General features: G+C 42.8%; 1 pseudogene; it reads left to right on the plus strand.

Moving 5' to 3' along the window:
* The first annotated feature begins 24473 nt into the window (after window positions 1-24473).
* Window positions 24474-24591, plus strand: LOC126204681 (5S ribosomal RNA; annotated as a pseudogene).
* The last annotated feature ends 47498 nt before the right edge of the window (window positions 24592-72089 follow it).

The raw sequence follows: 72089 nt of genomic DNA on the forward strand, positions 1-72089 counted from the left end.
TGGTTGGAAGGCAAAAAGCTTACTGACAAATTTCACTGAAGGAAAACAGGGACGAAATGTCTCCCACTGGAAGGTCATGTTGTTTTATTTAAATGATTACAAAATCAGGTAAAGCGAACAGTCAGGTTGTCAGTATAAGAACATCACTGTTGTCAGTATGATGTTGCACTGCCCAGCGCCTCTAATGATAAAGGGCCCGTTTAGGTCAGGCATATTGTATACAGAGCTGGAAGAGAGAGCACACTTAATTCTAATCCGTATGCGCTGCATACACACAGAAATTACTGTTACAGTGCACTTCTGGAGCCAAATGAGTGAATTGCGTATTTTCCGGAGAGAAAGAGCACTGGCAAACAGTCTTCCGTACATTAGGTTACTTAATCTGGTGTCACTCGGAGCTAGAATTTATGGTCAACGACTAAGTGTAAGGTCAATGAGTCAGATGTGAGTTTTGCAACTGTGAAATACTTTCCTACATTATAGAAGCGAATATTAAATTTGAACTAATATTGCGAAAATTTTGTACTTGGATAGCTTAGAATGAAAATCTTTCTGTTTATTGCAAAGGAAAACAAATGATTTCCTGAAACATTGTCTGTCATACACAACTTGGTTGGTTGGTTGGTTGCTTGGGGAAGGAGACCAGACAGCGTGGTCATCGGTCTCATCGGATTAGGGAAGGAAGTCGGCCGTGCCCTTTCAGAGGAACCATCCCGGCATTTGCCTGGAGTGATTTAGGGAAATCACGGAAAACCTAAATCAGGATGGCCAGGCGCGGGATTGAACCGTCGTCCTCCCGAATGCGAGTCCAGTGTCTAACCACTGCGCCACATCGCTCGGTATACACAACTTGAAACAGGTCATGTCGACCAAATCATATGAAAGAACTGACAGCGACGTATATCGGAAGGCATTAAGATCTCTTGCTTTTTGGTTTGGCAGTACTCGATAACCATTTCTAGGCCCAAGTAAATGAAGAAAGGCAGCGCGTTTTTGTTATCAAGTAACGTCTTCATCAATTACTTTAACGTAATCTACGAGTTATTACTAATGTTTGATATTAACATGAAAAGGATTCCGTAGACAGGAAAAGAACTTGTTTCTTGGGAAACTACTTCTATAGTGACCAAAAGGCATCAAATGATGTTCAAGTACAGTGTTCCAGCAGCGGTATGAAGAAAATGACAGTAATAATGACGGTAATAATCGAATTATCCGGTAACTTCACACTTCCCAGAGGATTTTCTCGAACTAAGAAATTTGCTAAATTTGTGACAATTTCAAAATGTCTTCACATCGAGCCTATGATGCCTAAAAGACTCTTTACAAAAACCTAAGGACATCACACACATCCACGCCCGAGGCAGGATCCGATCCTGCGATCGTAGCAGTCGTGCGGTTCCGGACTGCGCGCCTAGAACCGCTAGACCACCGCGGCCGGCAGAGTCTTTACATCCTGCTGACATGAGAATAGCATAATCTCCGCTTCAGAAGCTTACTTCTACTTAATCATTTAATAGTCTCGCGTTTTTTCCACGGTGACTAATTTTGTAAGCTAAGCTCATCACCTGTTACAGCACACTCCTGGGGCTGGGACAGGTTGCTACAGTGGTCTGGCGGAACGAACTATCACAAGTGCAATGCGTGGGTTCAGGCATCTACTTTTTAGAGGCACAAACATATTTACTTTAACAGACGTTATAATCCAGAATTAGCATTAAACATCACGTTCCTTCATTACCAACTGGGCAGAGCCGGTTTATGTTGGGAAATGACATAGCGGAAGTCATGGTAAACAGAAATACAGTCGCCAGTAAACTTACTTACATTATAAAATTTTATTTTATTTGATGAACCGATAGTCATTTAAAGGAACAGGGCTCTTACTTTACTTCTACTTGATTGAACTAGAGACGTTGAAAAATTTGGTGCTGGACTGTGATTCGAATTCGTATTTCCTCTTTCGAGGATCTGAATCTCTCGGAACAGTATAGTTCAATCATTTCGCTCCTTTTCTCAAGACTGCAATCTTCTCTAGGTGGGACCGCTGACCACAGCAGTCTGGTCCCTTTAATCCCACAAACCAACCAACCAATCTTCTCTAGGTTTCCCCCAAAGGTAAGTATATGGGTCCGAATCCTGATCCAGTATAAAAATGTTCATAATTTCATTTCAATCACGTGCACACCGGCCTGTTAGTGAAAACGTGCATTTTTAATGTTTGTTCATGTGTTGCCAACAATCGCAATAGGTGTCGTTATTTATGGTCAAACACGCACATATCTTACTGTTGGTGAGTAAGCAACTGATACTTAATCTATATTCGTGTACGCACGGTAGGTGTGCAGTTCGATTGTCGCTTAGGCACAAAAGTTTGTATCCTTATTTTAGAGTCAAACACCTAGCATATGGTAAGAAAAACCGATACGAAACATTTAATTTTACTTAGTTAACAATCCGATTACGTGTTGGGTTCGTATCTCCGTCACAGAACTTCACGTCATGCACTTCATCTTTAAATGCATGCACACATTATTAGTTCAGATTAGAGGTATATCAGACATCTTTCGTTGGTAGTTAACACGGACGAAATGGTCTTGATTGAAGTCTGGGTTTATTACAAAAACAGTCGTCTTTTGTTTTCGAGTTTAGATTTGGTTAATAGTATTGGCAAAAACTTCGGTAATTCATGACTCTTCATGGCTAGTCGTCAATATGATATGATTAGATTATATTACAGTAGCTTAGTTCTTGTTTCACAGATCATGAATACGATATTTCGTAATGATGTGGAACGTGTCATTTTAATGAAGGATTTCTTTACATACCATGATTAAATTTCTTTACAATTATTTACTCTCTCTCTCTCTCTCTCTCTCTCATTCTTTATGATTTCTCTCTCTCTCTCTCTCTCTCTCTCTCTGTCACACATACACACACACACACACACACACATTCATTTTTAATTTTTGTTTGTTGTGCTCGACTATCGGCGAGGCACGAAAACTACTGTGAATGAGTTTCTTAGTTTTCAGTACACTTACGAAAGAAATATAAAAACAACTATGAGAGTTACTGATTTGTGATGCTTAGTTTGCAGTCAGTTCTGAGAATTATTAGTAACTACGCTCGAGTCCCTAAACCTAGTTACAGAAATGCGAATCAGACGCATTACGTATTCTAGGCCGTAGCAGCCGCGAATTGGAGACACCAGCTATGGTCACTTCCCGGCCTGCTGTAAGATCACATCGGTTCGTCTTCTTCCTGCTGGTATTGTAACTGAGTTATGGCAACAAGGCAATGTATGTTTGGCAACTCTGTAATCGACGAGTTACTTCCTGGTGTGCACGGAATTAAGCCTCAAAGTTCACTTGATTTTACCTGTCATTTCCATTGAATAATCTGAGTTATTATCGCTTGAGGTGTAACAAAAGATTGCAAATTTACAGTTTCCAGCCCAGGAAAGTCGTTGCACGTGGAAATCGCAACTAATCTCGTCCTTCAAATAGCGGTTTACGAGTTCTGGCCACTATTGATCTCGTAAGAGGAATTTAAGGCACATACTTCTTCGCCAGCTCTGTGGTAACGTGCTAACCTGTGAGAAAGCGTCTGATATGGTTGGCAGTTCCAGTCTCACTAAATGTAGCGTTTTTATCCCTTCTGTGAAAGAGCTACAAGTAGTCAAATCAGACATCGATAAGGAAATCGTAAGAAAATACTTTCGGCTCATAGTGCAATGGTGAAAAACTTACAATGCTGCACAACAGGTAACGCCCCTTTCCGCTGCTGACAAGCAAATTTTGGGTTTCTAGGAATACATAACTTTATTTATGAAATTCCACATTTGCATACCTCTTGAGTATGATACAGCATACCAATTAAACACAGACCCAATCAAATTCTAAGTGAGTAGTATTTTACCATTTCGTGAGGATAGAGGCAGGCTTGTGTACAGATACTCAGTTTTATTAAAACAGACTTTCGTCGTAAGGTTATCGTGGGTAATTTTATTTCATTTTTTGTAATACAGTTCACAATTTTCGTAAGGTTTCCTTTAATGTTGTTAAAACAATAGTAAACATGAGAGAAAAATTAATCATCAACGAATATGTGAATTCTCTGATGTTATCTATAACAATCTGAAAATACACATGCAGTTTATTGATTACTTGTAGAAAACTTGTTCTGAGTTAAAGCTGTCAAACAGGGTTTGAAGAAGAATAAAATCCCACTACCAGACGACAGCTGATGTAGAAAATACTTTTCCGACGTATTTTGGCACGGTGCGCTCTACCCATACATAATACAAAAGTTACGAGATGCATCTACTGTCTGGCTGTCTATTAAACCTGAAATGAACAAAATGTCGCAGAAGTTAGCCCTTTTTGTACATACGGCTGTTTTGGGTTGAGAAGTGAAGGAAATTATGTTACAAGTTCCAGTAGATTGATAATTTTAGCAGACAGCAGGATTGCGTTTTAAAAAATATACCAGTGAATGTACTCGAACTCGCGACATCTTATCTACCGTGAGCGATACTTACCATTACACTAATAGCTGACACGTAGCTGTAACAGCTCCAGAAGTCGCAATAATTCCTCCAGAAATTCTGCATTCCACATCGCTGTGGGATAATGCATATCGCCAGGACAATACTCATTAGAGACAAACAGTTATACCTTTTCTTTTGCACTGCACTACGTTTTCAACAAACAGATAGCGCAACTAACTCAAGTGGAAAGGAACACTTCTTCCTATTTAAATTTCTGCATCCTACACTGTTGGCAGTTTTGGTGATTACAAAATAAAGTTTAATGCATGCACTGGGTAGCTGAAGCAGCTAGTTCATGGTGACTCGGTCAACCAAATAAACGAATTTACTGAACATCCTGCAGATTGATACTGGGAGCCTGTGTGTCAGAATTCTCAGCCAGTGTGGTACAACGGCGTTATGATAGAAAAATGAGCCACTGAAAAGAGGATTTGGTGGTCAGTCTGCTTTCCGCTGGTGAGCGGCGAGGACGTCTTGTTTACGTCCCGTCGTCAGAGTCGCAGAGTCGCGGGCGCGCGTAGCTTTTTTACTTCCTCGCCGCAGCTAATACTCGCGTCCGTTAACACTGAGTCGCCATGGCTCATTCTTACAGAAAAGCTACCATCAAGATCAGCTTCGAGCCCGACTACGCACGACCACGAGCCTTTGAAGTCGAACGATTCATCCGTGACGAAGTTCAAATACCAACACAGCACATCATCGGTGTCCACCTAGCCATCACAAGTAGCGTCGTTTACGTCAAGATGGTCGGTGACGAGTTATGTCACGCAGTTGTGAACAGATGCGCGAACACTCTCAAGTTCAAACACTCCGATGGTCACATCGGAGAGGTTACTGTTGACCATGCTGGACTAGGATTACGCACACTAAGAGTCTTCGAACTCCCTTTCGAAGTACCACCGGGCGTCGTTACCTCAGCTTTCCGCCCTTATGGGACGGTAATTAGCCACGTGGCCGAAAAATGGAACACCTTCGAGACTTACCAGGTCCTCAACGGCGTCCGACAAGTGAAAATTGAATTAAAGAAACATGTGTCCTACTTGGTCATAGGTGGCTGTCGAGCAATAGTAATGTACGACGGGCAACCTCGCACTTGTTCTGGGTGTGGCCAGGAGGGTCATGTGCGCTCTGCGTGTATTCAACGTCGGGTTACACAACTTCCATTGCATGACACGACACCACCTCCTACGCTCACGGCCCTCCCCCTCAATTACGCAGAGGTGACACGATCGACCGTCATGACAGACGAAAACCCCCCCGGAAGACAGGAAGCGTTAGAATGCGCACCTGTCGCCGGTCCTGGATTGACCAACACCATTACGGTGTCTGCAGAGGTTGAAGAACGCCGCCCATCGACTTCACACGAAGATTCGGACGAGAGAATGGAACTCGACGCTAGGGTTGTACCGACCTCTGCCTTTCTACCTGAGGGGGATGCTATACGGGAACCACGAACTCTTTCGGACACAGAAACCCACGTCCGCAAACAAAGATCACCGAGAAAACATAAAAAGCGACGTCGCACACCCTCACACGATTGCCTCCAGCGGACGTCTTCTCCAGTTGACGACCGGACGGCCGACGAAACGTCGAGGAAAATGGATGACACGAGATCGCCCTCACCTGTCACTTTGTCTGATTTTGACAAACCCGATTCCGCTCTCTCGGACAAACGGATGGCCAGCACAGCGCCCGCCGTTGGTACACAACCGGAAAAAACTGCGGATTCACCCTTAGTCACTCAGCCCACAAGTGTTCTGCCGCAGCTACCGTTAACTTACGGACCTTGGGCGGATGACATTGAAGACGATTCTACGGCCGCTGTGGTGGATGAGGAGAGGGGTCTCTCCTCCCACACCTCGGCCCCTCCCGAGAAGCAACAGATGACGGCGCGGACGCGGCCAGCAGATCACAGGCCCCACCTTTTACGGCGACACTGACGGCGGCCCCCACCACAGGAGACGATCTACAGACCTATCGCTTAACGACCATCAACATTAACACCACTCGGACACGTACGAAGTTGTCGCTGCTCCAAGACATGCTCAATGCAGCAGACGTTGACATTGTCTTTCACCAAGAAGTCTTCGTCGCCGAATTCCCGGGTATGTATGGTTATACGGCTCATGTGTCCCACGCCTCGCCAACTAACAGTGGAGTCGCAATTCTCCGCAGAGAGGGCCTCGAGGCGGACGAGGTCCAATATCTCCCCGGCACTAGAGGAATGGCCGCAACGGTGCAAGGCGTCCGGTTTATCAATGTGTACGCCCCATCCGGAACGAATCGCCGTCGTGACCGATCGCCCTTCATCGCAGAAGGAATAGCACCGCTTTTTCAGGGCAGGCACGATGACTTGATATTAGGGGGCGATTTCAATTTTACCCAAGCACCTAAAGATCAGCTGCCACGCCATTCACCGTGCCCCGAACTTGGGACACTCATCGGCGATCTCCAACTGGTAGATACATGGGAACATGTCCGAGGAAATAGACCGGGATACACCCATTTCACGAGTCACTCGTCTAGTCGCATCGATTGGATTTACGTCTCCCGTTCTCTCGCGGCAACGGTGAGTGACGCGGAGGTGTGGCCAGTAGCCTTTTACGATCACGAGGCCTATATATGTGCCGTCATCCTTCGTCGCCAACGGGTGTGGCGCAGCCGACATCCCTGGAAATTAAACCTTGCTCATCTTGCTTCTCCGGATTGTCGACGCGCCATCGAAGACACGTGGAGTTTGTGCGTCCGCCGCCTCCCAACGTATCCTACGTCGATTAGTTGGTGGTTAACCTGCGCCAAGCCGGCGCTACGGCGAACCTTTATTACGTATGGTCGTGAGACTGCTGCTTGGAGGCGGCAGACCCTTGATTTTTATTTCACCGTCCTTCGCGAATGCGCCTCCTTACCACCCACACCGGAACGACTGTTGACAGTTCAGCGTGCGAAAGCACAGATCGTAGCCCATATGCGCCCACACCTCGAAGGGACGATCGTCCGAGCGCGAACACAAGACAGACTAGCAACGGAACGACCCACCATGTACCACGTCATCCGAGAGCGTACACTGCGAAGACGGGCGCTGATACATGCCATCACCACTGAGGACGGCCGTCATCACACCACATAACGCGATATTGCTGCAGCCTTCTTCGACCATTACGCACGACTTTATTCTGCTCAATGTTCCGACCCGACGACGGTGATAGCAGTCTCACAACTGGTTTACGGCATTGTCCCACAGGATTTACAAACTGAATTATTGAACGACATTACGGAACACGAAGTTATCGACGCCATCGGTAAAGGAGCGGTGAATAAGTCTCCTGGCCCCGACGGGCTCCCTGTGGAGTTTTATAGAAGTTTCCAGTATTTACTGGCTCCCAAGTTAACAGACATCTGTCGGGAGCGTATGTCCTCCGCGGTGCCGCTCCCTGCGACCTTCGTAGAAGGAATAATTATACCGGTTCACAAACCTAAAGTTGGGGCTCGAATACAAGATTACCGCCCGCTAACACTCGTCAACTGCGACATGAAGATATTCACCAGACTATTAGCAAACCGTCTACGACCGACCCTACCTTACGTCATCTCACCAGATCAGACTTCCCTAGGGGGTATCAACAACATCCACACAGCACTGTGTGGATACCGTGACTTAATAGCCCTAGCTAGGGCACGCCGCATCCCGGGAGCGCTGGCATCACTAGATTTTAGCCAAGCTTTTGATCGAGTGGATCACGCGTACCTAACGTCCGTTCTCCAGCACATGCAGTACCCACAGCAATTCACAGACGTCGTGATGCGCCTCCTCCGAGGGGCGACTTTCAAAGTGCTCGTTAACGGGCGTCTCTCGCAGTCCCTCCCGATTTTCCGCTCCGTGCGTCAAGGCTGCCCCTTGTCGACGTTAGTATATGCTCTGGCACTGGAACCGCTCCTCTGTGGCCTCCGTCAACGCCTCACCGGTCTTACCCTACGTGACGTCACATTTCGCTGTACAGCATATGCAGACGACCTGGTTCTCGTGTTCCGCAATCGCGACGATGTCAACAGAGCACTAGAATGGATTACCACGTACGGTGTGGCTTCCGGCAGCTGTCTCAACGTCGCCAAATCGGTCGCCATGGCCATAGGAGACGGGTTGACCCCAGCGAGTGTCGAAACCCTACAGCTTCGTGGCACTATCAAATGTCTCGGAATAGAGTTTCACGACGACGTACGGCGCACTGCGGCTCTTAACTACCGCCGCTTATTACAACAAATTCGGGTCCAGATCTTCAACCTTCGGCTGCGGATCATCGACATTATCCAAAGGACACACTTCGTCAATGTTTACCTCGCATCGCGCCTTCCACACATAGCGCGTGTTCTTCCAATACCGTTACTGATGGCTCGACGTCTATTAGCGGCATTCGGAGCCTACGTCAGTACAGGCATGCTCCTCAAAGTCAGTTATGAGTCACTGACGCTTCCCCCAGAAAGGGGAGGTCTTGGTCTAGTCCATGTCCACGACAGAGCTGTGGCCCTGTATGTCAGCTCACACATCAAGCAGTGGCGCCACCAGGTTTGACAGGTTTGCTGTTGGAGTCCTTAGCTCAGCCCTCCCTTATGCCCCCACTGACGACGCAAGACATACCCCCACCCTTCTACTACTTCGGGAACTTTTACATTGAACACAGCTATGTCCGTATCGCAGTACCACCGACGAAACAGGCGTCGGCGCGGGATATATATCATGTCCTACAGCAGAGGCGCCCACCTAACATCGTGGAGACCAAAAGCCCTCAGGTTAATTGGAAGGTGGTGTGGAAGACGATTCACGCGGTTCCACTGGACACAGCCGTCCGATCCACATGGTACATCACAGTCAATGGTAAACAGATCACCCGATCACGCCTCCACAAGATAAACATGGCGGAATCGCCTCTTTGTGTAGACTGCGGGATACCAGACACGGACGAGCACCGTCTCACATGTGGCGCGGCAGAAGACGTATGGCGCTTGGTGCGACAAATTTTGTCGTATTTTCTACGAGTGACTCCGAAACACATAACACCTCGGTTTTTACTATTTCCGAATCAACAGTATTTCCCGCGCGCCGAGACGAACGCTGTCACGTGGATCCGTGCGCATGCGGTACACTACTTATTTCACGATGGACCTAAAGATGTATTCTACTTTTGGAACTACCTACAAGAACGTCATTGCAAGATCGTATGGAACCCAGAATACAGACAGCATTTTTATAATTACTTAGGGAGTGCCCTACGCGACCCTCCACGCAGCTGGATCATCAACAGGTAGGAGAAGACACCCATTGAGTGAGCTGACAAGACTAAGTTCGATTCTCGGTGGAATAACATGATATACGTGAAGACGTACCTGGATGATGAAGCGTAAGGAGAGTAGCGACACACCCTTCTGCATCCTGTATGAAGCACACTTTTTTTCGTTTTCCCCATATACATTACCTCGGTGTAGGAACGTGCCGAGATATTGTTTTCTTTTTCTCAGAGCACGATGCGGTGCTAGATACATTTATTTTTGTTGTGGTAAAAAGTAAAACCACATTAAGAATGTATTAAAAACAGTAAATAAAAAAGAGGTGGTCTGTTGGACTGACAATAGGTTCATAAATCTATGGTCTGGGTTCGATCCCAACTTCGGTCAATAATTTTAGATAGGGAGAGACAGATTTCATTCTATTCTGGCTACTCCAAGTGAAGAAGCTATAATGGCATTGTGGTCTGAAATTCACATTAAAATCCTTCTCTACCAAGTAGACGTTAGGTTGAGCCACAATGTCTAGACTGGCGACATGTAGAAACTCTATTACCAATAACCTTCCTTATACTAGTTATTTATTTCTACTGACGAAACAAACGCTATGTAGGCTCACAGGACACTTATTCCATCTTTTATCTGAGTTTCTGTATGTCGATAAAATTGGTTCTGAACTGGGAATGCACCACAGACCGCCCTTAACGCGGAATTTGATCCCTCCGTGATAATACAGCTCGGCTACAATTTGTTGTTTGTTAAAAACTGCAGGATCCTCAACATCTCCACATATTGCGCGTGAATGTGTTCGAATCCTGGCCCCGCACTAATGATTTCATCATGTATTATCAAGCTCTAGCATGAGAACACCTATCTGCTGGTGGATAATAACTTCGATTTTTAATGTATTTTCATTCGTTGTCAACACTGACGATATTTGACGTTTTTGACTCCCAGTGAGACACAAAACTACACTCCTGGAAATTGAAATAAGAACACCGTGAATTCATTGTCCCAGGAAGGGGAAACTTTATTGACACATTCCTGGGGTCAGATACGTCACATGATCACACTGACAGAACCACAGGCACATAGACACAGGCAACAGAGCATGCACAATGTCGGCACTAGTACAGTGTATATCCACCTTTCGCAGCAATGCAGGCTGCTATTCTCCCATGGAGACGATCGTAGAGATGCTGGATGTAGTCCTGTGGAACGGCTTGCCATGCCATTTCCACCTGGCGCCTCAGCTGGACCAGCGTTCGTGCTGGACGTGCAGACCGCGTGAGACGACGCTTCATCCAGTCCCAAACATGCTCAATGGGGGACAGATCCGGAGATCTTGCTGGCCAGGGTAGTTGACTTACACCTTCTAGAGCACGTTGCGTGGCACGGGATACATGCGGACGTGCACTGTCCTGTTGGAACAGCAAGTTCCCTTGCCGGCCTAGGAATGGTAGAACGATGGGTTCGATGACGGTTTGGATGTACCGTGCACTATTCAGTGTCCCCTCGACGATCACCAGTGGTGTACGGCCAGTGTAGGAGATCGCTCCCCACACCATGATGCCGGGTGTTGGCCCTGTGTGCCTCGGTCGTATGCAGTCCTGATTGTGGCGCTCACCTGCACGGCGCCAAACACGCATACGACCATCATTGGCACCAAGGCAGAAGCGACTCTCATCGCTGAAGACGACACGTCTCCATTCGTCCCTCCATTCACGCCTGTCGCGACACCACTGGAGGCGGGCTGCACGATGTTGGGGCGTGAGCGGAAGACGGCCTAACGGTGTGCGGGACCGTAGCCCAGCTTCATGGAGACGGTTGCGAATGGTCCTCGCCGATACCCCAGGAGCAACAGTGTCCCTAATTTGCTGGGAAGTGGCGGTGCGGTCCCCTACGGCACTGCGTAGGATCCTACGGTCTTGGCGTGCATCCGTGTGTCGCTGCGGTCCGGTCCCAGGTCGACGGGCACGTGCACCTTCCGCCGACCACTGGCGACAACATCGATGTACTGTGGAGACCTCACGCCCCACGTGTTGAGCAATTCGGCGGTACGTCCACCCGGCCTCCCGCATGCCCACTATACGCCCTCGCTCAAAGTCCGCCAACTGCACATACGGTTCACGTCCACGCTGTCGCGGCATGCTACCAGTGTTAAAGACTGCGATGGAGCTCCGTATGCGACGGCAAACTGGCTGACACTGACGGCGGCGGTGCACAAATGCTGCGCAGCTAGCGCCATTCGACGGCCAACACCGCGGTTCCTGGTGTGTCCGCTGTGCCGTGCGTGTGATCATTGCTTGTACAGCCCTCTCGCAGTGTCCGGAGCAAGTATGGTGGGTCTGACACACCGGTGTCAATGTGTTCTTTTTTCCATTTCCAGGAGTGTATTTGCGAGATCACTGTAAGTTCAAGGATGTTATTCCGAGCTACTGGTGGAGAAAAATTCGGTAGCTGACGTCTCTTTGTGTGTAGTCAACAACGATATGTGTGGGGCTCTAGAATATAACAGCGATAGGGGTCGGGTTGGAGTCCTGGGAAGGAAAAAATTAATGTTTCGTCTCGTCATTTCAGTCAAAACATGTAGCTACTGCCGAGAAAATCCCATATGTCACTGTTGATTGTGCTTCGTTATCTATCTTATTAGGTTCTGGGTTCGAATCTCGGTCCAACACAAAGCTTTACCTCACGGCATTTCAAATAAGTTACTTGTTAAGAAGCAATATTTAAAATCTCACGTAGTTCGTTAACAGGGACAACAGGTGCTAGGTAGGAATTCGCGTCCGTTAAAAATGTTTGTTTTATCTAATTTAAAGTTGGTATTTGCTAATTGATACTGTCTAAAATAGAGGTATATCCCTCTCTGTATGCCTAATAAGGAATGACAGTTTCCGTCAGTCACGAAATCTTTGCTCAGTCTGCATGACCTGGGATTGAATCAATATGCAGAACGAGACGGTTCGTCGTGTCATTTGAAGCTCATACATATTCTCAACTAGATGCTTGTGAATAACTTAAATTTTTAATGTCATTTTGTGTTAAATAATAAGTTCGGTATGTTACTTTGAAGAGGAAATCATGAATACGAAGAACTTACCACGTGCATTTCCTATGTGACGTAATAATGAGAGTGTTAACATTTCAGGTATGTCATTTATTGTAATAAATGTGAGCTTACAAGCCTTAAGGACAATCTTACCCGTGGTAAGGTGTTCCCTGATATTTGTAGTATCATAGTATTACTTTAAATATTGAGTTATTGCGATACAGAGCAGTGTTTTCTAGTGGTGACTTGTTGGAATCATTTTCAATAGTCAAACGACTGTACCAAGGAGCGATTAGAGGACCTGCTAGACAGCTGCATTATGTGGGTTGCATGCGAATCAGGCTAAATGCAATTGAGGTCGTTCGGATACTTTTGAGCACGACTGTACATTGGTCCTCACAAACCAGTTGAATTCCTTAGACACCCTTTCTATGGGGAAGCTTCGGGATGAAATCTGGATACTAAAATGTGTTTGATTCGGTTGGAATCTAAAAATTATTTCCATTTCGGTCCCACAAAATATGAGACAAATGGTTCAAATGGCTCTGAGCACTATGGGACTTAACATCTGAGGTCATCAGTCCCCTAGAACTCAGAACTAGTTAAACCTAACTAACCTAAGGACATCACACATATCCATGCCCGAGGCATGATTCGAACCTGCAACCGTAGTGGTCGCGCGGTTCCAGACTGTAGCGCCTAGAAACGCTCGGCCACCTCGGCCGGCCAAATATGAGACATTATCTATTAACATGACTTCTGGTTTTCCTACTCTTGCAAAATAATCCTCTTTAATTCGTCTTATAATCGAACTAGCTGTATCTTTGTGTACAGAATACAGTTTATGTATTTAGTGAAAATATAACACAGGCCCACTATATATTATACTCCCCCTTTACCTCTGGGATAGGGTCCTGCCACATCTAACGATACCTTTTCTGTAGGTTTATTAGCCACAATGGGATATAGTTCTATGTGTTTGGAGATGTAAGAATGTTTTGCTTTCTGGCAAACAATACACTTTCTTGTCACCTGTAGTACTCTTCGTCTAAGATTCGGGAAATATTTAGTTACACTACAGGCCATTAAAATTGCTACACCTCGAAGATCACGTGCTACAGACGCGAAATTTAACCGACAGGAAGAAGATGCTGTGACATGCAAATGATTAGCTTTTCAGAGCATTCACACAAGGTTGGCGCCGGTGGCGACACCTACAACGTGCTGACATGAGGAAAGTTTCCAACCGATTTCTCATACACAAATAGCAGTTGACCGGAGTTGCCTGGTAAAACGTTGTTGTGATGCCTCGTGAAAAGGAGGAGAAATGCATACCATCACGATTCCGACTTTGATAACGGTCGGATTGTAGCCTATCGACATTGCGGTTTATCGTATCGCGACATTGCTGCTCGCGTTGGTCGAGATCCAATGACTGTTAGCAGAATATGGAATCGGTAGGTTCAGGAGGGTAATTCGGAACGCCCTGCTGGATCCCAACGGCCTCGTATCACTAGCAGTCGAGATGACAGGCATCTTATCCATATGGCTGTAACGGATCGTGCAGCCACGTCTCGATCCTTGAGTCAACAGATGGGGACGTTTGCAAGACAAAAACCATCTGCACGAACAGTTCGACGACGTTTGCAGCAGCATGGACTATCAGCTCGGAGACCATGGCTGCCGTTACTCTTGACGCTGCATCACAGACAGGAGCGCCTGCGATGGTGTACTCAACGACGAACCTTGGTGTACTATTGGCAAATTGTCATTTTTTCGGATGAATCCAGGTTCTGTTTACAGCATCATGATGGTCGCATCGCGGTGAACGCACAATGGAAGCATGTATTCGTCATCGCCATACTGGCGTACCACCCGGCGTGATGGTATGGGGTGTCATTGTTTACACGTCTCGGTCACCTCTTGTTCACATTGACGGCACTTTGAACAGTGAACGTTACATTTCAGATGTGTTACGACCCGTGGCTCTACCCTTCATTCGAGCCCTGCGAAACCCTACATTTCAGCAGGACCGCATGTTTCAGGTCCAGTACGGGCCTTTCTGGATACAGAAAATGTTCCTCTGCTGCGCTGGCCAGCACATCCTCCAGATCTCTCACCAATTGAAAACGTCTGGTCAATGGTGGCCGAGCAACTGGCTCGTCACAATACACCAGTCACTACTCTTGATGAACTGTGGTATGGTGTCGAAGCTGATAGGCAGCTGTACCTGTACACGCCATCCAAGCTCTTTTTGACTCAATGCCCAGCTGTATCAAGGCCGTTGTTATGGCCAGAGGTGGTTGTTCTGGGTGCTGATTTCTTAGGATCTATGCACCCAAATTGCGTGAAAATGTAATCACATGTCAGTTTTAGTATAATATATTTCTCCAATGAATATTTGTTTATCATCTGCATTTCTTTTTGTTGTAGCAATTTTAATGGCCAGTAGTGTGTTTTATCAGTGCATTTTGCAGTGCCATAATGGCAAGTTTTTCTCTTACCTTACTCCAGCGTGTGTCTTCCTGATGTAATTTCCCCATATGTTTGCACATAGTATGGTCGGAGTGTTTTGCCCTCCATCAACATAACTCTTATTTCAACTTCCTGCTCTAAAAGATCATTGAATTCCTTTAAGTCTTGTGGTAGTCGAGAAAGAGCATCAGCCATTACGTTTTGATTTCCTTTTAGGTATACTATTTTAAAATCGGTTTCTTGAAGATACATACACCGCCTGGCTATCCGTCGGTATAGCAATTTACAAGTTAACAAAAACAATAGGGACTGATGGTCACAGCACATTTTTGTGTGTTAACCCCAAAGGAAATATTCAAACCTTTTAAAGCACCCAATTGCAGCCAAACACTCTAGCTCGGTAACTGAATATGAACGTTCAGCTTCGGATAAGGTACGACTTACGAAGCTAATTACTTTAGGGATGAGATTTCCCTCTTATTCTACTATTTGAAAAAGGCATGCACCCAGTCCGTGAGAAGACGTGTCTGTGCATAAACAAAAATCTTTCTTCATGTCTGGTTGAGATAAAATATTAGCATTTAACAGGGCTCACTTGATGTTTTCGAAATCGGTTTGACATTGTTTTCCCGTACTCTAGGTCTGTTTTTCCGGAGAATATTGAGTAGAGAATCACTGTTCATTAAATTGGTTAGGGGTGAATTTCCTGAAAAATGACAGTAGGCCTAACTATGCCTTTAATTGGCTCTTGTTTTGAGGAATAGGGCAATTCCTAATGGAATCACGTTTTTTAGAATATGGCAGTATGCCTTCTGAAGAAATTGTGTGTCCTAAAAATTTTACCTTTCGTTGTCAGAAATTAGATTTCTTGAGATTTACTGTTCCTCCATATTCGGAAAAACGGCTCAGTACTTGTTCAATTAATCTTAAATGTTCTACCTAAGTGGATGTAGCGACTAAAAGGTCGTCCACGTATACTGTTACCTTACTCGAAAATTCGGGCCCTAGAACTCTGTCAAGTGCAGAGACAAATACACCTGCCCTTACGTTCAGTCCAAATGGTAATACTTGAAAATCGAAGCTCCTGCCCCCACATACGTAGGCGGTATACTTCCGACTTTCATCATGTAGTTTTATTTGCCAATATGAAGACCAGAGGTCGATTATAGTAAGAAATTTAGTATTGTGGAATTTCATAAGACGTTTCTCTAAATTGTCTGGACGTGTTCGGGCTGGTACAATAATCTTATTAATGTTACGGGACCAAGCGCACCTTGCCGTCTGGCTTACTCACAGCCAAGATAGGACTACAATTAGGGGAAAATGGTGGTTGTATTATGTCCCATTCAAGCATTTTGTTAATCTCTTTTCTTATTGCTTCCCTCTTTGTCCGTGGTATAGGGTATGAGGTAGAACAAAAGTTTTGTGAGGATACACTTCCATTTTGTACACGAAATTCTTAATAATACCTGGTATATATTTTTAAATACATGTATATAAGCAAGTATCAGTTCCCTAAGTTCCGATTGCTATTCTTTAGACAAGCACTTTGATTGACTTGCCTTTGTGCTTATTGTGTCGACGTTTACTTCTTCTGCTGCTGACTCGTTACTGTATGTGTTGACAAACGTAACTATGGGATATACCAATTGAACTTCAAAATCGTGAGTAACTTCAGTTTTACATCTATGAGGAATTCCCCTTATTAGATCTGTTACAAATAAATGGTTATTTACAGTGAAATGACATTGGCATTTTCCTATATCCATTTGTACTTGGTATGCCCTAAATGTATCCATACCGATTAAACAATCAACTATTAATTTCTCTGATATCAAAAAATTGCATCGTACAGAAAACTGTCCTAATTGTATGGGAATTAAAACTTGTATCTTGACACCTTTCGATTTCTGACCAGTGGCAGTTTGTACCTTGCAATTTTGCACTGGCAATTTGGATATACGTCCTCGTTTCTTCAATTCTTGAAAAAATCCCTGTGACATCAACTTAGTCGTAGCACCTGTGTCAAACACAATGGGTGCTCTCTATCAAGTTTTTCTGCGTACCCTCATTACCTTGATCATCTCTCACATCATTACCATGTTCGTATCTGATAAAGCAAGTCTCGGCCAAGCTCGTGCCCCCATTCCCCTCCAAGGTCACAGATCAGTAGCCTACCGTGACCGGCTCAAGTTTTTCGGCGTCGCGGTGGCATCGATCTGTAGGTTAGGCGTAACTTCCACCATGTTGACAATTGATGTTTGGTTACGAAAATTAGTGGTCTGAGAGAGTCTCGACTGAAATTCTCTTTACCTCTGCGTGTTATTCGGCATATGTGTGTTACTTCGCTGGCCGAATTCAACTATCTGTGAATTATTCGGTTGTCCGTTATTGTTTTGCGTTTGCCAAGCGATCGGCTGATTATTGCAGGCAGTTTGTGTCTGTACATACTGTACAGGTTGTCCATACGCTGCTCGCCCATTGTAACTGTTTTTTTTCTAAATTTTTGCCCTTTTCTTTTCTATAAAACTTTGTATTTACGGCTTTCTCCATTGCCGTTGTGATTACCGTTACCATTATCATAGGTATGTGTGGGGTAAGGTTACCATCCGTGTTGTACTACGAATCCGTTGTTTGCTTGTTGGTCCGTAAATCTCTGTGTCACTATCGGCGTTTCAACAAGCTTCGATTGTACTGGTCTCTCTTCGTACATCAAATCTATTGAGTCCAGTACAGACAGCAAGTATTCGGTGCCGTGTTCCGGGATGGTAATGCGTTTTTGCCTAATGTGTGCAGGAAGACGGCTCTTTAAAATTTTCAGCACTTGTACTTTAGATACCGGGTTCGTCCAGTATCTGTTTATATTCAACTATTTTTCAAAATAGCCCCTTAAGCTTCTATAGTTGCTACTGAACGGAGCTGGGTTGATTACTTCACGTCTCAGCCTCTCTTGTACGGCCTTAGACTTATACTTATCCCGAAATGCTCTCTGAAACTGTTCATAATAGTGGCAACGTTCCGCCATCTCGGTAGCCCATAGGAGAAGTCAGCCTGTGTGTATCCAACAACAAATCTAATTTTCTGGGCTTCAGTCCAGGTACGAGGTAAAACATTTCGAAATGCTCTGATAAAGACCACAGGGTGTGTTATTTTCTCTTCAGAAGTAAATATCGGGAATTGTCGATGCCTAAGTAATCCCTCATCGGCGAGTAATGTTGACAAACACGCTGCGCTGTCAGTAACAGGAGTGTTTATGTTCGCTTGTGGGGGTAGCGCATGGCAGCTGCGCTTGCTCGACAGGTGCAGCAGCCGGCAAGTGTTGTTGAATTGTGCAACCTTAGCTATTTTCCTTCGACGAGCTAACCCCGTATTGTGGGTAACCAGTGAAGGTATCTAACTTCTCCAAGAGCATAGTTTTGTTTTCTGTCATATGTTGTTTTGGAAAGTCAATAGTTTTAGCAACACTGCCTCGTAACCTCTGCTTACTTTAAATCCGTTTCTATTTCAGCTAGAAGTGACTTTCTTTCTCATTTATAACTTATTCTATAGTATCTACAGAAATATTGCATTGTGACACTACCTTTTCAGCAAGGGTGCTGCCCTTATCCCGCATCCCGGATTCAGCTTTTTCAGTTATTTCCTTAACACCTGCACATAACTTATCTCTCCTTTTTTTTTTTTTTTTTTTTTTTTTTGGAAAATTCTGACTCTAAACTTAACCGATCTACCCTTAGACTCAACTTGTGTATTTCTGTAGTTAGGTTTTTGCATACGTCTTGCAGTTCGCTGACTGCGTTCGTCGCATTTTTTACCCACGCATCCCCTTGGGATTGCGTCTCCTGAATTTGAGAATATACTTCACTGCGGTTTTGCAACTCAAAGAAAAATGGTTCAAATGGCTCTGAGCACTATGGGACTTAACAGCTATGGTCATCAGTCCCCTAGAACTTAGAACTACTTAAACCTAACTAACCTAAGCCAACACACAACACCCAGTCATCACGAGGCAGAGAAAATCCCTGACCCCGCCGGGAATCGAACCCGGGACCCCGTGCTCGGGAAGCGAGAACGCTACTGCGAGACCACCTGCGGACCGTGCGTATAGTTTTACTCACCTAATTGAGCTGTTGACTAATACTATTCTTGAAATCCTTAAATACCTGATTTTGATGTGTAAACTGTTGTCCCATATTTTCCTGATGTGAACTGCTGTGTTTCACTCTTCAGGTGTTGTGTTACACTTTCTTGATATTCCTGTTGTCTCGTAAGCTGTTGAGTTATTAGTTGCATGAGTTGTGTCAAATTGTGGGTGTCACTAGTATTTACACTGCTTTTTCGAACTGTTTTCTGCTCTTGCGTTGGTGATGTAGTGAGCAAATTGTCAGAGGAAGTCTCGCTATCGCGCGCTTCAGTTTCACTATTTGGAATAATGTTTCCCGGTGAGAACTGAGAAATTTTCTTATCGAGTGTCATAAAAGTTACATCGTGATTTGTTATATCACCAGTGTAATCAATTTTTAACAGTGGGATACCAACCTGGTTACTTCGGTAGCCATCGGCCAGTTTACGTGTTGACGCGTTTCTTTCAACTGTGGCCAAACTCGGATTTCCGACATCTTGGCATATTGCATTTTGTAATGAGTTTTCAACAATGGCAATTTCCCTTGACTCCATTGAGAACACTGTTTAACAAAATTATGAAAAGAAAAAAAAATGATTTTTTTTTGTATTAAAGCAGATTTATATCCTATTCATTAATGAACCTGATTATTTTCTGATACAGTCTCACAGAATTTGAATTAATTATTTTGCACTCTAATGTTGGCTTTACACAAATTTTCGTCTTTCCAATACAAGTGCACTTTCCGTAAGGGACATTAATTGCAAGGAAAAGAGATTATCTACTGCAATAGAGACGGCGCCAAGCGCGGCCAAATAAGCATACAGCATACAGCATAGCAGCTTCCTACTTCAACCCCTGAAATCCGCATCCCGGTGCGTCTCGTTTTTAATTTGCTCCTTTAACTTTTTATTAGTCCCAATCTCACAGACATGTAACAAATGAAACAAAGGCCTCATTAGTTTCTTGTAACGATAAAAGGGATCATTTACCTCAACAAAATTTTATCTCGCCAATTGAAAGGTGTGTTTATATTTCGCTCGGAGCCGTCCTTTGAACGGTCGCCGTTGAATAGTTGCGGGGGGAATAAAATGTACTATATAATGGGAACTGGTTAAAAATTGCTTCAATAATTAAAAGGGAAATTTTGAAAGAATAATTGAAAGAAATTGGAAGGTACACATATCCTGAGTGTACCTTAACTGGCACTAACATCAACAGACCTTCAATATTCAGTACACTTAAGATCAACATTCACCATTTAAATTTACGGGCTTCTAGTTATCGCCATTGTGCATAGAGCTGGTTATGACGATCGCCCCGCCTCTGCTCACGCAAATTCCTGTTGTTTGTTTCGATCCTCTTGAAGCAGGATTCTCGGCGCGTCGCGGAATGATCAACAGGTGGTTTTTTAATAAACTTCGTCTCTCTAATAACGTTTATAACACTTCTTTAATGTCCGTTTAGAACGCACATTTTGAACAATATTAATGCAGCGGAACTCTTCATACGTCTGCCCGCTACCGCTTATAGAGACGAACAGAATTAAAAAATTTAAGATCGTATTTCTGCTTGTTTTGTTTCTATGCCAGTGTTATCTATGGTACAAAATTATATACATATAAGTATATAAAGAAAAGAACGAGGGAGAAAAAGAATAATAGTAATAATAATAATAATATGATGCATTACAAAATATTGGTAGCAGTGTTTTTCTCCCGAATCAGATACACATTCACTCATTTTACTGTCAGTAACCACTTTACACTATCTCATTAAAAAAAAATTGGGACACACACTAGAGCGCATTTAAAATTAGTTGCGACTTCTGTCAGTTCGGTACGGAGCGAGTGGTGGGAAGTGCAGTTGCTAGTGTGCGCCTCAGCGTGCAATCTTTCTCAAACGATTTTAACTGAACTATTCGGTAATATACTGATTCTCGCACATCTTTTACCTTAATTCGTTGGTTTCGTGATGAGCTATCATTTCGTTAACAATCATAGTTACTGTGATACTTCGATTTCAGGTGAATTACTCCAAGTTTGCAAACAAAAAAGGGGGGTCGCGATGAATTTGCATTCGGTGCGTATTATGTCATGTTGCTGCGTATGAAAGTTAGATACATTTAATTATTCTTTAAAATTAGAAGGATATCGCTCTCTCTCCCTCTCTCTCTCTCTCTCTCTCTCTCTCTCTCGCTCTCTTTCTCCGGCGTCAAAGAAATTTAATGTGTATAAAGCACTGGAACACGAACGCATGCGGCAGTGAAAATCCCAGAATGAAATATTAATTCACCCCTCCTATCTCATGAACGGTGTGAGATATCGAAACAAGATTTTGGTAAAAATTAGCACGCAAAGAGGAGAGGATTTTGCCACATAATGTATATGCAAAACTTCCATATCTACAGCGATATTCAAGCAACTACAGTTTCCAAATAAAATAATATAGTTTTTAAGGACCAGCAATAGCTGGTGAAACGAGAGTTTCTGTGGGTTTCGCAACAATGTAAGTGAAGAAATTACACGTTTATTTTTATATTGAGAATTGGCTTTTCATAAGTATTGACTTGTCTTAACCTCAGTTGCTGCCGGCCGAAGAGGCCGAGCGGTTCTAGGCGCTACAGTCTGGAACCGCGCGATCGCTACGGTCGCAGGTTCGAATCCTGCCTCGGGCAGATTTTCGCATGGTAACAAGAGAAGCTACGTATTACTCAACACTCGTGACAGTTGTTCATGGATCCATGTCTCCTCGACTACCTTCTTGGTACGCCTGGTGGCATCCTGTGGTTTAACATTTGCAGCTGCTTCTTTTGTCAGCCGTTCAACCTCACGCAGCGTAAAATTCTTTTTGTTTTTAGCCACATTATTTTTCATCTACGCCACTATATTTCCAGTCGGATTTAAAAGAGCGCGATAGGGAGGAAGCCTGATTAAATTATGCCCTTTAGCGTTAGGCAGTTCCTCGACCTTGTAGCGTGGAGTTCGTAGGCTCGTACAGCACTAAAAGTTCCTTTAGCTCCGCCTTATACTTGCTAAGTCCAACTTTATCCAATGAAACATTTCTTTATAGCCAGAGCAAAATGTCTGCTTTCTTCCCATGCGTTGTTGGAGTTTTATCCATTATAACGGAGTGATATGGCACACTGTCTATTACTGTTGTCGAATTCGGAGCAATATTTTGCAGCAGAACACTATCTTCACAACAGTTGAACTTGTTCTTGGACGACCACTTTTATTGCGAATCTCGTGTGCAGATATACTGCACTATTATTATTAAAGCAATTCCAACACAAAGTATTTTGTTCTCAAAGTTTGACGACTGCAGAACACTTCAACGCCAGAAAAACCACTTTACAAAGACAGTTAATGAACATAATCCGCCCCGACTGCTGAATGATCAGCGTGACGAACTACCATCCTCAGGGTCCCGGGCTCGATTCCCGGCTGGGTCCAGAATTTTCTCCTCTCAGTGACTGGGTGTTGTGTTGTCTTCATATTCATTTCATCCCCATCCGGCGCACACGTCGCCCAATGTGGCGTCGAATGTAATAGGACCAGCACCACGGCGGCCGGACCTGCCAATGACCGGCCAATGACGCCAAACGCTCATTTCCATTTTCCAGTCGAACTACAGGGGGCGTGGCAGGGTGTTACCTGGCCAACAGCGTCATGTCCCCTTCGGTGAGCCTAACGTCAAAAGTCGCGACTAATTTTAAACGCAGGATATTGCACATTAATATGACGACTTGAACTCTACTGAAGACGTTTCCGACGTTGTGTCTCAATGTCTGCCGAGTAATTGCAGCCGATTCTTACTCAAGAGCCGAAACCACAGAAGGTAGTGGTGTTGGACGCCGGGGTCTGGAGCGGCCGTCGTTCTAACTCATTCCAAATGTGTTCCGGTGGATTAACGTTGGGATTTTCAGCAGGTCAGTCTATTCCAGAAATGATCCACAAATCATTGCTTCGCATAACCAAAAATGGTTCAAATGGCTCTAAGCACCATGGGACTTATCATCTAAGGTCATCAGTACCCTAGACTTAGAACTAATTAAACCTAACTAACCTAAGGACATCACACACATCCATGACCGAGGCAGGACTCGAATCTGCGACCGTAGCAGCAGCGCGGTTCCGGATTGTAGCGCCTACAACCGCTCGTCCACAGCGGCCGGCCCTCGCATATCGTCTTCGAACTGTTTCTCTACTGTACACAGTATAAAGTGCTTTAAAATGTACGATATTGCAGAGTATGTGCTGTTCAGAAGTAGGGCCTACGACGTAATGTTCCTTCGGACGTGTTCGCATGTCCGAAGGAACAATCGTTAATGGGACTAGAGCTGTTATGAAAACTGTGAAATGTATTCGCTGATGGTTATCCATATTTGCAACTGCTGATACATTTCAAGTGTTTCATACCGGGTGTAATCGTCGTAGTGACTGTTCCTTCGCACATACATGCATATGGAAGTGTGGCTCCGACCGTGGGTCGTGCTAGGATAGCCTGAGAGTAATTCAACCACTCGCAATAAGCGAGAAATCCGGATTCGAGTCCCAGTCCAGCACAAATTTTCATTTTCGTCATTCCGTTACACACCTGACGATTATCCATACACGAAGTTGTAAAATATGTTCATATTCTTCCGCATTTAGCGTTTTCTTAAGGACAGTCAGGGAGTCACGCACTAATGACGAAAAGCACGCTAATACCGAAACACCACCTCCACCCTACTCCGCGGTTGGAACTACACCTAATGGTAGATAGATCTAAAGTTCTCCAGGCATTCACCAATCCGATTCCCTTCCATCGGTCTACCACAGCGTCGTTCATGGCTCCAAATCACTCTTTTCCAACCAACTACTGTTCGGTGCGGTCGCCCTTTACATCACCTGGAAGAGCCCTTTGGCATTCACTACAGAGATGTGTGGCTCATTAGGAGCTCCTCGACCATTGTGCACCATTCTGTACGTTTGATCCTCCACATGTCCACTTCGGGCAACGGCCTTGCCGCAGTGGATACACCGGTTCCCGTGCGATCACCGAAGTTAAGCGCTGTCGAGCTTGGCCGGCACTTGGATGGGTCACCATCTAGGTTGCCAGGCGCTGTTGCCACTTTTCGGGGTGCACTCAGCCTCTTGATGCCAATTGAGGAGCTAATCGACTGAATAGTACCGGCTCCGGTCAAAGAAAACCATCATAACGACAGGGAGAGCTGTGTGCTGACCACACGCCCCTTCTATCCGCATCCTCAACTGAGGATGACACGGCGGTCGGATGGTCCCGATGGGCCACTTGTGGCCTGAAGACGGAGTGGTGCTTTATTTCCACTTCAGTCACATTACCAACAGTCTTCTTGAGCACTTGTAGAAGAGGTGAAATGTTTCTGATGGATTTGCTACTCAGGTGATATCCAATTACAAGTGCACTTTCAAGGTCAGTTAGCTCTGTTGATCTGCCTATTCCGATGTTACTGCTTCTCTACTGACCACACCGAACTCCCTGTCTCCTTTTATACTGGTAGTGACATCTACTGGTCAATTCCGCATTACACAGCAGTGTCTGGATACTTTTATCAGGCACTTGTTTCGTGTTATGTGTGTTATGTCTGCGATAGGTTGTTTTGGGTTGGAACATGTCACCATGGCGCGGTCCCCAATAAAGATCGTGGGGGTCATGCCTCTACTCCCTCCCCTGATCGGTTGTAGCAAACGTTCCAGCCAGCCAAAGGTGTAGATTAAGAGACTGATCGTATCAGTTGCCATCAGCAAACCCGATAAGCTTCGTGAGCAAACAGCTAGAACCGCCACATCACAAGAAACTGCGTAAGGAGGAAAAGAAGGGGACAGACACTACTCTTAAAAAGGACAGGGACTGAATTTCTCAGATGAAGGCGCAAACAGTTGAAAGTAGCAGTACTTACCTCATTTACAGGCTCGCTAAACTGTAGACAAAGGATCTGTGTACACACTACCTTAGAGCTGATAACCGTGAATGAACACTTAGATTTTATATCTTGTAAGTTAAAACGTTGTCGAAATTATTGCTTTGTATTCTTAACTGTATGGCACATGTATACATTAAATTTCGGAGTATTGCTTTTCAAAATATGTATTTGTTATATATTACAGACACTCTGATCAAGGGGCGACCTGCCTATTGTAATACTTGAGGAAATACTTCAGAGTGAAGAGCGCATTACTTCGTTGTCATCTTCGGATCTGCCGTACGACACATCAGATTTTCTTTGCCATTAGTAAGAAACATATAAGTATAATATTTTACGTATACATAACATACATCATCTTTTCCAAAATTACGCCATTAGTTTGACACTGTAAAAAATTTTAATAGTTTCGAAATGCAAGCTCTGCCAGTAGGTAGATCATAAGCAACCAGCCTGCCATGGTCAAAAATACTATTTTCCATCATACTGCCATGCTACTTTCGCCAACTATGTGCAATCACCCACATGCTCGTCTGGAACTGTACTGAATAGGCGTTGTGACAGACAAGGTACCTCTAATGGTCGTTAGGTGGCAGCGTGGTAACAGATGTCACTGGTTGCATTTGTATTTGATAAATTATACAATTCGCTTATCGCAAATTTTTACAGTCATTAAAGTAGTCCAGATCTGAAGTTAAAGAAAATTACAGACATTTTATAGATCTTATATGGTAGTAATAACTGTCAATATACCAGCCTTGTTAAAGGATGAATGTCGTCATTTAAGTGATACATAGCTAAACACTTTTCATTTTGGAACGTACATATCATATTTACAATATTTAAAAACAATCCGACAAAAGTTTTTTACACAGTTAAAATTTAAAATTTTATTGGCACCAAATTTATTCTTATGAGTTGCTTGTTAATTTCTAAAGCAACTTTTTCTAGCAATTTACCCCTTTACGTGTAAGGTCTTTTACTGTGACATCAACATTTTTTATTACGCTATCTCACTTCACAATAATAAATGTTTCCTGCCTTACACTATAGTGGTTATTTATTTGTTTTGATTTTTCGTACAGAACTTGCGAGGAGCAGTGACAATAAAATTTAAAGATTATAAAATATTTTAAAAAATTGTTAGACTGCTTTTAAATGTTATACATATGATATGTGCATTACAGAATAAAATAAAATTAGCAGTGTATTACTTAAATGACAATATTACTCCTTTGTGAAAACTTGTACATTGATGACTGTTATAATTGTATAACCTTCATAAAACGTTTGTAATTTTCCTTTAATTTCATATTAGGTCTACTTTAATTACTGCACAAATTTTCCATAAGCGAATTGTGTAATTTATCTAATGTGAATGCAACCAGAAACATACGTTAGCACGCAGACGTAAGAGGTAGCTTGCGTCTCATAGCGGCCGACTCACAATCAGTGCAGCTCCAAACGAGCATGTTGGTGGTCGCACGTGATCGGCGAAAGTTGCGTGGTAACAGGACTGTAAATAGTATTTTATTAATGAGATCTACCTGCTGGTAGAGCTTGCACTTCCAAACTATTTATATTTTTTACATGGCTACATGGCTACCGACCGAAAATACGACGTTTCCTAATGCAGTGTGTGTCTTGTGTTGTATTGCGGATCCGAAGATGACAGCAATGTACTGTTGTGACCGGTATTGTATATAAAATAAAATAAATATTTAAATGTGATCTTATCTCTGGAGTGTTTCTTCAAATGTTACAATATGTATTTCTCTGAACTGCAGTTTATTGCAAGTTATGTTAAGACAATGCACTCATAACTGAACTAAAGTATTATTATCATTGTTTTATTACCATTATTACTATTATATCGAATTATTTCGTATATAAGGAGCGATCGAAAGGTTTACGTTTGAGGGCGTTGCTGCAGCGTATATACCCTGTATAACGTAGCGCGACTCCGGTATGATTACATAAGTACCGGCATAGAGGCAGGGATCAGCGCAGTACTCAAATCTTTCCGACATGCATGCTTTAAATGCAGAAACGTGAACTAAAGCGACTTTAATACCAAATGCTGTTAATCTCTTCTTGGATGATAAAGGACAAAAACCGGTAGCCAATGAAGAATGTGTATGGGCAACACGTCTGTCGACAACAACCGTTGTGGAATGGTGGACCGAGTTCAGTGAGTGTCCCAATTCGGCAAAGGACGCCGACTGACCTGGTAGGCCTCCTCATCCATTAAGGAGAACTCAAGTGGGAGACACTCAAGATCTCTTCCCATTCGGTTATCATGCCTTTGATCTCTTTAAAAAGGCCTTGAAGGCTCGATGATTCCTGTAGGACGAAGATGTGCAGCAGGCTGTTACAGACTTCTTCACACAGCAGGACACTGTGTTTTACCAAACAGGTATCTTCAACAGGGTGGATCGATGAGATGAGTGCCTCAATACTCACGGCAATTTTAACTGATTGGCATACCGCTTCTAAACTGTACGACCTTCGAACGGAAACTTTTTATCATCCGTTATGTTTTGTTGTGAAAATCACGCGCCACTGGGACAAATTAAAATTGGTGGTGATAGTTAGTTATATCGCAGCAGGGGTGGAGGAGAGCCAGCATCAAAATTAGATCCTCTCCGGACCCGCACACAACACAACCCGAAATATGGAGCGTCTCAACTTGTAATTATGAAACTCGCTTCACAAGCTAGCCTACGCTTTTCAAGTTCTTATCGTTAAGACAGCAATTTTTCGCCGATTCCTATAGTATGGTTAGTTCTTGCGGTGAATATTTACTTTATAGAAGAGTTTGATATTAAAAACAAAAAGAAAATGACGATAAAAGTCTCAGAATTTTTCATGTATGAATGTAAATCTACTAGGTGCAACCGCTGAAAGATATCAGCTTATAGAGCACAAACGTTATAAAGTAGCAACGCAAAGGATGGGTAGTGGTTGACTGGATTAATTACAAATATACGTGATACTTAAATAACGGGAAAAAAGCTACAAATTTTGGGGCTACTGGTGCTGGTCCAACAATGGTGAGAGCCCTTTAAGAAGCAAAAATTACGTCGAATATTTAAATGGCAGAAAGCGTAGTTAGAAGCCTTTATTATATATAATTGTTATTGTTAAATGCAAAGTGGTAGTGTATGACCGCAATTTATACTACGCTTTCTTACATTTCATTAACTGCTGTAGTTATTAACTTAAGATTTCTCAACAGCACCATTGCCAGGAAAATTAGTTCATTTTCACTTTACATGGGCATCAGATACATTGTTAGTCATGTCAGTAAACAACTACACATGATGTGTGTCGTTGCCTCATGAGGTAATAAGCTTTCTTTGTTCGAATTTCATAATAATGAAATATTTTCGTTTTTATTGTCCTTTTATAGAGGTCTCGGAAAGCCAAAGTCAACTATCTGATCAAATAAAATAAATAGTGCCTCGAAGTGGCCGTGCGGTTAAAGGCGCTGCAGTCTGGAACCGCAAGACCGCTACGGTCGCAGGTTCGAATCCTGCCTCGGGCATGGATGTTTGTGATGTCCTTAGGTTAGTTAGGTTTAACTAGTTCTAAGTTCTAGGGGACTAATGACCTCAGAAGTTGAGTCCCATAGTGCTCAGAGCCATTTGAACCATAAATAGTGCCAAACACTGTGAATTCTACAATTTTTTCCCTTTTCCTTATTTTCTCAAGAACTGTTTGAAAGCAGATCAGTATTTTTAGATGAACTGTAACTGACAATTGTGAAAATTGTGGCACTTAAAAAGAATGGCCCCAACTAAACTAATCAGCGAGATAAAACAACTTTGGCTCACAAGACTAAAATTCTGGAGAAGTATGGTTCAAACACTTGTGCCACCATATAGATTTTGTTTTGTGACAGAGACACAAAGCAAATCACGGAAACACAGTCACTTTTATATTTTCAGTAATTTTTCTTATTAATTAAAGATTCTCGAAACGATTTGATGTAGAAAATATGGTATTGTTAGATTTAGTATCCGCACTTATAGAACAAAAGTCCGTTGTTAGAAGTAACTATCAATCATCAGTGTAATGTAGGTTTATGTTGATTTCTCTAAATTCCACAATTACAGTTTTATTACTTCTTTTTCTCCAAAAGAATTAAGTAACTTCATACTCAGGGATGTAAATTAAAAACTCGCTTGAAACAACAACACTCGGTCCTGCTATAGTTTATTGCTAATAAATTTTCATGTACCGTACTTTTAGGAATTGAGATTCACTGACTGGGAAGAACACAAATAACATTTCTATTAGCGGACTACATACCACGTTAGCCAACTTTAAGGACTCACTGAAGTTTTATGGTACGTTAATTACAACTCAATTGCAAATTTTCTTTTACGCAATTTGTTTAACTATTTCAATACAAGATATATCTGCTGATGCTTTTGTGTGTTACCGTAATACGTACACACAGCAGGGTACTGGTTGTATGTTTTCTGCGTCTAACAGTCCTCTCACAAACACGTAACAAGCATTACAAGTTGATGTTTCCTGCACTGCCGCACTGTGCACTATCGTACTGCACCACTAAGTAGACAACGCCTGTCAGTATGGACTAACCGTTTTGTGTCTATGAGTACACAATTCAACACCTGACCTGTTGTCCAGGGGAAGGAAGATAAGCGACAATGGGTTTGTTGTTGCCATACGTACGTGGAGCTACTAGTCAAAAATTGTTCAAATGGCTCTGAGCACTATGCGACTTAACTTCTGAGGTCATCAGTCACCTAGAACATAGAACTAATTAAACCTAACTAATCTAAAGACATCACACACATCCATGCCCGAGGCAGGATTCGAACCTGCGACCGTAGCGGTCGCTCGGCTCCACACTGTAGCGCCTAGAACAGCACGGCCACTCCGGCCGGCGCTACTAGTCAATCTAAAAACATAAGACTTGAAACGGCTATAATGATTAGTCTCCAAAAGATGTAAATACTCAGGTAATGTTGTGCAGGTAACGTGTGCAGATCATGGTGATACAACCATCGCTCGTAGCTGTTCTTCTACTGCATGCAATACACACTGCTGTAATATGCGTTTAGAGCCTTATGCACAACAAGCCGAACCACACACTAACCACGAACCCCCCCCCCCCCCCCCCCGCACCGTAACACCACCTTCTCCTTACCTCACTATTGGCACTGCACACGAGGATAGGTGAAGTTCTCGAGGCATTCGCCGAAGTCGAACACTTCTAACGCACTGTAAGAGGGCGTAGCGTGATGCAACACTACAAATCACTTGGTTCCACTCATCTGCTGACCAGTGGCGTCGCTCTTTACATTTCCTCATAAGTCACTCAGAACCGACTACATAAATGTGTGGTTGCTGAGGAGATACTCGACCATCGTACCCCGGTCATTTTCCTTACGTATAAAAAAATGGCTCTGAGCACTATGGGACTTAACTTCTGAGGTCATCAGTCCCCTAGAACTCGGAACTACTTAAACCTAACTAACCTAAGGACATCACACAGATCCATGCCCGAGGCAGGATTCGAACCTGCGACCGTAGCGGTCGCACGGTTCCAGACTGTAGCGCCTAGAACCGCTCGGTCACCCAGGCCGGCCCCTACGTATAGCCATTGTGCTAGCTCGACTAGGCTCGTGGTACTGTGGATCTCATGTCTGGCTCTGTTGACTAATATACGATTTTTACAATGGCCCCCCCGCAGTGCTCGAGGGTCCCTGTCGGTCAGTACACTTCCCAAGTCACTGAGTCCCCTGACCGACTCTTTTTACTGTTACTGCTTCTCTACTGACAACAAAGCACTCCACGCTTTCTTTTGCACTAGTGGGTCGGCTTCTCGTGACATCTAATGGTTAATTCAGCATTAGATAGGGGTGTTAGGATACTTTCGATCACATATTGCGTTTGCACCAAGTTTGGTGTACCAGAGCTAAGCTGGGGTGAAATGTACAGCATCTGACAACAAAGTGAAGCACTCATAATGGGAACACGAAACAAAACTAAACTTCACAGTCTGAGAGAGTGTGTGTGATGTTACTTCAGTGATTACACAACAGAGTCAAGTTTAGAAAAAAATTTGGCAGTTTGATCCCACCTACCAGTGAATCGTTCCCTGTGACCTAGATTGAAGCACTGATTCGGTTGGAAAGGGTGTCATAACGGCATTATATCCTCTCCTGAGAGAAACTGGCCTCGGCGGTTGGTTGGTTCAAATGGCTCTGAGTACTATGGGACTTAACATCTGAGGTCATCAGTCCCCTAGAACTTAGAACTACTTAAACCTAACTAACCTAAGGGCATCCCACACATCCATGCCCGAGGCAGGATTCGAACCTGCGACCGTAGCGGTCTCGCGGTTCCAGACTGAAGCGCCTAGAACCGCACGGCCGCACTGGCCGGCGCCTCGGGGGTATCTCACAGCTTCACGAAGACAGTTAAAGAGACAAATGCCATGCGTGGACGAGCACTGTCGTGTTGGAAAATGACGTTAGGACACAGTTGCATGTGTGATGGTAGAGGATGTCTATGAGGTACTGTTGTGCCATTAGAGTTCCCTCGGTCAGTACCAGTAGTAACCTGAAGTCGTACCTGACAATTGACAACACCATGACCGCAGGCTAAGCCTGCTGTGTCCATCCCAAGATTGGAAGAATGAGCGCTCGCCCTAGATCGCCACCATTCTCACCGAGTAGTGTAGAACCGTCATTGATCGTCGAACATAATGCGATTGAATTTATCCGTAATCCATGTTTCCGGACACTGTGTAAGCTTACGCCCCATCGTGAAAGCATGTATGGAATACACTGAACGGAATCTTTAATTAAATATCTTAACTTCGCCCTGTATATCTGTCGAAAGTAAATCATTACCCATCCAAACAATGATAAACGAATTTCTCTGATTACAAAATTAGACAAGAATCTCCATGAATTCCGAGTATTACACATGTACATATTTGACTTCACAATAAAGATTAAAGCCTTGGCAGTGTGGACAAGGGATCTGCAATGCAATTCAAGTGAACACTTATCTGGACAAAACATTCACATCTACTGGAGTCGTGAAATACTACAGAGCTATATGCGTTTGCATCTATTGCCAGAGTTGAGTGCTTGTTAATCCTCTAACAGCGAAAAATTTTTCCGAATAACAATTGAAATTACTGTATATCATTACCAACGATTTCTCTTTCCCTATAGGTTGTTTCGCTGTCGTGAATTGATCTCACCGTACTTATAATCTGCACGAGGTGGCTGACGTGATCGCAAGGTCAGTCATTGGCTTTGTAGCATCAACACCTCACTGTTTGTATCTAAGTGCAGTTCAACTGGATGGAAGCCTCTCGTCCTAGACGAGGCTGGAGAAGTCGTCTAGAAAAAAGTCTCGCCATCAAGACGTCACCTAGGGAAGAAGTAACATTCTACAAAGCCCTTCCACTTGGTTGAATAATAAATCTTGCGAGCGCCGACAAGTAAAAGGTTATCTTAGAAGACGCCACCCTCCCTCCATTACGCGTCTTTCAAGTGACAAAGCTCGTTAGTCGTGGCACTCCAAAATGTCTCGGAATTAATCCCTCTCTTTGCCTAAACTTGTGAGCCTGCCAATATGAAAGGATCTTTGTAAGCACAGTCGCACTCTTTACTCCCACTTCTAAATTATTCATGTGAACCAATGGTAGCCGTTTTTATAAGCTATTTCTTTAATTATCTCGTTTTGCGGCACCTGGGCAAGATGTCAGCACCCCACAATCTTCAAAGAGGCACTAAGCTTTCTGTACCCATTCCACTTTCAGAGATGTTATCATAAAAGACCGTGTTTTTCGGTGTGTTCTGACTATCCGCTGTTTCCCTACACAATGCTAGTCTTCCAAGGAGTCCGCCGTTAAGCGGCATGTGTCCCGAGACCTCACAGATTGCTAAAAGCAGTCTTTGTTGTTCCCGCACATGCTGGAGATGCAATCTGTATTATGTGACTTCGGACAGGCAGCGCCATGGCGGTCTCCTTTCAAACCACAGCCCGACCTAATACCTGCCTTGCAGCCCAGTCAGAAATGAGCACTTAGCAGCAGTATTGTCCTGGCGAAAGCTGGTTTTGGTTAGCAAACAGCGACCAGTGTAATGACACGTGTCATAGCTCACGAAAGTACTGTACTGGTTCCTCATGCAATCGGGAATGGGTCAGACCACAACGACCAGGCAATAACGTGTCTTTTACTCCCTCTGCATCTCATTCCATTCGCAGTCTCTCGTGCCTTCCAGCAACATGTGACCGGTGTGACCTCAAACAGTTTAAAAGCGTGTACATTAATACTACAGTTCTATAAAACAGACAGACATATTTCTGCTTCTATCATTCTTCCTTTCACGAACATTTCAAATAACCATATTCACTTCGTTTACAGTTTAGCGGCGTTAGAAATGAGCACCGTCTATTGTTTTCCAAATTCATTGTGACTCATTACCGTACACGACATTTCAACTGTACTGGTTCATTCAACTTGATCATATAAGTTAGCTTATTTATCTCTTAATTAGACCTTCATTGCTTACACGTAATTTACATCATGACAGCTAAGTCATAATTATGATTCTCTTACTAAAAATTTTCGTTTACATAACGACAGTTTCATTAATTCTTCACTCGCAAATTTGTTTTCATTTCGAGCTCAGATGAGCTTCTTGTGATTGGTTACTGATTTTCATGCACTACTGGTTATATCTGAGAGATTTACCGATACTTAGTAGACGACTCACAATTACCTCTAACCCAAATCCACTGTACCATCCTACATATCTACCACCCTATCTTCTTTTATCTTCATTTGCTGGCTCTCGTCCGCTAAGTTAGATTACGCGTTCATCAACTAACTTATTAATTCATTTTATATCTTATGCTGTGGGTTCTCTAAATTGTGGCGATAGTTTGAAACACAAGTCCAAGCATAATGTGGTTCTTGACTTGCACCAGGAAGTTACAACACAAAGTTTTCTTACTGTAAATGTTATTTTTTCGTGGATTCCTTACCTCACCTTTCCTTTTAATTTGACGTTGATGACCCTGTTTTTACATTCATAATGGTTCATGATCTCCCTCTCTTTGATTGTGGACCCATAATTAGCTTACTGCTACCCCATGGCTTCTCCTGATAACCACTGGACTTCCATCCTAAAATTCTCTTAAAGACTCGGTGACTCTCTTACCTTTACATGGAATTACTTCGTGTTATTAATACATATCCTTACAAATGACTTGAGACAGGATGTGGTGCCTCTGCTCATTCCTACAAAACTTATCATTCCCTAAACATCTTGACATGCGAAAAGTGGCGTTCTCCAATTGATTTGCGGCTTCGTAGAGTTTCTAATTTTACGACATGGTGATGAACAGTTTTCTGCACGCAGTAAGTTCCACTAAATTCGTAAAAGAATTTGCTAGTTAGATACCTGTTCTTCTTAGATCAGATCGCCCACAATAAACTTCATCTCTCTCATCGGTACTTCCTGATTTTCCTTATTTTTCTCAGCTTCTGCACTAATCCGCTCCAGTGATAACTCTACAATTTCTTTATAGCGTTTACGTGTGATATGTGAATAGTGTACAGTTTCCCTTACTGGATCCCCAGGTAGTTGGATTGTCAGAACTAATATTGTTCCTATTCCAGAAGCCTCGCGTGGCAAGTTCTGGATCACACGTTGAAAATCTGCCAGTTACATATACACTCCTGGAAATGGAAAAAAGAACACATTGACACCGGTGTGTCAGACCCACCATACTTGCTCCGGACACTGCGAGAGGGCTGTACAAGCAATGATCACACGCACGGCACAGCGGACACACCAGGAACCGCGGTGTTGGCCGTCGAATGGCGCTAGCTGCGCAGCATTTGTGCACCGCCGCCGTCAGTGTCAGCCAGTTTGCCGTGGCATACGGAGCTCCATCGCAGTCTTTAACACTGGTAGCATGCCGCGACAGCGTGGACGTGAACCGTATGTGCAGTTGACGGACTTTGAGCGAGGGCGTATAGTGGGCATGCGGGAGGCCGGGTGGACGTACCGCCGAATTGCTCAACACGTGGGGCGTGAGGTCTCCACAGTACATCGATGTTGTCGCCAGTGGTCGGCGGAAGGTGCACGTGCCCGTCGACCTGGGACCGGACCGCAGCGACGCACGGATGCACGCCAAGACCGTAGGATCCTACGCAGTGCCGTAGGGGACCGCACCGCCACTTCCCAGCAAATTAGGGACACTGTTGCTCCTGGGGTATCGGCGAGGACCATTCGCAACCGTCTCCATGAAGCTGGGCTACGGTCCCGCACACCGTTAGGCCGTCTTCCGCTCACGCCCCAACATCGCGCAGCCCGCCTCCAGTGGTGTCGCGACAGGCGTGAATGGAGGGACGAATGGAGACGTGTCGTCTTCAGCGATGAGAGTCGCTTCTGCCTTGGTGCCAATGATGGTCGTATGCGTGTTTGGCGCCGTGCAGGTGAGCGCCACAATCAGGACTGCATACGACCGAGGCACACAGGGCCAACACCCGGCATCATGGTGTGGGGAGCGATCTCCTACACTGGCCGTACACCACTGGTGATCGTCGAGGGGACACTGAATAGTGCACGGTACATCCAAACCGTCATCGAACCCATCGTTCTACCATTCCTAGACCGGCAAGGGAACTTGCTGTTCCAACAGGACAATGCACGTCCGCATGTATCCCGTGCCACCCAACGTGCTCTAGAAGGTGTAAGTCAACTACCCTGGCCAGCAAGATCTCCGGATCTGTCCCCCATTGAGCATGTTTGGGACTGGATGAAGCGTCGTCTCACGCGGTCTGCACGTCCAGCACGAACGCTGGTCCAACTGAGGCGCCAGGTGGAAATGGCATGGCAAGCCGTTCCACAGGACTACATCCAGCATCTCTACGATCGTCTCCATGGGAGAATAGCAGCCTGCATTGCTGCGAAAGGTGGATATACACTGTACTAGTGCCGACATTGTGCATGCTCTGTTGCCTGTGTCTATGTGCCTGTGGTTCTGTCAGTGTGATCATGTGATGTATCTGACCCCAGGAATGTGTCAATAAAGTTTCCCCTTCCTGGGACAATGAATTCACGGTGTTCTTATTTCAATTCCAGGAGTGTATCATGATTTTTGTTGATTGTGACAGCACAAATGAAACGTCTTAGCAATCTCTATCATTATTCTCACTTCGGGGCTCGCTGCTGGATGGTATCATGATAAAAGGCCTTTTATCTTCGTTTGCTTCATAAAGTCCTTCCAATACTTTGATATAAACTGTAGCCTGTAGTTTGACAAAATCTTCCCCGCTTTTCCAACCGAGGAAAAAGCATAACTGTTACTGATCTACTGGTAACGTTCATCAAATGTGCAAACATTTCGAAGTTAAAGGTAACTTCAATAGTCGCTAGAATATACCGATACACTTCATGCATGATCGGCATTGCCCCAAACACGTCAGTGACCGCAATTTTATTTAGTTTAGGAGTCCTTTTGGTGCGATTGGAACATGCGAGCCTGACGCATGGCAGTTGTAGGTTTAGCCTTTTGATATGATGTCTACTCAGAACCTTCCTAATCATCTGGTCCATATTATAAAAGTGTACTGACTCTCGCAACTTGGTGTAACACTTGTGGGTTCCAAAATACGTGTGTCCGAGGAGCATGTAGCAAATTAGCTTTTTACAAATTCCTCTGGGATGAAGAACTGTTCAAAAATGGTTCAAATGGCTCTGAGCATTATGGGACTTAACATCTATGGTCATCGGTCCCCTAGAACTTAGATCTACTTAAACCTAACTAACCTAAGGACATCACACAACACCCAGTCATCACGAGGCAGAGAATGAAGAACTGTCAACTGGGTTAGTACGTCTAAACAAAATGACATTCCTACTCAAATAATATTGCCTAATGTTCGCAGTGGTCCTGTCTTCCAATTTCTCTCCGGCCCCCACCCTCTCTCTCTCTCTGTCCATCTATCTACCTATCTATCTATCTCTAGATCTCTATCTCTCTATCTCTCTCCTGACTGGTTTGGTGGGGCAAACCATGAATTCATGTCCTATGCTAATCTTCTCATCTCAGAGTATCACTTGCAACCTACGACCTCACCTCAATTATTTACTGGATGTATTCCAATCTCTGCTCCCACTACAGTTTTTACTCTCTACATGTCCCTCTAGTACCAGATTATTCCCTGATGTCTTAACAGCTGTCCTGTCATCCTGTCCCTTCTTCTTGTAAGCGTTCTCCATATACTCATACACCGTTCCTCGCCGGTTCTGTGGAGAACCTCTTCATTCCTTCCTTATCAATCCACATAATTTTGGGCATTATTTCGCAGTACCACATCACAAATGCTTTGATTCTTCTGTTCCACTATTCCCACAGCCCATGTTTTACTACCATCCATTTCTGCGCTGCAAACGTACATTCTCAGAAATTTATTCCTCAAAGTAAGGCCTATCTTTGATACTAATAGACTTCTCATCGGCAGGAATGCCCGTTTTCCAGTGCTGGTCTGTTTTTTCTATCATTCTTGCTCTGTGTTATTTTGTTTACTAAGTAGCAGAATTCCTTAACTTCATCCACATCCCGTACTCATTAAACTGTTCATCCGATTCTAGGCATCGTGTAAATCTTTACTTTCACTGAGGATAGCAATGTCATCAGCAGGTCTTATCATTGATATCCCTTTATCCAAAATTTTAATCCCACTCTTGCATTGGTTCTTCGATGTATACATTGAACAGTAGGGGCGAAAGACTACATCGCTATCTTACATCCATTTTAATCCGAGCACTTCATTCTTGGTCTTCGACCCTTTCTGTTCCCTGTTGGTTCTTGCATATATTGTATCTTACCCATCTCTCCCTATAGCTTACTCCTATTCTTCTCAGAATTTCGGACATCTTGCACCATTTTCGTCGTCAAACGCTTTTTCCACATCGACGAATCCTTTAACGTGTCTTGATTTTTCTTCAGCCTAGCTTTCATTATCAACCGTAATGTCAGAACACCCTCTCTGGTACCTTTACCATTCCAAAAGCCAAACTAATCATTATTAACAGATCCTCAGTCTCCTTTACCATTTGTCTGTATATTATTCTTGTCAACAATTTGGGTGCATAACCTTTTAAGCTTTTTTGGCGATAATTTTTGGATTTGTTAGTTGCTCTTATGTTCGAAATTGTGTGTATAAAGTTTTTCAGAAAGTTTGATGGTGTATCGCCAGTCTCCTATATTCCACACACCAACGTGAATAATTGTTTTGTTGTCACTTCCCCCAATGCTTTTAGATATTTCGATGGACTGCTTCTGTTCCTTCCGCCTTATTTGTTCTTAACTCGTCCAAAGCCCTCCCGAAAATTCTAATTGTAGTACTGGATTCCCTCTCTCTGTCCTGACAACTCCTGTTTCGTCTCGTCTTCAGACAAGTCTTCCCCCTCGTATAGGCCTTCAGTATTTTCTTTCCACCTATCTGTTCCCTACTCCGCATGTAACAAAGGAATTCCCATTGCACTCTTAATGTTACCGCCCTTGCTTTTGATTTCACAGAATGTTGTTCTGACTTTTCTGTGTGCTGAGTCGGTCCTTTTGACACTTAGTTTTCGATTTCTTCACATTTTTCATGCAGCCATTTCACCTTAGCTTTCCTGCACTTCCTATTTATTCGTTCCTAAGTGTCCTGTATTTATGCATTCTTGTATTTCCCCAAACATTTTTGTATTTCCTTCTTTCGTCGATGAATTGAAGTATTTCTTGTGTTATCCATGCTTTTTTCGCTGTTACCTTCTTTGTACCTATGTTGTTCTTTCTGTGACTGCTCTTTATATGGATGCCCATTCCTCTTCATGCGTACTGAGCTATTCGTTACCTCAGTATCTATGGAGTCAGAAGTCTTCGAGTATACCTATTCATTCCTTAGTACTTCCGTTTCCCACTTTTTTGCACATTGATTCTTCCTGACTAGGCTCTTAAACTTCAGTCTGCTCTTCATCATAACTAAATTGCGATCTGAGTCTATATCTGCTTCTGGATACGCTTTACAATCCAATTCCTGATTTCGGAATCTCTGCTTGACAGCGATGTAATCTAACTGAAATCTTCTCTGATTTCTCGACCTTTCCATGTGTACCTCTTCCTGTTGTGATTCTTGAACAGAGTACTCTCTGTTACTGATACTCACTGCAGAACTCACATGTTTCTCTCCTCTCTCGTTCCTAATACCGGTAACCCTTTCTTCTACTCCATCCCCCATGACTATTACATTTCCATCTCCCTTTACGTACTGAATTACCTGTTCAGTCCTCATATACTTTCTCAATCTCTTCATCCATTGCTTGCGACGTCGGCGTGTATGCCTGAACTATTATTGAAGGTGTTGTTTTCCTTTGATCAGAACAAGCCTATCACTTAACTGTTCACAGTAAATCCCTATCTGTCCTATCTTCCTACTCATAACAAATCCTACTCCAGTTATACCACTCTTGCTGCTGTTGAAATTACGCTATACTCCTCTGCTCAGAAATCTTTGTCCTCTTTCCACTTCACTTCACTGACCACACTTTATCTAGATTGAGCCTTAGCATTTCTTTGACGCCCCAGCTCGTGGAATCTTGCCCTTTCGTTGATTCCTCAATCTTTTTCTCATGGCCACCTCCCTCATGGCAGTCCCACAAGAGGTGGATTCCCTCCAAGCCCACGTCGGCATGATGGCCAACTCAAAAGGTCTACTGCCATCTCCGCATAAGGGTTAGTTTTCACTAAAGTGAGGTGTCGCAGGATGTGGGTACCGCAATGTTTGCGTACGTCTGGTTATGGTTAATCATTAATACGTGCTCATCTGGAGATAGATTTGGAAGAAAGTCGAACGAAGGGTAGCGGTTTGAAGGGCAGAGGAAAACAAGTGCCAAGGCAAGAGCCAAGGGGAAAAAAACCTCTGCGATAGTTAGGTCGGGTAGTAAGATCAGTAGCAGATGTCTGGCTGTCTGCGACAGGTCATGCAAGATTACGTTTTGTTAGAAGTGGGAATCATGCATGTCGACACCTTTGACGTTGTGCGGTGCTGTTACCATGCTGGGTGCCGGTGTTGATCTCTTGGTCAGCGTCAGCAACCTGTAACAGGTTCATCATCGTTTTGTGCCCAATAGGTCATATATCAGATGCACAGTGTAGGGTGATGTTGGCGATTTGTTTGTGCGTCAATGGGCGAGCTTGTCGATCTCCCTGCCGTAGCCTGTTGGCCGGCTTTAACAGCAGCTGGTATATCAAGTCAACGCTGCTGATATGCAGGGGCTTGTCGATGTCTGTCGCTTGTTGGCGTATGTTAGCTTGCCATAGGTGGTTATGCTCTAGCTAGTAGTTCTTTGGCCGCTTATACTTCCACCTATGGTTGTCCCCTCCCTGATATACAAATGTGGGACTAGTCTGGAATCTTTCGCCAACTGAGGGATCATCATGACACTTTCCGATTACAGGCCACATGTCCTCTGAATACGCATTATTTGTCTTTAATGCACTGGTTGCCATGGCATTCTGCATTCTCATGACGTTGATAATTGGTGATTTTCCACCTTTTAGGGGCAGTATCCCACCCCAAGCGAAAGAGAGCGCCCAGAAGCTCTGTGCTGTCCTACACCCTCTTTCACAAGGCTGTTGACGGAATGAGGGTGACTTTTTAAGCTGAAAGTTTTCAGTCACCATTGGCGATGATTGTTTCATAATTTAAGCATTGGTGGGATTCGAACCTTACACTGAGGATGTTGTGATTACTAATCGAAGACGTTAGTTCCAGATCACAGGCGCTCCCCCTTAACTTCTCCCAATAAAGTCTCCCTGTCCTGCTCTCTGTCAATGTTAGTATGAACTGTACCAACATAATTTTTAGATGTTACTTCCTCCGGTGCATCCGTGCACATGCAGAATTCCATGTTTAGGTCTGGGTAAAACAAAACTGGCCATCTAAGTAGTGCTTCTTTCAAGATTTCAGATTCGCGTTGTTCTGTCTCGCTCCATTTCCATGTTACATTTTTGCCTGTCAAACGACACAAATTTCTTGTGATAACCGTTTACAAACCACCTTTAGAAATTCGTTTACCCTAAAAATGCAAGAACTGGCACTTACTCCTTTGTAGTGAGTACTTGCCAGTGGCCTCTTTAATCTCTTGGGTCTGACCGAATTCCATATGCAGACATCACATGTCCTAAGTACCTATTTCTTTGTGGTCAAACTCTGATTCTTTTAGTTGTGACCCCTTGTTTCTCGAAAGCTGCTAGTAGCTGGTGTAGGATCTCGTTGTCCTTTACCGACGCATTTCCTGCCATCAGTATGTCATTAACATACAGTGAAACTTTGTCTTTTAACCCCTCGGGGCTCTCACAACCTAGACCTCTAATAAAAGCAGACGATGAAACATTTGCAGCAGAAGATAAATTCTTAAACTGAAACAAAAATGTTGTATACTAATGACAGTGTAAGTGCACCTCGACTTGCCCATAGCTAGTCCATAAATCGATTGACGTGAGAATACTTACTCCATAAATTGCTGTAACAGTTCTTCAAGTGTCTCTGACCTGTCGGTCTCCATCTAGATTATGGTCTTGACGCGTTATGAGTCAAGTATCAGCCTGACAGGTCCATCTACTTTCGTGACACACCACAATGTGTTATTGCGTGAACTGACTGCCTCTTATACCAAGCCTTCTCGCAACATATTGCACCTAATCCTTGGAGATGAACAGTAGTTGGTGGGGCTTAACAGAGAATTTAAGATGCTCTTTCACTTTATATCTGTTTAGAGAGGGCTCTATGTTCGCTGGTGCACGTGAAAATACTCACACATGTCACCTTAATAACTTTTAAATCATGCTCTTGTGCCTGCGGATTCAGTGTGCCGAAGTTCAAAATGGCTCTGAGCACTATGGGACTTAACTTCTGTGGTCATCAGTCCCCTAGAACTTAGAACTACTTAAACCTAACTAACCCAAGGACATCACACACATCCATGCCAGAGGCAGGATTCGAATCTGCAACCGTAGCGGTCGCGCGGTTCCAGACTGTAGCGCCTAGAACCGCTCGGCCACTCCGGCCGGCTAGTGTGCCAAAGTTTTGCCCCTGTCTCATCAGGGATCACTTCTGTCTAGCTTTTACTTGTCTCTACAAGCCATAATGCCACGAAACTTGCCCTCCACTTCTCTCATTGTAACTGTCAAGGCACATACTCGCTAGTGTATTGCAGTTGTTGTGATAGCAAATTTTTGTGCCAGGTGCAAAACCATCTCAAATTTTTCAAAACGTTGAGTCTCAATATTGCTTCAGCTGTTACACCCTGTATAACCACAAAAATCTGCGTTTGGCACGTGAAGTCTACCCTCATTTGTACTTTAACGTCAGCATTTTTGCCTGAGTCTCTTCTTTTCACGTTTGATGTTTTAAACACTGGCCACATGCATATGCTGTCGCAGACATCAATACATGTATCTAAAAATGATACCTGGCTATATATATCTAACACACCCTGAACTACTGTTCAATTTAAATCTACGTCAATGAAGAGATATTCACAACTAGCACTCTCATTGCTCATTGCCCCCTCCTCTCCGCAGAATACATGGACAATGCTTCCGCTATTCTTACACCGGAGTAGTCCCTCCAGAAGTGGGTCAGACTAGTTAGTTCCAGGAATCATACCTTTAATCCTCATTCCTGTAGTTACGTCTTGGGTCTGGTCCACGAACTTCCACTGCTTTTACCGGAATAGTCCTTCCAGAAGTAGTTCTGACTAATTAGTTCCAGGAATCATTCCTTTGCCCGTCATTCCTGTAGTTACGTCTTGGGTCAGGTCCACGAACTTCCACTGCTTCTACTATCCTTTCACGTTGATTGTTACTTCTACAACTGTTCCTCCTATCATCTAGCTAACACTATGGTCCGTATCATCTGTGATCTTTGCGCCTATCCCATCCATTATCATTTCTCGCAAGTGGTCGTCCCACTGTCCAGTTTCGGTTATTCAGTTGCTTAATTTCAGGTGCACAGTACTTTTGTATGAAGTGCACAGGTTCCACTTATTCTATGTTAGCTCTAGCTGTATCATAGCTCTAGCAGTATGTGTCGAAATACATTTTGCATGTTTGGCGATGTCCACTATGGAAAGACGGTAGTTACTGTTATTCTGAAGAAGGTTGGATTATCCCAACTGGAACCTAGGTAAATTCTACGCAAACGGTGCAACTGAGGCTGTTAATTATTAAAATTAAAATTAATATTTCCACAGTTGCTGACAGGGCCACAAAATGTTGAAGATATTTTGCATGTTTCCACGAGCTACCACAATTTCTCTCTGATTTTGCAAATTAGTTCCGTCACACAAATTCGGATTAGTTCTGTTGGCTCATAATGTAGTCCAGTAATCGATTTCTGTCAACCATCCCCTTGAAATACTGCACTGGGTTCTGCCACCTCGACTGTACGTAATTTTCCGTCGTCAGTATTCCCAGTTTGCTTTGGTTTTGACCAACATTCATGAAGGAATGTACATATGAACTCTTCGTGTGTCTTACAGTCTCCCGCAGTCAGTCTCTGGATTGCTCCACCTCTTCTTTGAACTGTGTCTGTACAAATTTAATCTCCAAAACATATGGCCACGATCTACGTAAAGCCTTCAGAGCTGCTCAGTCCAAAGCTTCAGGTGTAAGCAGTTTCATGGAACCAGAAATAACGAATATTTTTGCACTAAAAGATTTCTGATCTCTTCTGCGTCTACATCGTACAATAAATTTTCAATGGGGGTGGCAATGATTACCAGTACAACAGAGTCTCTCAGTACTCCCCTGATGTGATGTAACCTATTGTATGCTCATTATTACAGTCCGAACGGATGTGGTTCCACTGCACGTCGACAACCGCTAGAAGGCGGTGGCCAATACAGATACTTCGATTTGATCCCTCACTTTATCTAAGGTGTTCTTTTGTTTGTTGTCATACCACTTTCCACGATTTGATCGATTCAGTGATTTGCGCGTTGCTACCAGTGTACTTCGTGTTGGTGTTAGTAGCTTTCCTTAAGACGTCTGTAGTCCCTTTTGTATTCTGCACCATGTTATCTTTCATATCAAAATCTATGCCTAATCATATATCTTCTCCATGAGCTTTTTTCTACATCCGTAATCTGGTCATCAGCCTTTTTGTCTGATGATTTTTTAAGTTCCTTACATGTCAGATTATATAAACTGAAGTTCCTAACATGTAAGTGTATATAAGGGTGGTCCATTGATTGTGACCGGGTCAAATATCTCACGAAATAAGCGTCAAACAAACAAAACTACAAAGAACAAAACTTGTCTAGCTTGAACGGGGAAACCAGATGGCGGTAGGCCCGCTAGATGGCGCTGCCGTAAGTCAAACGGATATCAACTGCATTTTTTAAAAATAGGAACCCAAAATTTATTACATATTCGTGTAGTACGTAAAGAAATATGAATGTTTTAGTTGGGCCACTTTTTTCACTTTGTGATAGATGGCGCTGTAATAGTCACAAACGTATCACGTAACATGCCGCCAGTGCGGACGGTATTTGTTTCGTGATACATTACCCGTGTTAAAATGGACCGTTTACCAATTGCGGAAAAAGTCGGCATCGTGTTGATGCTTATTTCGTGAGATACTTGGCCGGGTCACTATCAATGGACCACCTATATATATAAACTGCAACGCTACAGAAACTGTTATAGGCAAGCATGCTCAAATACAGAGATACGTAAACAGACTTTGGTGTGACGTCATACGCGCGTGACTGCGTGTGAGATCGCTCTCTAAGTTTTCATCTATTTTTAGGTTGCAGATATATATTTTAACGGTTTTTGTGATAATATTTACTATATAAGTGACTTATTAGTGGTTTCTTCATTCACCTCTGCCTTTCTTGTGTTGTGACCTGATATTTGTGAGTGTTTCGTATCGAGCAACTTAACCTCTTACCCGTGTTTACATTCCGCGCTGACCAGTTGCAGCTGTAGCGGCGCATCGAAAGCTAAGTACTAACTAATTGTTTGTGTATAGTAGTTTATTTAGGAACTTTAGTAGTCTTCAACCGGTGTTCTTGGTGTTTTCCGGTGAAATAATTTCAGAAGAAATTTTTGCGAACTGCTTTCAGTTTCGTTACTGTCATTAGACGTTTGATTTTCTTTCTGTGTTAGTATTTTGTTATATTCTCATTTGTTGTTGATTAATACTGTCAATAATAGTAGTTAATTTCCTTGTGGAGCAAGTTTGTGAGTATTGTAGTCAGTTTTTAACATCTTCTTATTGTAGTAGTGGAACTTAAAGTTGTTTTCTTGTTTCAATAACTGTAAAATTTTATCATGAGTGAGAAGTGTGGGCTTTGCCGTAGGTTCGTGAGTAGTGGATTGCGGTGTGAGACTTGTTCGAAGTATTTTCACTGGAGGGAATGCAGTGGGGAAGCCAGTGGGCATTCTGGTGAGATCCTCTCCTGGAACTGCAGGTTATGTAGCAAGAGTATGTTGATAGAGAAGCAGGAGCGTAAGATCTGTGCCCTTCAGGTGCAGTTGAAAAACGCACAGGAGAAGCTAGATAGGATGAGAAGGGAAAAGGGGGTTGGGGAATGGGAGCTGGCTGTTGGCAAGTGATCTGCTAGGAGAAGGAGATTTTCAGATAGTTTTACTATTGGTGTTTGTAATAGATTCGACCAACTGTCAGAGTCTAGTGGAGAGGAATCTCTAGTAGCTATAGATGTAGGAAGTATGCAGCAGACCTCAGCAGTTACGGTGGCTAGGATAGTTGCAAAGTCTAAGAGAAAGAAGAAGGTTCTGCTGTTAGGTAGTTCTCATGATAGAGGTGTAGGCCAGCAGTTGCAGGAAGTTTTGGAGAGTGAGTACCAGGTCACCAGCATTGTGAAGCCTAATGCAGGATTGGCTCAGGTGACTTTTAACATAGGGGGGTTATGTAGGGATTTTACAAAAGAGGATCAGGTAGTGATTGTGGGTGGGGCTGGTAATAGTATTGATAGGGATGGGGAGTATGACATAGATGGTGACCTGGAAAAGATAGCCACTCAGACTGGCAACACGAATGTGCATTTAGTGGAACTGTTTCAGCGTCACGATCGGCCTCATCTTAATACAGCCGTCAGGCGTAATAACATGAGACTTGGGGGTGCGCTAATGACAGAAGGCATGAGTCACATTTCAGTGGTGTCGGTGGAGTCTATCAGCAGGACGGGTTTCACTAGACATGGCCTGCACCTCAACAGGTATGGAAAGGGGAGGTTGGCAAAGCTTATAGGTGACAGCATAGGTGGGGGTGGGGGGGATCGCTCATGGGAAAATTCCGGTAGTTGTGGGTGTTAGAGCTGTAGTTTTTTTAGATTGAAGTCAGCTGACAGGTATTCCTGCTTAAGGGAAGTCTCTCCAACAAAGAAACCACTTTCGACAAAGCTTAGGTATCCGATTAATGAGGGAATTAGTATATTTCATCAAAACATACAAGGCATTAGAGATAAAGTTAGTGAACTACTTATAGATGTTGACTCTGAAATTATTGGTATATCTGAACACTTCTTAAATAAGGAGATAATTCAGAGGCTTCCTTTACCAGGATACAGGTTGGCTGGCAGCTTTTCTAGGAGCTCTTTGCGGTGTGGGGGAGTAGCCATGTATGTGAAAAACGGTATCCCATTTGAGTCAATTGATGTTTCAAAGTACTGCACTGAAAAGGTGTTTGAATGTTGTGCAGGTGTGGTTAAATTTAGTGGAGCTGAACTTCTTACTGTTGTTATTTATAGATCCCCAGACTCCGATTTCACAACATTTTTGCTAAAGCTAGAGGAGGTTCTTGGTTCACTTTATAGGAAATACAAAAAGTTAGTTATATGTGGTGACTTCAATATAAATTGTATAAGTGATTGTGCAAGGAAAAGGATGCTGGTAGACCTCCTTAATTCATATAATCTTATGCAAACAGTATTCTTTCCAACGAGAGTGCAAGGGAACACTAGAACAACCATAGACAATATTTTTGTTCATTCGTCATTACTAAAAGGGCATTCTATTAGCAAAATGGTGAATGGCCTTTCAGATCATGATGCACAAATTTTAAGTCTAAAAGATTTTTGTGCTGCGACACATGTTAAATATAGTTACCAACTTTTTAGGAAAGCTGATCCAGTTGCTGTAGAGATTTTTGTAAACCTTATCAAGGAACAAGAGTGGCAAGATGTTTATAGTGCTGATACAGTAGACGATAAATATAATGCTTTCCTCAATACTTTTCTCGTGCTCTTTGAAAGTTGCTTTCCGTTAGAACGTTCAAAACAGGGTACTAGCACAAACAGGCAGCCTGGGTGGCTGACTAAAGGTATAAGAATATCTTGTAGAACAAAGTGGCAATTATATCAAAACGTTAGAAACAGTCACAATCTAATTGCAGTAGCCCATTACAAACAGTATTGTAAGGTGCTTAAAAAAGTTATTAGGCAGGCAAAAAGTATGTGGTATGCAGATAGAATAGCTAAGTCTCAGGATAAAATTAAAACCATATGGTCAGTCGTAAAGGAAGTGGCTGGTCTGCAGAGACAGATCGAGGATATAGAATCATTGCGTAGTGGGAATGTCCGTGTTACTGATAAGTCGCATATATGTACAGTATTTAATAATCACTTCCTGAATATAGCAGGTGAACTAAATAGAAACCTAGTCCCAACAGGGAATCATATAGCGCTCGTAGAAAAAAGTGTTCCGAGACTGTTACCTGAAATGCTCCTCCATGATACTGACAAGAGGGAGATTGAGTTAATAATTAAATCACTAAAGACCAAGAACTCTCATGGATATGACGGGGTATCTAACACAATACTGAAGTATTGTTACAATTATGTTAGCCCAGTACTTAGCCATATCTGTAACTTTTCCTTTAGGAGTGGTCGGTTTCCTGACCGATTAAAGTACTCGGTAGTGAAGCCACTTTATAAAAAGACAGGGATAATGTTGATAATTATAGACCTATTTCTATGCCATCGGTGTTTGCTAAAGTTATCGAGAGGGTTGTATATACAAGGTTACTGGAGCATTTAAATTCACATAATTTGCTGTCAAATGTACAGTTTGGTTTTAGAAATGGCTTAACAACTAAAAATGCTATAGTCTCTTTTCTCTGTGAGGTTTTGGACGAATTAAATAAAAGGTTGCGAACGTTAGGTGTTTTCTTTGATTTAACGAAGGCTTTTGACTGTGTTGACCACAAAATATTACTGCAGAAGTTGGAACATTATGGAGTAAGGGGACTAGCTTACAATTGGTTCGCCTCTTACTTTAAGAACAGAAAGCAGAAGGTAATTCTCCGCAATATTGAGAGTGGTAATGATGTTCAGTCCCAATGGGGCACTGTTAAATGGGGCGTTCCCCACGGATCGGTGCTGGGGCCACTGCTGTTTCTTATTTATATAAATGATATGGCTTCTAGTATTACAGGTGATTCAAAAATATTTCTGTTTGCTGATGACACCAGTTTGGTAGTGAAGGATCTTGTGTGTAATATTGAAACATTATCAAATAATGTAGTTCATGAAATACGTTCGTGGCTTGTGGAAAATAATTTGATGCTAGATCACAGTAAGACTCAGTTTTTACAGTTTCTAACTCACAATTCAACACGAACTGATATTTTAATCAGACAGAATGGGCATGTTATAAGCGAGACGGAACAGTTCAAGTTCCTAGGCGTACGGATAGATAGTAAGCTGTTGTGGAAAGCCCATGTTCAGGATCTTGTTCAGAAACTAAATGCCGCTTTATTTATCATTAGAACAGTATCTGAAATAATTGACATTTCAACACGAAAAGTAGTCTACTCCGCATATTTTCATACGCTTATGTCATATGGTATTATTTTTTGGGGTAATTCTTCTGATTCAAAAGGGGTATTTTTGGCTCAAAAACTGGCTGTTCGAGCTATGTGTGGTGTAAGTTGGAGAACCTCTTGTCGACCCCTATTCAATAGTCTGGGAATTCTGACATTGCCATCACAGTATATATTTTCTTTATTGTCGTTTGCTGTTAACAATATTAGCTTATTCCCAAGAGTTAGCAGTTTTCTCTCAGTTAATACTAGGCAGAAATCAAATCTGCATGTGGAATGCACTTCCTTGACTCTTGTGCAGAAAGGAGTGCAGTATTCTGCTGCATCCATTATCAATAAGCTACCACAAGAACTCAAAAATCTTAGCAGTAGCCCAAACGCTTTTAAGTCTAAACTGAAGAGTTTCCTCATGGCTCACTCCTTCTATTCTGTCGAGGAGCTCCTGGAAGAGCTAAAAAATTAAGCAAATACCAGAGTTACAATCCTGATTTTCTTTATTTAAACTAACGACGTGTCACCTGAATATGTTTCTTATATTTCATTTTATCTGTTTCTACAGTCGTGTTATAATTTCGTGTATTGACTCGTTCCATGACCATGGAGACTTCTCCTTAATGTGGTCCCACGGAACAATAAATAAATAAAATAAAAAAAAACCGTGCTGTGATCGGCAACGGCTATATAAGACAACTACTGTCTGGCGCAGTTGTTAGATCGCTTCCTGCTGCTACAATGAGAGGTTGTCAAGATTTAAGTCGGTTTGAACGTGGTGTTAATAGTCGGCGCTCGAGCGATGGGACACAGCATCTACGAGGTAGCGATAAAGTGGGGATTTTCCCGTACGACCATTTCACGAGTGTATCGTGAATGTCAGGAATCCGATAAAAGATCAAATCTTCAACATCGCTGCTGCCGGAAAAATATCCTGCAAGAACGGGACCAAAGACGACTGAAGAAAATCGTTCAAAGTGACGGAAATCCAACCCTTCCTCAGATTGCTGCAGATTTCAATGCTGGGCCATCAACAAGTGTCAGCATGCGAACCATTCAACTAAACATCATCGATATGGGCTTTCGGAGTGCACGACACAAAGCTTTAAGCCTCGGCTGGGCCCGTCAAAGCCGACATTACACTGTTGATGACTGGAAACATGTTGCCTGAGCGGACGAGTCTCGTTTCAAATTGTATCGAGCCGATGGACGTGTACAGGTATGAAGACAACCTTATGTATCCATGGATCCTGTTCAAGCTGACGGAGACTCTGCAATGGTGTGGGGCGTATGCAGTTGAGTGATATTGGATCCCTGATACCTCTAGATACGACTCTGACAGGTGACACGTATGTAGGCATACTGTCTGATCACCTGCATCTATCCTTTTTTGGGCAGTTCCAGCAGGACAATGCGATACCCCACACGTCCAGAATTGCTCCAGAATAGCTACAGGAACACTCATCTGTGTTTAAACACTTCCGCTGACACCAAACTCACTAGACGTGAACATTACTTAGTATATCTAGGATGCCTTGCAAAGCGCTGGTCAGAAGATATCTCCACACCCTCGTACTCTCACTGGTTTATGGAGAGCCCTGCAGGATTCAGATATTAGTCGAGTCAGTGCCACGTCGTGTTACGGCACTTCTGCGTGCTCGAGGGGGCCCTACACGATATTAGGCAGGTGTACCAGTTTCTTTGCCTCTTCAGTGTATACATATGTAAAGGTTGTATGAATGCAGAGTCTCGCGGCGATAACATTGAATAAAATGTTATCGGGTTTCCAACCGCGTCAATTGATTAAAACTAACCAATTGACGCGGTTGGAAACCCGAGAACATTTTATTCATATGTAAAGGTTGATGATCAGTTTACGGATGTACCAAAAAAGTTGATGAAGAAGGTATACAATCAGGCATAAATTGTGATATGAAAGTAGATAAGACGACGCAAAATACAGAATACTCACTTTTCTTAAATCATTCTTCATTCCTTTTCCCATTGCTCTAAAATGTCCCCTCACTTTCTGAATCGTTTCCTGGACCGTGCACCATTTTTCTTTTCGCTTTACGTCAACATTTCCTCATTTTTCTTGATTTTTTTCGATTTGAAAACTCTGCCGACCAAATTCTGCTGGTTGTTGAGGTATGGGCTCACATGTGACATCACCCGGTGCTGCACTTTCGTGATCTGTTGCTGAAGGTCTTTCAGATACTCGTGAAATTTTTTATCGTCTTCTTCCCTAAATTCAGCCTCAGAAATTTTGTCGTCAACCTGCACCTGACAGTTCGTTTCCTACGTTTGTTTCTCTTTGCGGTACTTCAACTCACAGCTCACCAAAATCTACACGTTGAACTTCTCCTGCTGTACCTCGACATCTGATCTAAAGTCTGCTGTTTCTAAATTAACTGAAGGATTTCTCTCAACATTGTTCACCCTCGCTAAATTCCTAGCTTGTGCCTTTTCAATTTCGACCTTTAATCTTCATTACCTCTAATGTTTAAATAGAACGAACGAACCCGCAATAAAATTCTCAGTACCCTCATACACACTAGAGTTCAATACCATGCTAACATACGACACAGTGTTGATGTTCACCTGGAGAACGATGGGTGAATACTAACCTCGTCTAATTTAAATAAAACGCATGAAATGATTACGCGCCAGCCACTTAAAAGTGCTCTTTTAGTCAGTTTAATGGTTATTGAAATGATAAACACAAGTTCTTCTTCAAAAGTAAGCATTAACTGGGAAGAAATTTTGCTGGTCTAACTGTGGTGTCATGAGTTCGCAAGTAAACGTATTGTGAGCAGAGTCACCAATGACTAAGCCTGGGGGTGTGTAACGGGACATGCTCCTCTAGCATTATTTTTCCTCAACACTAGTTATCGATACCAGTATTATTTTTCGAATTTTTGACAGGTCAGTATTATCTCAGGTGCTTTCCTGAAAACTTTCACATAATTTTATACACAGGATGTTGTATGTCAAGAAAAATTTTATAAAAAATGAATTACTTTATTTTGGATGTTATATTCGATAAGTACTAGCTCTGAATTTACAGTTAAAAATATGTTTTTAGAAACATTTGAAATTACGAATTACAGGCACACTTTGTTATTAATTGGGCAATCTACTGCGGTTTACTGTGTTTATTTCTGTATTCATTTATGAAATAATAATAATCGGTAGTAACAGAAATTCATTTGTGAAGAAAAATTTTAAATCCTTTGGAATATATTTCCGCTGAGTACGACAGTAGTAAGCATGCCTCTGATGTGATCGGACGTATTTTTATATTTTGTGTGGACAATGTAATTTTGCCTTTGTTAATATGAAAAATCAAAGAGCTGTGTGATACACTAAAATGTGTCAAAATATATTAACGTAAAACCAAAAATTCTGCAAAAACCATCTTCAAATTTATTTACACTACTGGCCATTAAAATCGCTACACCACGAAGATCACGTGCTACAGACCCGAAATTTAACCGACAGGAAGAAGATGCTGTGATTTTCAAATGATTAGCTTCTCAGAGCATTCACACAAGGTTGGCGCTGGTGGCAACACCTACAACGTGCTGACATGAGGAAAGTTTCCAACCGAATTCTCATACACAAACAGCAGTTGAACGGCGTTGCCTGGTGAAACGTTGTTGTGATGTCTCGTGTAAGGAGGAGAAATGTATACCATCACGTTTCCGACTTTGATGGAGGTCGGATTGTAGCCTATCGCTATTGCGGTTTATCGTATCGCGCCATTGCTGCTCGCGTTGGTCAAGATCCAATGACTATTTGCAGAATATGGAATCGGTGGGTTCAGGGGGTTAATACGGAACGCCGTGCTGGATCCCAACGGCCTCGTATCACTAGCAGTCGAGATGACAGGCATCTTATCCGCTTGGCTGTAACGGATCGTGCAGCCACGTCTCGATCCCTGAGTCAACAGATGGGGACGTTTGTAAGACAACAACCATCTGCACGAACAGTTCGACTACGTTTGCAGCAGCATGGACTATCAGCTTGGAGACCAATACTGCGGTTACCCTTGACGCTGCATCACTGACAGGAGCGCCTGCGATGGTGTACTCAACTACGAACCTGGTTGCACGAATGGCAAAACGTCATTTTTTCGGATGAATCCAGATTCTGTTAACAGCATCATGTTGGTCGCATCCGTGTTTGGCGACATCGCTGTGAATACACATTGGAAGCGTGTATTCGTCATCGCCATACTGGCGTATCACTCGGCGTGATAGTATGGGGTGCTATTGGTTACACGTCTCGGTCACCTCTTGTTCGCATTGACGGCACTTTGAACAGTGGACGTTACATTTCAGATGTGTTACGACCTGTGGCTCTACCCTTCATTCGATCCCTGCGAAATCCTACATTTCAACAGGATAATGCACCTCCGCATGTTGAAGGTCCTGTATGGGATACAGAAAATGTTCGACCGCTGCCCTAGCCAGCACGTTCTCCAGATCTCTCACCAACTGAAAACGTCTGGTGATTGGTGGCCGAGCAACTGGCTCGTCACAATACGCCAGTCACTACTCTTTATGAACTGTGGTATCGTGTTGAAGCTGCAAGGGCAGCTGTACCTGTACACGCCATCCAAGCTCTGTTTGACTTAATGCCCAGGAGTATCAAGGCCGTTATTACGGCCAGAGGTGGTTTTTCTGGATGCTGATTTCTCAGGATCTATACACCGAATTTGCGTGAAAATTTAATCACATGTCAGTTCTAGTATAATATATTTGTACAATGAATACCCGTTTATCATCTGCATTTCTTCTTGGTGTAGCAATTTTAACGGCCAGTAGTATAGATCAATTGAACCATGAGCACCTAAAATGTGAGAATTTCAGCTTCAAGGATCAGAGCCCTAGACAATAACTGGAGCCAACTGTACAAGCCAACTGTAAATGCTGGGCTGGTCATCAGATTCCGTCTCAGTAAATACGATACAAAATACTTAAAATACAACCGCACACAGAGCAAAGTTTACACAGTTCACAGACTGGTGGCGGACACCACTTCCCTCCCTTAGGTAACTGACTACTGCGGCCACTGAAAGGGCATCCGGCCGCTGCGTTGTATACATAGAAATTTGCCAGATCTTGAGTATAGTCAACTCAGCACTAGATGGGATTAAAGATAGAAGAAGAAGAAGAATCTAATTATTATGAATTTTTACATTTTTGTTGGTCTCAGGGTATTTCACATTTTTCACATATCTTCCAAACCAGGTGGAATAGTTCTGGTATACATGGTTCTCGCAGGAATCTGAGTAATTCTGAGAGAACGTCGGCTACACCGGGGGCCTTGTTTCCACTGACCTCTTTCCCTGTTCTGTCAAACTCTTCCCGCAGTGTCATATCGCACTTGTCTAATCCTTCTTTAGGTATATTCCTTCCACCCTTCAGGTTTCCCTTCTTTGTTTTGTAACATCGCCGTCTGAGCTCTTCTTATTCATATAGCTTCTGCTCTTATTTCCAAAGGTCTCTCTATATTTCCTGTACATCTACATCTACATCATACTCCGCAAACCACCTAATGGTGTGTGGTGGAGGGTACTTTTGGTACCACGGTCTGATCCCTCTAACCGTGTTCCACTTTCGAATGGTGCGTGGGAAGAATTATTGTCGTAAGCCTCTGTATTGGCTCTAATTTCTCGAATTCTGCACGTGGTCAATACGCGAGGAAGTAATATGTTGTCCGACGCCTCCTGAAAAGTGCTGTCCCGAAATTTCAATAGAAAATCTCGCCGTGATGCATAACGCCTCTCTTGTAACGTCTGCCAGTGGAGTTTGTTTAGCATCTCCGTAACACTCTCTAGCCAGCTAAACGATCCCGTAACGAACCGAGCAGCTCTTCGTTGGATCTTCTCTATATCAGTCCCATCTGATAGGGATCCCAGACAGATGAACAATACTCAAGAATCGGGCGAACAATCACCTTATAAGCCACTTCTTTCATGGATGAGTTACATTTCCTTAAGATTCTCCAAATGAATATGAGTCTGTTGTCTGCTTTTCCCACTATCTGTTTCATATGTTCAATCAAATTAAGGTCGCTCTGGATAGTTACGCCTAAATATTTTACGACGTAAGCTGTCTCCAGCTGTTTGTCATCAACAGTGGATATCTTTTCCTATGTATGCGCAATATGTTACATTTATTTACGTTCAGGGTAAACTGCCAGATTCTGCAGCATTCATCAGTTGTCTGCTGGTCGTTCAGCAAATGCTTACTGTCTTCTGGCGTTGCTGTTTTCGTATAGGCAACTGCATCATCTGTGAATAACCCTAAAGAGCATCCGACGCTTTCTACTACATCATTTATGTAGATTGTAAACAGCAACGGTCCTATTACACTTCCCTGTCGTACTCCGGATATTATCTTTACATCTGTCGATTTAGTTCCGTTAAGAGCCACGTGTTGAGTTCTACCTGCAAGAACGTCTTGAATCCAGTCGCAGGCCTGCTCCGCTACTCCGAAAGCTCGTATTTTTTTTTCATTAAACGGCAATGCGGGACGGTGTCAAAGGCCTTACTGAAATCATGGAACACGGCATCAAACTGAGCGCCGTTGTCCACTGCGCTGTGGATCTCACGGCGGAACAGAGCAGAATTTGGCGAGATGCAGAAGTTGGATAAAAAGAAGGAACCATCAAAATCACAACATATTGCCATGCCTCCTATTACGAAATCTGTTGGCATTAAAAACAGCTTCCAGTCGTCGTGGAAGGGATACATTTAGGTTCTGCATTGTTTTTCAGTCAATCTTATACCATTCCTCCAGCAAGAGAGTGGCGGGTGTAGGTAACGACGATGTGTGTAGCTAGCGGTCACGCTCCCTTCCGTATAAAGTATGCCACAAAGGCTCAATAACACAGAGATCTGGTGACCGTGGCGGTCAGAGGGGAGCGACAAGACATCCTCGCGCTGCAGGACCACTCCCAGATTATGTGAGCTGTGCAACCACTACCCTTTCCTCTTGTAACACAGCATCACCATTTGGCAACAAAGTATGTACCATTCGATGGATCGGCTCAGTCAAAATAATCACAAAATCCTTTGCAGCAATACGACCTTGCAGAGTAATAATGGAGCGCACGGAATACCACGATATGGCAGTTCCAAATCGTGACCGAACACGCATCATGTTTCACCCTTGAGAGTACAATTAGGATAGAAGCTTGAAACAGTGTGAAACCAGGCACATTCGATCAAATGGCTTTCTTTCATTACTCCAAACTCCAGGTATTACTACTTCAGCTCCACGTTTTCCTGTTACTAACATTTGCATCACTGACGAGTGATTTCAAAATTCCAGCTCGCCCTTAAATTCATTGCTTGTGGAGCTCCCGTCGTGTTCTTTTGGTACTGAAAGGGTTCGCGAGTGCGACGCTTAGTGCGGCCGTGACTTTAGCAGTGGTAGTCCCCTTTATTTTCGTCACAATCCTTTTCAGTGACCGCCTATGACTATCACTCAAGACACACTTCGCTCCATTTCTGACTCAGTGGACGATGCTTCTTCGCTTTCCCTGTATGCTGTGTAAATCTTCGATGCACCAAACACTTCTGCTATCTATCTTGGTTACAAAAGCACCCACCTTTGGAGCACTACCAATTTGCCAATGTTCGAATTCACTTAACTGCGTCATAATGCACTCCCGCCTACACGGAACACTGTTCTGACCACGACTTATACTTGCAACGTATTGAGACAATTGCACAGGTGCCGTTCGTAGTCAAATACACTACTGGCCATTAAAATTGCTACACCACGAAGATCACGTGCTATAGACGCGAAATTTAACCGACAGGAAGAAGCTGCTGTGATTTGCAAATTATTAGCTTTTCAGAGCATTCACACAAGGTTGGCGCCGGTGGCAACACCTACAACGTGCTGACATGAGGAACGTTTCCAACCGAATTCTCATACACAAACAGCAGTTGAACGGCGTTGTCTGGTGAAACGTTGTTGTGATGTCTCGTGTAAGGAAGAGAAATGCATACCATCACGTTTCTGACTTTGATGGAGGTCGGATTGTAGGCTATCGCGATTGCGGTTTATCGTATCGCGCCATTGCTGCTCGCCTTGGTCAAGATCGAATGACTATTAGCAGAGTATGGAATGGGTGGCTTCAGGAGGGTAATACGGAACGCAGTGCTGGATCCCAACGGCCTCGTATCACTAGCAGTCGAGATGACAGGCATCTTATCCATATGGCTGTAACGGATCGTGCAGCCACGTCTCGATCCCTGAGTCAAGAGATGGGGACGTTTATAACACAACAACCATCTGCACGAACAGTTCGACGACGTTTGCAGCAGCAAGGACTATCAGCTAGGAGACCGTGGCTGCGGTTACCCTTGACGCTGCATCACAGACAGGAGCGCCTGCGATGGTGTGCCGGTCGTGTGGACGAGCGGTTCTAGGCGCTTCAGTCTGGAACCGCGCTGCTGCTACGGTCGCAGCTTCGAATCCTGCCTCGGCCATGGTTTGTGTGATGTCCTTAGTTAGGTTTAAGTAGTTCTAAGTTCTATGGGACTGATGAACTCAGATGTTAAGTCCCATAGTGCTCTGAGCCATTTGAACCAATTCTATGCGATAGTGTAATCAACGACGAACCTGGGTGCACGATTGCCAAAACGTCATTTTTTCTGATGAATCCAGATTCTGTTTACAGCATCATGACGGTCACATCCGTGTTCCGCGACATCGCGGTGAACGCACATTGGAAGCGTGTATTCTTCATCGCCATACTGGCGTATCACCCTGCGTGTTCTTATGGGGTGCCATTGGTTACACGTCTCGGTCACCTCTTGTTCGCATTGATGGCACTTTGAACAGTGGACGTTACATTTCAGATGTGTTACTACCCGTGGCTCTACTCTTCATTCGATCCCTGCGAAACCATACATTTCAGCAGGATAATGCACGACCGGATGTTGCAGGTCCTGTACGGGCCTTTCTGGATACAGAAAATGTTCGACTGCTGCCCTGGCCTGCACATTTTCCAGATCTCTTTCCAATTGAAAACGTCTGGTCAATGGTGGCCGTGCAACTGGCTCGTCACAATACGCCAGTCACTACTCTTGATGAACTGTGGTATCATGTTGAAGCTGCATGGGCAGCTGTACCTGTACACGCCATCCAAGCCCTGCTTGAATCAGTGCCCAGACGTATTAAGGCCGTTATTACGGCCAGAGATGGTTGTTCTGGGTACTGGTTTCTCAGGATCTATGCACCCAAATTGCGTGAAAATGTAATCACATGTCATTTATAGTATAATATATTTGTCCAATGAATACCCGTTTATCATCTGCATTTCATCTTGGTGTAGCAATTTTAATGGCCAGTAGTGTACAGCAGCGCAACCTGCAGGCTTCACTAGCATCTGCATTTATTTTCAAACATGCATTTCCACGGTGACTCCATACGTTTCTACAGCTCTGTATATAATTCTTTTCTTGTGATGTATGCATCTAAGAGTGAGGTGGCGCAGTAGTTAGCACACTGGACTCGCATTCGCGAGGACGACGGTTCAAACCCGCGTCCGGCCACCCTGATTTAGGTTTTCCTTGATTTCCGTAAATCGCTTCAGGCAAATGCCGGAATGGTTCCTTTGGAAGGGCACAACCAGTTTCCTTGAACTATTCTTCCATCATCCGAAGGGACCGAAGGCCTCGCTGTTTGGTCCCCTCCTCCGTATCAACAGCCTTGTGTTTATCCTCTAACTGTTCTTAAATAAGCGTTTTACATTATCTCTCAGTCACATTTTTAGACATATGTTTTCTCTTTCGCCTCCTTCATATACTGCATTTTTTAATTTCTCTTTTTGTCCGTTAAATTGCAGCTGTCCTTTCTGCTGTATCTGCAGAAGGAAGAACTCGTAGCAGCACGTATAGAGTGGAATCGATATAAGATATTTAAATTCTGTCGTGTTAAATCGAAGCTATCAGATTGTGGAGATTTTCCGGATTTAGATCTGAAGGAGGAGCACGGTACGTGGCCTATTCTCCGGCGCCAGTAACAAGACGGGCTCTGAATTTCCAAGGGCATTCCGCCGGGGATTAGTGCCAGATACACTCTGATGAATAATGCAAGTCGCAGGGCACTGTTTTCAGACGAGGGATTTAGGCGGCACTGAGACGTAAAGTGACTCGTGTTCGCCGTAAGCCGTCTGTATGACAGTTCACGGAATGTTTTGTAAGCTGAGTCGGAGGAGTCCTGCGTGCCGATGTAGCAGTTAAAACAAAGTTTGTTAAGACATTTACCAAGGATGCTTTTGACAACCTATCACCATCGGCTACGAATCATGTAGTCTGGCCAGACAAGACAACGATTACAAATCCTCTAGCAAACATGCAATTTCCTTGTGCTATTTTTGGGTGATATTATCAGTTAGAAATGTATTGTATGGAACAGTCCAGTTCGTCCAGGTTGCCGTTACATGCCCGAATGTACAGACAATTAACAAAATTTTCTGAGCTATTGCGCCACGGCCTAATCCACTGTTTTAGCAATCGAAATCTTCCGTTCCCCCATGCGGAAAACATCTGAAAGGCGCGGGCTGGCGCGTGAAAGCGCTAGGCGTGATGGGGGGTGGGGACTGCGGGACGTTCGGCGATACTTTGACTCAAATTTTCTGACGAGTGCCAGTCAGATTTTTCACTCTTTGTGGTTGAAATTTTTACATTTCTACCCCTGTGCCGCGGATGGTTATCATAACAACGTAACGGTTCATGTATAGGATTTTGATACACTTTGTCAACTTACTATATACCTAACATGGAAACTAAGACACAACGAAATTGCAGAATTGCTTCAGCTTTCGCCTCCTATCCGCTTCTCTTCCATCGTCTTTGCGGTAAATTCAGTCGCTGACATTGATCGTTACTTGCAGTGTTATTCATATCGCCATACATGGCAGCTGTTTATGATATCAAATATTACAAAAAAACGTTCCGATGAACCGAGCGAAGTCTGTGAATCGGTAGTGCTTGGAGCAGAAATGGACTGTGTCACCAGCATGTTGTTTTGCAATGGGAACCATCAAAGGAGACACTTACCCTTTCCGCCTTCAAAAACTGGAGCTCGATGAATTTCTACCTCTGTAAATTCGTGGCAGTTACAGCGTTGTTTTTGTTCTTCGAACCGATAGGCATTCGCTACTGTGAAGTGATCTTACAAGCGAACGTTCAAGCCCGACATGTCGAAACCTACACCTCGATGTGCATCTATGTTCATTCATGGGGCATAGGAGAGGGTACTCCGTACCACCACCAGTCATTTCTTTTCCTGTTTCACTCACAGATAGAGAGAGAGAAAAACGTCTGTCTATATACCTCCGTACGAGCCCTAACGTCTCTAATCTTATTTTCATGGTCCTTATGCGAAATGTACGTTGGCGGCATTAGAATCGTTCTGCAGTCAGCCTCAAATACCGTTCTCTAAATTTTCTCAATAGTGCTCCTCGAAAAGGACGTCGCGCTCCCTCCAGCGATTCCCAGTTCCCGTAATAATTGCATGTTTTTCGAATCTACCTCTAACAAATCTAGCAGCCTCCCCCCCCCCCCCCAAGTTGCTTCGATATCGTCCTTTAATCCGACCTGGTGCGGATCCCAAATACTCGAACAGTACTCAACAATCGGTCCCATAGTGTCATATACAGTATACGGTCTCCTTTATCGATGAACCACACTTTCCTAAAATTCTTCGAATAAACCGAAGTCAGCCACTCGTCTTTCCTACTGCGGTCCTTACATGCTCATTCGTATTGTTCTGCAGCGTTACAATTACAAATTTAATCGACGTGACTGTGTGTAAGAGCACAATACTAATGCTGTGTTAAACCTACCATAAAAAATTTTTATACAAAAAGAATACACAGAAAGAAACACAATGCCAAAATTTTAACTGCTAAGGCACTCTGCAAGCAGTTTCAAAACGAGCTGAAAATTGTCAAATTCGCAGCTGGCTAGGTGGCTGGAGAAATGTACACCCCCGCCTTAGCTGTAGCACGTAACTCATGCGCAATACGATGGCCACGTTGCACTGGTTGGCGGCACATCAGTAAACAGATAACACAAGACAATGCGATCGTAATTTGTAAAGCCATTTCCAGTTTCCGGTGATAGTTTTTCAGGCACAATTACGCACAGTTACAATTAGCTTGAAGTTGCAAGTCATTAAATAACCAAAATAGTTAGTATTTGTTGCTAATAGCATATGTATCTCTGCTGGTTTCAGAGCTTGACAATAAAGTGGATTCTAGTTAACATTTACAACTCTGAAAAGATGACATATGTAGAACGTGGTACGCAATCGAAATCGCCTGCTTCCCCTGAAGACTTATACATGTGTTAGTTTTTAATTAATTGCTTGGATAATGCCTCGATTGATGTGTACAATATGCAAGCTTTAAAGAAAACAGGAAATAGCTGTGACGACCCAGTAATTTGTTGTTCCAACGATGATTGTTGTACTAATTAGAGTTCAGAAAAAAAATATTTTCTGAACGTAGATCATATAAATAGAATAAAGATTTAGATCAAATACGAAATACGTGCCGAAATGAAACAAAAGTATGAAAGAAAAACTATTCGAAAGATTTAAAGCTGCTCGTGAGAGCTACCGCACTGGAACCGAGGAACTACTGTAGCTATGGAAGTTGGCGCTCTGAATTGTATGTCAGATCAACATTATTGATTTCCAGGCTTCTTCGACCTGGTTAAAATAATTCAGGAAATCATATGGAAAAGGAAGTCGCCAAATTACGAAGTTTACCCCAATGAAATGTGTAGAGGAGATTTCATCAACAGGTAATACTACTGTGAAATTCGCAGCTGACGTGAAGAACAAGCATCTTGTTATCTCCTAAAATGCTGCAGATAAAGCCAGTCAGGTTTCAGCCAAGAAAGGCGTCGCAAGGCGAACTTTATCATTTCGACCGAAAAAGAGGCAGAGTCGCTTATTCACTCGATGAATGCTGCAATGCATTCGTAATAAGTTATCAGTGTATTACGGTTTCCTGTAGTTTTATACCTGTATTCAGGAATATCAAGGCAAATTAGGATAAAAAATTTAAAAGAAGAATATTCACTTGAAAAATATCTTGTAATGCGCTGTACTGGTCCTCTGGGAGCGAGAAACATGTATATGCGATTTCAGTCTTTATCGACGTATTCCAATGATGAATTCTTCTCGGGTTATCAGCCGAGTGATGGCGTCGTCTTGTCACAACGTTTCGATGATGACGAGTACGAAATTCATCGAAACGTTGCGGCAAGACGACGCCATCACTCGGCTGATAACCCGAGAGAAACATGAAATGTTCACGTAATGAAACGAACTGTTATTCTGTGTACATAAGAGTAAGTAAAAATATGAATTATCTTATTGTGATGTATATGAAAAGCAGTACCGATATTTCATGATAATCTACGTTTACTGAGAACAATGGAAAACGTAGAAGTAGAGTTTGACAATCTTATTTTAGTAGCATTAGCACTCCTACATGTATGAAAATTTAACTGTACATTTTTTCAGAGGTTAATAACATAAAGTACAGCACGAGTTGTAATTAGTATTGTTGGCCACCATTTGTCGAGAGGGTAGATTCTTCTTCAAATTACTCCATTATTACGTGACGTAAAGGTAAAAGAAGATGGGCTACATTTAATTTCTTGAATAAACAGACTCAAGTCCAATTCATCTCAGTCATTTTGAAAAGAGTATTATCGATGTCAAAACAGATTCGTGCCGTTGCCTCTTCACGGCTATCTTTTATTCAAGTGACAAGATTGTCACAATTAAGAAACTGCTCAGCTATGAATTAATAATAAATGTAGCAACAAAAGTGTTTCTCACGCGATTCTACGAAAGTATAAATTGTTATTCACGTGAAAAGACATTCCATTACAACCCTGAGATATTTCTAAAATTAAAGGATTAAGGTGCTTCACACCGAGATGTTGCTGATTTATTTTACTTCCATACAGACATCCCAAAGCGATTTATTTATCGGGGACTTGAATATAGAAAGACTTAAAAATTTCAAAAAGAAACATACTTGCCAGTAGAATGAAGTTGTAACGAATATGTTGTATTATTAACAACACAAGTGTTCACACACACATACACACACACACACACACACACACACACACACACACACACACACACACACACACGATACATACCCATGTATACACAAAAAATCACTACATTAACGCCCTTACGGTGTGCCAAGAAACACATGTACGATAAAAGACACAATATTTGTGTTTTATTGTAATATATGTTATACTTTCTTTCATGTACATCACTGCCTTTAACAATGAGGGTACAAATTGATCGGCAATACAATAATCTGAGACAATTTGATGCTTACAAGATCCTGAGCAACACTATAAAGTGTATAACACCCAAGGGAAGGATAAGGTAGCATGCAGAGCGAAGCTTCAAGAATAAAAATAATAAATGTCTTTGGGAGCATGTAATAAGTGTGCTTAGAGTGCTTAGGTATTCAACATGGGTAGGCCTATGAGGAAAGAAAGGTTAGAGGGAGATAACGTGACAGATTTAGAGGAAACTGATAACATTCCTGAGTAGGTTTGTACCGAAACAGAGGATAACAGCTCGGAATCCCATACTTTGGAAACCAAGGAGACCGAGATAGGTAATCAGATGTCTGGTTCTAGTGTGGGAACACTGGAACAACATATAAGCGCCACATCGGCTGACGCTACACCGAATACTGCACAAGCCGTAGCGACAGATGAAGTGCTCTCACTTGCAGCTACAGAAAACGGTTTCCTTTCTCTCTTGTCGGCAGAAGATAGACTTGAGAGAGAGTATAAAGGAAAGAGACGAAAGGGAAAGAATACACGAACTCTAAAGAGATAATAGGCTGACCGAACAACTTAACAAGATCCTCGATGCTCGTGATAAGCTTACCATGGACCACATAAAGCAGGAGCGTACTAACGTAGATGGAAGGACTAGTTACTAAAAATAAGGATTTTCCTAGTAAAGTGACTGAATTGGACTTATAACTGAAAAGACTAGAAGAAGCTCACCAAACAATTGAAGTCCACGTAAAATACATTACTGGACTGCGGACGATTTGTCCAATAATCTAGACTAGCAAATAGGAACCGAAGTTACCGTGCCACTGCAACGTTTGAAAATTGCAGTAAATTGTAAGATACCTTACTGCACGACTGCCACAGTCCGTGCGTGAAACACAACAGCTTATGGTTATGACAGGCCAAGACCAACGAGAAGAAATTTGGAGAATCTAATGAAACCCGTTATTAGTTAAGGGTATGGTAACAGCCCCATTAAAAGTGCACATTGGGAAATTTTAAACCGCAATCAAGCTGTCAGGTACAGCCCGAGCGGTGACAAGCGCATTGGTGGCGCGAGAGCAGTTGACGTTGCAATGCCAGCCTTGGCGCATATAAAGCACGAAGAGTCGCTTATAAAACACAGATAATTCCAGAAGTTCTCAGAAGAGAAAGAAAAGGTACATTCCATAATTTTCATGAAGAGTCTTAGGAATGTACCGCCTACTTCTTGGTCAGAGACGCATAAGGTCAAATTTATAATTTCTTTCCTAACTGGCGATGCAGAACTTTTCAGAATTGTAAAAGTAATTTCTGCCACGGTTCTGGTCGAAGTGTGATCAAGAACGCTTGAGGTATCAGGTTTACAATCCCCAACCGTGAAATCCTAGACGGGGAAACCTGCGTGAAAAACATTGAAAATTACTTAAAGAAGACTCGGTATTGGGATGAGCCCGTGTCTTCAAGAGAATACTGAAAGGTAGATTACCAAATACCATGAGGAAAAAACTTTGCCAAGTCCCTGATACGGACCTGGAACAGTTTATGGCCACAACTGACTCACATGCAGGTGGAGGCAAAGCAAAGTGTGACAGGGGACAGTGGCATGGGTCATAATAATTTCAACAAATATAGAAATCAAAATGAAAACAGTCCAAGCAAAAACTAACACCAAAGGTTTCAATGATATAGGTAACCGGTTTCGGTTATTTTTACATAACCATCATCAGACCTATGGATTAATTTTAGGAAATACTAGAAACCAATCTTTAAATAAAATGAAAGTGTCTAATGACGTCAAAATTTAACAAGATTAAATAAAATTAATTATACCCATGGCTCCCTTAGGATGGTAGGCGGAGCTTTCCTCAGCTGCTACTGCATAGAAAAACTGAAGATAAAACACTTAAAAATATCAATAATAAACTACTAGCAGAGGAAGCAATTGTAGTAAAGGTCGATAAAGGAAATAAAGGTTCAAAAGATGAAATTGAGAAGCTTGCTATAAAATTAAACTCTATGCATCCGAAGTTACAATTTACGGTTGAGCATGAAAATCGAAAATCTATTAACTACCTAGATCTCACTATAGCTAATAACAATGGGAAACATTTCTTCACCATATACAGGAAACCTACAACCACTGATGTTATTATTAATGCCACATCATGTCATCCCGACAAGTATAAAAAAGCATTTTTCAAGTCTATGATACACCGAATACTAAAATTTCCGCTAGAAGCTAATGAGATCAAAAAGGAAATGACCATCTTAAAACAAATTGCAAAAACCAATTCTTTCGACACACGACAGGTAGATATCATTTTTAATAAAGTGCAACAATCACAAAGTACTCCACTAATAGGTAATCCAAAATATATGAAGATGACATATATGGGAAACATATCAGATAGAATTACTAATTTATTCAAAAATTCGGGAATAACAATAGCATTTACAACTGACAATACTTTACAACAAAAATTAAGACATACCGTAAGTAAAGATAATGGAAAATCTACCAGATCAGGAGTGTACAAGATCCAATGTAGAGACTGTGAGAAAATATACATCAGCCAAACAGGTCGAAATTTTGCAGTAAGGTACAAAGAACATACATCGGGTACCTCACGAACAAAGTCTGTATTCGGCCATCATATAGCATTCAATAATCATGCTGAGGGGACAGTAGAGCAGAATTTACAAGTTCTTCATTATGCAAATAAAGGCTTACTTATGAATATCTTAGAAGAAATCGAGATATATGCTCATTTGAAAACCAAATCATCAATGCTGCTCAATGAACAATTAGATTTTCGCGCAAAATATTTTTACGACCTTTTTGACGAAATTTTATAATAAAAGCACTTACTCTTTTTTTTTTAAAATATAAGACTAGTTATACCCATGGCAAAAGCTATGTATGTAAAATATGCTGTACAACATATAAAAATTTTATTAAATTGACATTGATTATTATAAAAGCTATTAGATCGATGAGTTCTAAAAAAAAAAAAAAATTAATCAGCGGTCTCATCAGTTATTCATACATACACAATGCGGAACGTACTCTAGGCTGCTACCCTACTGCTATAAAGAATATTGCTATGAAAACTAAAAATAAGACGATTCTGCAGCATCCAACAAAGATGCAATTGTGATATAGGCGACTCGGTATAATCCATATATACCACAACTCCAAGGACATTCACATCTTTGATGTAACTGACACTGTAATAGTATTAAGTTGGCCCATAGAGGGCACAACTATTACACATCGTAGTTTACTGTTTTTATCTAAAATATAAATAAGCTGTACACATACTAACTATCCGTTAATCAGGCATTTTAAATGAATCAATTTTATGTTATTAGTGTATTTCCTACTTTTATACTTTGACGATGGCGTCATATTATGAACGCTGATTGGCAGTTGTGAAGTAGTGTGACAGGAAGTAGGCGGAGCCTCTGCATATTTAAGCTCGTGCTCAGCACTCATAACCATCAGTTAACTTCGTAGCAGCTGAGGAGAGCTCCGCCTACCATCCTAAGGGAGCCATGGGTATAATTAATTTTATTTTATCTTGTTAAATTTTGACGTCATTAGACACTTTCATTTTATTTAAAGATTGGTTTCTAGTATTTCCTAAAATTAATCTACAGGTCTGATGACGGTTATGTAAAAAGAACCGAAACCGGTTACCTATATCATTGAAACAGAAATGGTGTGACCAAGACTGAACTTTAGTCAAAATATAATCACTGTATTCCAAAAATGTTTACAAAAAAAAAAAAATAACACCAAAGGGACAGTGATTTCTATGCCTGGACCAACGGCAACCACCAAAACAAGCACGGAAGTCAAGGAAATTATGGAAGTAATACTAAAAACAATTCCGATAGAAATCTTTTTAAGAACCGGAAAAACAGTTTTAATATAAAGAGGAGGAATGAAGAGTTTATAACGCCTCGTTTCGACCCGAGAATACGATGGAGATGAATGAACAAAGACAAAATACAGGGTCACGAAACTGTCAATCAACCTAAGCACCGCAAGGTAAGAACTATCCTGTGGGTAACATTAATGTTATACCATTTCAAGCTCAAAGTCGACAACCACAGCGTCTACAGCCACAGAATGATGTGCCGCAACAGATGCAGCGATCTCATAGTGTCAAAACAATAGAAATGGTGGATGACCCACAACCAAGCATCTCGAAAGCGTCCAACTGCACAAGACCAATGTAAGCCTTCCGCATCTGGTCAAGGGGGTACGAATGGAGGCAATCCCAAATGTATCCATGCTCAGATACGACGAAGGGTTAGATATGAAAGAAGAACTGTGTGCTGATCGAAGAAAGTGCGGCCAGCGAAATACTGAGTTGGTAGAAGCCGCAATTAAAGGAAACATACACGGCATGCCAGTGGATGTTCTTATTGATACCGGTGCCAGTGTACACGTTATGGACTATGACCTATTCAAACGCATCAATCAGGTGAATAAGTTGCCAACATTGCCAGTTCAAAATTCTAGAGTTGTGGGAGCCATACGTGGACGTATGTAGCGAATTCAGAGTCAGGTACAGGCCGTCATTCAAGTAGGAAACGAAGCGGTAAGATGTCGTTCCTCATTGTGAAACGTTTAGCTGTTCCCTACACCCTAGGCTGGGTATTTTTAAGAGACAGGGACACGAAGATAGATCTCTCTTGAGCTGTGTGCTCTTTTATGAATGAAGGAATGTTAGTCTCACCAGCAATGATAAAAACAACTGATTTGCATAGATAGTGTTGCAGGAGGTTGAAGGTAACCTATTTGAATCCAAACTATAGCACATAGCCAGTGACTATACTCGGGAAAACTACTCGTTTATACCTGAAAACGGAGAAAGTGAGATCGGCTCCATAAGAAAAAAACATAGATGCAAAGATCAACGAATCGAGTTATTACGATGATAAACAGCTGCGGCAACTCGCACAGTTATTGAAACCTTATGCAACGGTATTTTCCGAAAAATCGGGGATAATTAAGGGACACATTTACGATATGCAGGTCAGACCTTTGTTGCCGAGGTACCTATTCATTACCATGTAGTAAAAAGGAGGCAGTGACAAAGGAGATACAGCATATGATTAAATGGGGGGTAAAATAGAGTATCTTATCTGCAGTTAGCAGTCTGTTAGTCGCTGTCCCAAAATCTGTTGGTGGCATACGCCTCGTGCATTATGCGCGCGATGTCGATAAGATTGTCATATCTGCGTGAATCCGACCTGGAAATGTGGAAGAGTGGATACAAACATTTAAACGCGTACAGTATTTAACGAGCTTCGACTTAAAAGACTCAAGCATAAAGAAAATTTAAAAAAAGTGGCAACTGTTGTATACAGAGCCATATCTAATTGTGAAAATACCTCATGAAGGTTGTTACCTTCTAGCTAATGCAAGAACACTAACACTTTTCGTATGCTTTCAGTGCTTAAAATGCGCATTTGTTCACTTTGGTGTCCATGTTACAGGGAGCTACGTTCTCTTGTCATGGCTGCGACTGTTTATTCGGCGATGAACGCCTAGGCAAGACGGGCTATACAAACCACTGTTATAAGCAGTTCTTCATACAGATAAATGGGTTGCTTTATCATTTCTTATGCTTGCAGCGCGCCTTACCATATAAAATTTTGCCTCCAAAAAAATGAGTGAAAAGCCGAAACATAAAATTACAACCAACTGTCGATTGTTATGATTCTTCTGCTCGGATCACTAATTTTTCCCTCGAAGTTAAAGCGAATGGAATAGGAATGAGAATTATAGCACTCATACGATTTACCATTCGTCAAGCACTGGAGTTCTTGTGGAGTATGTTATGCAGGGCTCATCCATCAACGTCCAGATGCAGGGTTATTTTAGTAACGAACGCCGTCTGCTGTTGACCTATAAGATATAAACAGCACTGAGAGTGCCGTCCTTGATGGTGTAATAGCTGCATCCGTCGTAGCGCGCAAGCGTACAAGCGATAAACGTGTGAAACCAGGAGACTGCTAAACTGCTGAATTTGCATTGCTTTGCATCTTAAGTGTGGTCGGGTACTGGATGGCTACGCGTTTACTAACAAGCCATTAGCGTGCGCAGACAGCCGTCACAACATCGTTGTAACCTTCTAGACGGGCACTTAGACTTGCTCACGAGGGAGATTATCCTCCGGCAGCACAAAAGCTCTGAAGATTATGGCACCATTACTCCACACACTGTCAGGATACAAACACATACGCGAGGAAATCGCAGTGAACATTTAAATGCTGAGCTATGAACTTCGATAACGCAATCGACTCTGGAGCAAGTCGGTTCGAGGCGGACGTTGTTACTCGATAGGAGAAGGCTATGTGCCACCAACGGCTTTCACCCGCCATCTTCCATTCATACATAACACAAACCCGACACTGCACTGCACCAACACTCATTACAGTCGTAATAACGACACATACAAATTTATCATTTCGTAATAGGTCGGACGAAGTCAATGGCAGACCACCTGCACTAGGACCTTTCTAGAACGGTGCTGCAGGATTCCTTCCTTCTTTCCAACACTCATTCCTTGACAATATACTTCGGTAAAATATAACAGCTACTTATTTCTTAAGTCGTGGAATCAGAGCCGTTTTTACACGCAGACTATCTAGGGGCCTGCCCAACAAAAATTTAAAACAATATCTTTGAGCTAATACCCTGGTGTGGCCACCCGTATAACCGTAAATGATGTATATGTAATTATTTTGTGTAACCTTATTCGGCTGAAGTTCTCAGTCTACAGCTGACAGGAATTAAATCGGAATCAATCTATCTAATCCCAAATTCCCAAACCCTTTTAATCACTTTGCACTTCGATGGAGAATAAGGTTCGAACGGAAGACAAAACAACAACTTCTATTTTGGGGAATATAACTGTTAGTATTGTGTGTCTTAACGTACACGGTCGAGTCACATTAATGTGATGACCACTTATGTTCACATCTACATCTAAGTGATTACTCTGCTATTCACAATAAAGTGCCTGGCAGTGGGTTCAACGAGCTACCTTCAAGCTGTCTCTCTACCGTTCCACTCTTGAACGGCGCTAGGGAAAAGCGAGCACTTAAATATTTCTGTGCGAGCCCTGATTGCTCTTATTTTATCGTGATGATCATTTCCCCCTATGTAGGTGGGTGCCAACAGAATGTTTTCACAATCGGAGGAGAAAACTGGTGACTGAAATTTCATGAGAAGTTCCCGTCGCAAAAAAACGCCTATGTTTTAGTGATTGTCACTCCAATTCATGTATCATGTCTCTGGGACTATCTCCCCAATTTCGCGATAATACAAAACGAGCTACCCTTCTTCGTACTTTTGCGATGTCATCTGTCAGTCCCACCTGATGAGGATCCTACACCGCACAGCAGTACTCCAAAATAAGGCGCACAAGCGTGGTGTAAGGAGCCTCTTTAGTAGACCTGTTGCACCTTTGAAGTGTTCTACTAATTCATCGCAGTCTTTCTTTTGCTCTACCCACAACACTATTTATGTGATCGTTCCAATTTAGGTTATTTGTAATTGTAATCCCTTAGTATTTAGTTGAATTTGCAGCCTTCAGGTTTGTGTGTAATCGAAAGTTAGCTGATTTGTTTTGGTACTCATTTTAACTTCACACTTTTCTTTATTCATGGTCAATTGTCACTTTTCGTACCATACAGATATCTTATCTAAATCATTTTGCAATTCGTTTTGGTCAACTGATTACTTTACAAGACGGTAAATGACAGCATCATCTGCAAACAATCCAAGAGGGCTACTCAGATTGTCTCCTATGTCTTTAATATAGACCAGCAACAAGAGAGGGAACGCCGGGTATTACTTCTGTTTTACTCGATGACTTTCCGTATATTACTACGAACCGTGAGCTATCTGACAGGAAATCACGAATCCAGTCGCATAACTGAGGCGATATTCCATAGGCACGCAGTTTGGTTAGAATACGTTTGTCAAGAACGGTGTCGAAAGCATTCTGGAAATCTAAAAATATGGAACCAATTTGACATCCCATTTCGACAGCACACTTTACCTCATGAGTATAAAGAGCTAATTGTGTTTCACAAGAACGATATTTTCTGAATCCGTGCTATGTGTCAATAAATCGCTTTCTTCGAGGAATTCATAATGTTGAACACAGTATATGTTCCAAAGCCCTACTGCAGATCGACGTTAGTAATATCGGCCTGTAATTCATCGAATTACTCCTACTTCCATTTTTGGGTATAGGTGTAACTTGAGCAATTTTCCATTCTTTAGGTGCGGATCTTCCTGTGAGCGAGCTGTTGTATATAATTGTTAAATATGGTGCTGTTGTACGAACCTGACTTGTATA

Source organism: Schistocerca nitens, chromosome 9 (genome assembly GCF_023898315.1).
Source record: "Schistocerca nitens isolate TAMUIC-IGC-003100 chromosome 9, iqSchNite1.1, whole genome shotgun sequence".
NCBI lineage: Eukaryota > Metazoa > Arthropoda > Insecta > Orthoptera > Acrididae > Schistocerca > Schistocerca nitens.